The sequence below is a fragment of the Catharus ustulatus genome, unplaced genomic scaffold (genome assembly GCF_009819885.2).
Source record: "Catharus ustulatus isolate bCatUst1 unplaced genomic scaffold, bCatUst1.pri.v2 scaffold_101_arrow_ctg1, whole genome shotgun sequence".
Classification (NCBI taxonomy): Eukaryota; Metazoa; Chordata; class Aves; order Passeriformes; family Turdidae; genus Catharus; species Catharus ustulatus.
This window is the reverse complement of record NW_024879448.1, coordinates 58,988-122,500: the sequence shown is the minus strand read 5'-3', so window position 1 is coordinate 122,500 and position 63,513 is coordinate 58,988. Positions and strand designations below refer to the sequence as shown.

The window sequence follows — 63,513 nt, the reverse complement described above, 5'->3', positions numbered from 1 at the left end:
GGAAGGATTCCCGGAAGGATTCCAGGAAGGAAGGAAGGATTCCAGGTAGGACGGAAGGATTCCAGGTAGGACGGAAGGATTCCAGGAAGGAAGGATTCCAGGAAGGAAGGATTCCAGGAAGGAAGGATTACAGGAAGGAAGGATTACAGGAAGGAAGGAAGGAAGGATTCCAGGAAGGAAGGATTCCAGGAGGGAAGGAAGGATTCCAGGAAGGACGGAAGGATTCCAGGAAGGAAGGAAGGATTCCAGGAAGGAAGGATTCCAGGAAGGAAGGAATGGAGGAAGGAAGGAAGGAAGGAAGGAAGGAAGGAAGGAAGGAAGGAAGGAAGGAAGGAAGGAAGGAAGGAAGGAAGGAAGGAAGGAAGGAAGGAAGGAAGGAAGGAAGGAAGGAAGGAAGGAAGGAAGGAAGGAAGGAAGGAAGAAAGAAAGAAAGAAAGAAAGAAAGAAAGAAAGAAAGAAAGAAAGAAAGAAGAAAGAGTTAGTATATGTACTGTCATGTAGAAGGAAATTGAACATTCATGAAATTAATTGTGCAGAACTGAACTTGTCATAATCCATATAAGCACTCAAGATGTGAAAAGGCTGAGCCTATTATTTCTATTTCTTTAATAAGACCAGTTGCTTATATGCTATTTATTCAAATAATTGCAATCATCTTCTTTCCCCACCCTTGCTTTTTCCTTTTGGAGAGAAACAACTCCTAGAAATAACTGGTGTCAGCTGTGAATTCTGAAAGAGAAGCCAAGAATATAAAACCCATGCCTGTGTGGACAGATCTGACTCTCACTGGGAACATGGTGACATGGACTTATTTCCCCGCCCCGGTTAGTCTGTTGTCAGCAGCACCTTTTAAGACAGGAGCCAAGGGACCTATTTTTCCTGCAGCTGCTCCAGAGAGTCAGACAGCCCTTGCTGAGGATGAGGCTGCACTTTTGGTATCCCTGCTCAGAGAGGATGGTGCCTGGATCCTGCTGACAAGACCCAGTGTTCCCATACCACCCCTATTAAGATGGTTGCCCATGTTTACATTGCTCAGTGTGGGATATTCTGTGCCCACCCATGACATTCAAACGTTGCTGAGTGACATAGGACTAAACTTAAAGATGGCACCCGCTGCCTCTGAGGAAATTAAGTAGAGGCACCATGTCAAGTTTTCTTGCTATGTCAGGCCAGCTATGTCCATGGCACACACTGCTTCCACTGACAAATCCCAGTAGTTTTTGGTTTTCAGCATGCTCCATTGCTCTTAGGTTTTTTTCCATTCTGTCTTCTTGTAACAACACTAGCCTTAAGGCTTCTTGGGGTCTGGGTTGCAATTTATGAATGTGAAACCTTTTAAAGGTCACAGGAGTGCTTGCTTCTCCTGTCAACAACTCGCCTTGCAGGAGGGTTGGAGAAAAGTGTTTGGTTCAGTTCCTGGCTGCAATTCAGAACACCACAGAATAATCCAGTAACAGAGTTTTGAAACCCCTTTTTAAAACTGTCACCATGTTTTGAAACATCTATGGGCTGCAGAAAAATAACATTTTCTTATAAAGCTGGAAAACAAAATGGCATGTCGAAGTCTAAACTGTCCTAGTCTGAACCGGACAGATCTCTGTTCTGTGTAACCAGTCAACAGATCTCTGGATCACATAAATGAAAGCTGTTCCTTACCCGCAGTTCCTTTTGTCCATGTCTGTCTGGGTTTGCATGTTGTCCCTGTGGACTCATGCAGCTGATGGAGGTAGATTCATGTTGATGGTGAATATGCTCTGTCAGAGGTTCCTGAAGGGCCTCTCACTGCTTTCAGCAAGGGGCTTTCCTGTTGCAATGCACTTAAAAATTGCAGATTGCAGTACTGAGCTAAAAATATCTCTGTGTTCGTCAGAGGTGAGATGTCTGGCTTCTCTCTGGTGGCTGCTTAGACATACTGGGTGGAGGAGTCAGTCACCAGTAGCAAAATTTGGTTTTCTTCCTTCCCCCTGCACTGCTCTTTAATTGTAATAATAGCAACATTTCTTCCCCTTCATATGTGCTCACTTTGGGCAAAGGGTAAAAGCTTGTTGGAGCATTTTGTATTTATCAACTAGTTGCCAAGAGAACAAGGTTTAGCACAGTGGAACTTGCCTTTCGCAGTAGCAAATAAAGCAAGCTGCTTGTACTCTGTTTCAACCCTAACTATGCTCTCAAGGGTACTATTCCTGGTTTCTTCTGGTTGTGCCAGAATCATAGTTAGTATGCAGTCCTGTAGTCATAAAAGAGTACCAAATATATGCCAATTAAATTAATGTAATTTAAAATTACTTTCTAATTGTATGTGGGAAGCAAAAACTTATAAGCACAAGTGTAGGGTAGTATAGCCTTCATTAGAACAGCGCTTCTCTTTGTTAGCTACATGCAAATGCTTATAAACCTTTCAAAAGCCTAATTTCTTTGTGGTTTTCGGTTCTCTGGTTTTTGCGGCTTTTTTTGGGGGTGGAGGGGTAATTGTGAGACAGAGGTAGGATCTGTTATCTCCCTTAGGTAAAAAGATACAAGTTCACTGCAGTGGACTCTAATATTAGAGGTTCCTCTGAATGCTTTTAACCTGTGATAAAATCACCTTCAAGACATGTCAATATGCATTCATTGTGAGGTAACTCAAAAGATTAATGCTTAAGTAACTTAAAATAGTTCCCATATTGCAACCACTTATTTAGTAGTTTTTAGCATGAATAAAAAGTGAATTTTATATAAGGAATCTGAAAGTCTTTCTAGTCAGTACTCCTACGTTTTAATTATGACTGGGGGAGAAAGACTGTAATGTATTTTCAAGCTTATGCTGAGAAGGTATTTTGGGCCAAAAAGTTGGATGAAATGGCTTTTCTTTGAGGAAATACAGGCTTTTATGAGGCTTTTTGGTAGCGTAAGTTATATGCACAGGCAAGAAGTAAGATATTTTGAAGCTTTAAAAAGTTTGAATAAAATACAGAAAGAGGAATAGAGCAATTAAGAGAATTGATTATGAGAAGATTATTTCTTCCCTTGAATTACTTTGAACTATGAGGGGAAAAAAGAGGGGAAAATCAGAGAAAAAAGTAAAAGTTTGTGGCTTTAAAGTTTACTAAATTTACATTGTTCTACTTCTGCACAGGCAAGGTATTGTTTTCTTCCTTTGTTTTTTTGGGGAGGTGAGTTTTACATGGTACAACTGAAGAATCACTTTATTACTTTATTACAACTCTGTCACTATAAACAGTATTGACCGAGTAAAAAAATAATAGCCAGCAGTAAAAATATCTTTCCTGTTTTATCCTGCTAAATGATAGGCAAGGAGACCATTTAGTTTAATTTATAGAAGATAATTATATAGCTGTAAAACTGCTGCAGGCTTTTCTTTGTTTATATTGCATATTTAATACTGAAACAATTTGTAAATTAGAGCTGCAGTTGCTATCACGATATATTTTCTTGGAATTCTTAACTAAGAAAAATGGGCTACTTACAGAGGAAATGGACTGGTTTCAACAGACTCCAGCTGACTTAGGGTCACCCCAAGCAAGAGTGTAAATAATAAAAAAGCAATTTATTAATCAGAAATCATTACCTACTGAATACCTGACAACTTTCACAGAAGGTATTCTTAAATTCTGTTTCTTAGCTGATGGGCAATGATGACAGCTTTGCCTTGAATATTGACCATCTCCAGTGGGGAGTTTAGTTTTAATTCAAGGCAGTCAAGTCACAACAAGACCTTTTTTAGCTCTGGGAAATTGCAATAATTTCCAGATAAATAATAACATTTTGCAATAATTTTTCCCCTCCTCCTATGTTCCAACCTACTATTCAGCTGAAAACAAAAGTATCTTATCTCCTTTGAAAAAGATGGAATAGCACCACATTAATTGGTTCATTTTAGAAATAAAATTTGCTACACCAATAAACAGGTAACAGGTCATTGCTTTATGAAGCATTTGGTGGAGAGTTGGTGAGTCAAAGGTATGCTTTAGCCTGGAGAGACTTGTGATGGAAGGCAATAGACTCTTGGTAGTGATGCATGGGAGCAAGAGGAAACACTGTGTGGTTGCTTATTACCCTCAGTGCCCCAGTAGAAGATCATGCAGGGAGCTGCTCATGGTAGAGGGAATGCACTGTCTTAGAGAGAGAATTGATTTTTTCCTAAGACACAGAACTATCACAGAGCGCCTGGATAACTTTCTGGATGTGATTTTTAATTTTTCAATTGTCTCTTTCTCTCCTCCTTAAAATGCATCTAAATAATTCAATTTTGTACGTTATATTTTAGCACTCTCCCCTTCTCTGACCCAGGTAATTGTCTTTCATCCAAATAATGACAAACTTCAGGCAAGCTACCTGAAGCAAATTCAACAGGCAGTGTTCTTCTGAACTCTGAATCCCACATTAGGAGCTGTATTAGGTGAAAGGTGCACTGTTCAACTTGGAGTTTGTGGCAGCCCTCGGACTCTACTCAGAAGCTACTCCTCTGTCCTCACATAGGAGAGATAGGGAGATCCAGCTCTAAAAATAACATGCTGTATCCAAGTGGAGTAACAGGAGTGAATGACTGCTGGGAGAAGAGATAGGTTACTTTTCTCCTATTTCCAGGATATCATCTGGAGGCCAAGGCAGAATGTGCCTGAAAATGTGCCTTTGGAAGTAACTTTCACTAATAACATCAAAATCCAGGAGTTAAAATCCACAGTACTGGTCATACAGTGCAAATCCTGGTAACTTCTAATATGTTTGTGGATCTCTGAAGGGGGACTCCGTTCAAAGTCCAAAACATGTGGAAGATCTATGGCCCCAGGAACAGTCCTCCTGAAGTACAAGCCTGTGGAAAATCTCTGCTGGGCATTTGTCTCTCTGCAAGAGTTGCTCATAGCCGTGTATCCAGTCACAGGAATTGGTTCAGATCAGTAGCATCTGGCCAGTAAAAGATGTTTTCCTGCAGAAAGCCATTGCTTGGTTGCTGCCCAGCTCAAGCTACTTCTGGAGACCCTTTGTTACTGCGGTAGCTGGACTTCGTGCTTTATATAGGTGTGCTGTGGAAAGGTAAGCTAGATGAAGATCATGGCAAGGCAGTGGTCCATTTCTGTAAAACAAGGGAAGAAGTCTAGCAAGGGGTTAAAGAGTACTAGGTATATGTCTTAACTAGCTAATTGCCAGAAAATATCTTGATCCATACTGCAGCATTGCCTCTTAAAGCTCAAGTGCTTGAGCAATTGTAACTTGCTGCTGTTCTTTACACTTTAATGGATGCCTGATGTGGAAGAGCCGTTAGTTTTACACCCTGGTGTAACAGAGTTTTGTACATATTTATATATTTGCATTTACACTATTTATATAAAGAAACAAACATCTGCATTTAAAAATTCTCAAGGTCTCAAATAATAAAACTTCTATAACTTCAAAATTTACAAAAACTCTGACAATACAGCTAGGTTTGTTAGGTAGCGGTGCTGGTAGCATTTCAAGATGTTGCACAGAACTGCTAGAAGAGTGTCCTTTTAATGGTGCTAATTTAAATTCTGTCACATAGCACTAGAAATCCCTAGGAAGGGTTGTGCAGGTATTAAAATTTTTTTTAGAAATACATATAGATATATATATATTCACTTATGTATGAAGCTTGTTCTGGTTTTGACTGGGGTAGTTAATTTCTGTCACAGTAGCTGTTATGGGGATATGTTTCAGATTTGCACAAAAAGCAGCACTGACAACACAGATGTTGTAGTTGCTGCTGGGCAGAGATCACAAGGCATCTGGGCCTTTTCTGCTTCTTGAATCACTCAGTCAGGGAGTGGGCTGGGGGTAGATAAGGAGTTAGGAAGGGACACAACTGGGATATTCTATGACCTATGATGTCAAACTCAGCTTATAAAGCTGGGGAAAGAGGAAGTGGGAGGACATTCAGAGCGATGGGAGTTTGTCTTCCCAAGTCACCATTAAGGCACGATGGAGTCTCGCTTTCCTGGAGATGGAAAGACCGTCCACTGGAAACTAGGAATGAGTTCCTTGGTTTCCTTTGTGTCTGTGGCTTTTGCTTTATTAAACTGTGTTTAGCTCAAACCATGAGTCTTCTAACTTGACTTATATTACTCTCTTCCCCAACCCAGTGGTGGGGCAGTTAGCGAGAAGCTGCAGTCCTTTTTTACTGCTAGTACAAGTTAAACACTAACAGATCTCCAAGCAGATTATCAAACTTAAAGCCTTCATGTTTCTCATTGATTTTAAACTGAATTTACGCAAGAATTATTAATGTTAATAAGGAGGAAGTAAATTCTGTCTGTCTTCTTCGCCAAAAATAAACTCAAACCTAAGCTGAAATACTCTGTTTCAGAGAGGGAGGTCCTATTGTTTGTATTATGTAGGGTACTGGATCAATGCTTGTGTCACCCCCATCAGCAGCTGCATCATTAAGTGAAGATACAGTACCATGGGAACATGGGGTGGCCCAATAGCCCAAACACTAACAGAGACACACAGGGCAGGCCTGCCTCTCAAGCCCCTTATCTTCCCACAGGTCAAATGACATGATCCTGAAGGATGATGACAATCCATTTTGCCCATGTGTGGCATACAGGACATGCTGTGGCACTGCCATGCTGCTGCCACACTAGGGAAAGTCAACAACACTGCACAGGACACAGGTGGATGTTTTGACATCTCCTTGCCTCCAAGGAACAGCAAAGGACACCTTCTAGACCACAAGTCAACAAACTTCATGTCGAAATTCCATCTGCAAACCAAACCTTTTAAGTCACTCTCCAATTTCCTCCTATGCCCCCAAAATTTGTGTCACCTCCTCAGGGAAAGGACCAGACACCTTAAAATAGGGTCACTGCAGCTGTAATGCGATAAAAAGGCCTTTCCTATCTGGGACTTGGCCCCATGAGCTAAGTGACGTAAACAACAGACAGGATCCCAAAACTAGACCCCTATAGTACTCAGTGGTATAGTTCTACAAATTGATTTTTCTCTATTTTTTTAAAAGGCAATACATGTTTTCCTGCAGTAAGTTCCTGTATTATGCGATACTTATGGATTTTGGCATTTATTTTATGCATAGATAAAATATTTAAAAGCTTTTTTTTTTACAAAAGTTTATTTTCCACAAGGAAGAGCAATAGGAAAAATTAAAACTGTTTTCCACATTTTGTTTTCTTAAAACAAGAGTCTACAAGGACATATTCAGCACCAAAACTAAAAAAAAAAGAAAAAAAAAGAAAAGTAAAAACAGCCATGAATAGAATCTATAAAGCAAACATTTAATATTGCACTTTGTTTCTCTAATGTTTGGATTTTACTTAATTTTTCCTAATTCAGAACAGAATTCTCTATCAAATACTGGGCTAAAACTCTGAACCTCATGCTGAGAATTGACCAATATTTATGGAAGAGTAATGCCTCTGAGTAACAATGTAATTCAAACTGAAGTCTTTATTTGACAAGCTTATATAATTTTTCATTCCAATCACCAAGGCTGTGATGCAAAGTCAATTACTACGACATTGGTCAATCCTGCCTCATAGGCAATTTCCCATTGTATTGTGATACTTTAATGCTATGTATATCAGCAATTGTTCCCTAGTCTGTAAAAATAACAAAAAAGGAAAAAAAGTAAAACCACCAAATGCCCTTTTATACCAACGATCCCATCAGCTTTAAAAATTGTCTGGCTGGAGAAGGCAGAGGGAAAGGACATCCACAAAATTGGCCTAGTAACATCATCCAACTTCCTTCTTGCCAATATTCCCACTCAAAGCCCAAGCCTTTTAACTGAATCACTTAAAACGCGACTCATTTATATTTTATCACCCTGTTGTCATTTTTGAAACATGAATGATCTTTCATGTTCTTATAAAGGCCACTTATGGAAAAGCCTATTCTGTCACACTTATGAAGCCTTAAAAACAAGGCAGGGTTTTTTAAAAATGAGCACCATGCAGAAAGACCAGCTGCCCCTCTCCCACTCTTCTGAGCTTTCTTATTGCACAAGGAGACAGGTATTTGACAGATTAGGTCTTGATTTGTTCAAATAATCAAGACCAGAATGTGTTCTTTTGTCTGTGATCCATGTTCCATAGCTTCTGAAGAGCAAAGTTGACTTCCATTGTATATACCTAGCATGTAAGCACTGGTATTTGTTAGCATAGGTAATAGCTCCACTGCACGCTTTTTCCTGGGGCACTCTCAAGGGCAAGTGCTCTTTCCATACGGTTTCTTTCATTCTACGTGAATTCATGGTATAATTCAGTGTTCTGCTTGTTTTAAAGCTCTTGAGAGTGCCACAAAAGATGCAGTCAAAGTAATTCCAGCTAACTCATATTTAAGTATGGCTGGTACCACTGATCTTTCCCACTTTAATTATGCTTCTAGTCTTATACAGTATTATAAACCCTGAAGGTAATACAAAGTGCACAAACTGAGCTCTTAGCATAGAAGAAGCTTTTCCTACTTTCTACTAGACTCACCACATATAGAATTTTGGGTGATTAAGTAGCTATATATAAAAATAAATTTACTCTCCCTTCCTAGCCCTAGTACTTGAGATAATGATTTGTGAATCCTAGACAGTCTAGAACCACTTCCTTTCAAAAGCGTTTTGAGGAACATATGGTGTCTGCTGGTGCTGCTTTTATTTATGCCTTTTTTTTTTAGAGCTTCACAACTTGAACACTTTTTTAATAATGGAGAAAAGAAATGGGAATGAGGTGGGTTTTGTAACTTTCGTGTATGTCCCTATTCCAGATCTCCCTCTCAAAAAACAAAAACAAAACACAAACACAAAACAAAAGAAAACTAACTCAACAGTGCAACATAAAAAAACCAAATAGCATTTCAACAGTTTGGCAAGTGATTAATTCACCTGAGATTAAGTGATTTTTAGGCAGTCTGTAACAAAATGGTGCTTTGCGATAATAGTAGAAAGGCAACAAATTCTTAAAAGAAATCAAGAAAGTATACAATCTTGATGAAGTCTACTAGTTCTTTCTATTAATTCTTCACCCTCCCACCCTATCCCCACATCTGTTGCTTATCTACTACAGTAGGCTGCAAAACATACAGCAAGAAGGATTGGCTTGAAGGCATTTGATGTTTGTAAATAAATCCACAATTGGATCCAAGATGAAGAGGTGATACATGATCAGCCTACTAGGACAATTCTGAGCATGTGCATATGCAGGTAAAGTCCAGGCTACATTAAATTAAAAAAAAAAAAGTCAGTGCATTTGTCAAAGTCTGTTGCTGTTGGGTTTTTTGTTTGTTTATCTCTTTTTTGTCAAAGCTTTCTTTTGCTTCTCGTTGTGCGGACCACAAGAAATAAGAAAGGGGTAACAACTGTCTGGTGTAAATGAGAAAAAGCTGTAGTGACACTGAACCGCACAATGTAAGCAATAAGCATGTGCAAATTTCCAAATCGTAAGAGGAAGCCAAACCTCTCAATGTGGTTTGAGTGTTTGGACACACATCACTGTAGATTAGTAAGGCTGCTCCTAGTATGTGCCAGTATTTAACAGGGAGTGGGGGAAAGCTCAGGTCTTCAAGCATGTGGAGCAGTCCTACAATGTTACTGTAGGCTTCAAAGCATGATCACAGGCTGTTTTCATTTATTCACCACATAGGCAAGAGCAAACCCACTTTCTTTGAAAGTGTGTTCTCCACTATGACGCCTTGACCTTCAACACAGGAGGTATGATTCCAAACCCAAGTTAAGTCAGCTTCTTACAGATTCCTTCAACGAGAAGGGCAAGATGGTCTGTCATCTGTGGGTTGATCTGGGTTTGGATCAATCTAAACAAAAGAGGAAAAAACACAATAACCAAAGGTATTTTTAGAACTGATTGCTAGAATATAAACCAATCCAAACACTAAATTTTTTTAAGTCCGAGACAGTCAGAGATAAATGGTATTCCCAATTCAAAGATTATTCAGTAACTGAACTATCTCTAGAAATTAGACAAAACTTTGAATTTAAATAGTAAGTATAGTGAAACATTTTAAACTACAGGTTGATGGTAGGTTAAGGATAAGCACAAAGATGTAGTAAAAATTTGAAAAAATCTCCTGTAGTAGCACAAATATTCTAAATTATTTATTGCATAGTAAGAAGACAACCTGACTCATCATCGAACATTTAACTGAAAATACTAAACTGATTTCAGAGGACATTTTACTACAAAAGGTATGAAATTATTAGCAAAAAGTTCTTCTACTTAATTTTTAAGTAATGAATCCTGAAAAACGCCCTAAAATGTTTCTGAAGTTCATGTGTTCCACCCACTAGCTCTTCTTCCTTTCAACAAAAGGAAGGTGGAAAAGGACATGGTCTCTAACTTAGGTCTTCAAAACAAAATAGGAAGTACAGTTTAAGTGAACACTATATAGTTTGGTCAGTTATTTTAAAAAGACATTTTTTAGAACAAAGGAAAATCTTATTTCAAATACTCAGAGTACCTAAAATGAAAACGCCATGACTATTCTAGTTTATGTTACAGAAGAATCCTCAAACAAGAAATAAAAAACATTCCACTCACTACCAGCTCAAGTGTTTCAAGAGGAAAAGAAAAAAAACCAAGAGTGGGTGGATCCAGGCAAGATTTAGGCAAACACCACCATTCTATTTTGTCCTGTACACTGCTTTTCCCTGAAACATATGAACATGGCTTTTGAAGCTTTCAAAACCTAAACTTGTGTCCAGTTATTGAGTGACTTTCACAGAACTAAACTAACAGACAGAAATGTTTGAACTGAGCATTTAAGAAACCTGAGCCAGAAAGTACACCTTTGTATCTTCTCTGCATGGAAATTCTAATAGTAATACATACAAAGAATATACAATATAAAAATACAGAGTACTTTTAGAACTAGGAATGAAAAACAATTTGTTGTGCACCTTCAGACTCAAAATGTTGGTATTCACTAATATCATGTATTACATATATAATGCAACGTGACTTTAATAAATTGCCCAGAGGGTGCAAAACTATTTCAGAATCTCTATCAAGCATTAGAATAGTGAAGAATCCTGGAAAAGTTCTGATGCAATTTACCTGCACTTTGCTAAAACTAAGTTTCTTTTTTTTTTCTTATTTGTCCAGATTTTCATGAAGTAGAAACAGTTTCTTACATTTATCCCACATGACAGAATTCAGCGAAACAGTACATTCATAATTTTATTTTGAGGTACCTACTTCTGAATAGAGGGGTGGAGGCAGAAAACGAAACTCCTGGATGTATGCAAATAGTGGTCCTGGAAGTACTCTCTCAAAGTCATCACAAGCACCTAAGGGTGCAAGGCTGGACTGTCTTTGTTCCTCTGTCACCACCTCTGCATAGCTGGGAGGTGCTGCAGGGAAAAGGCACACGCAGTTCGAACAACAAGTTCTTATGCATGTCAAAACATATAAAATGATAAATATTAAACTTTAATACTGTAAAATGCACCAGCATGCAGACAAATTACTTTCCTGATTTTTCCACAGTTACTGAACATGAAAAAGAGGGTAGGCTACTATAGTTTATTTTGAAACTATGCTCAAATCCAAGAGCACACTGACCATTTCAAGCATACTCAAGACTATTGAATTTCTGTTACAGGCAGGAATGATAAAACATTGCACTCCTCTGGACTGCATCATCTGTACAGATGTTTATATGTAAAAAGAGGGAAGAAGCTACAGAGTTTCTCCTTTGACAGAATAGATTTCCATTGAAATTGATTACATTATCATTGCACAAAGTCTCGGCTACTAAGGATGATTTAAGTCCCCTTAATTGGCACTCTGGCAGGTTACACCGCCTTACAACCAAGGGTACAGCTGGGATACTGGAGGCAGAATTAATTCTGCCCACGTACAGTGGCATTCTATGCTTTCACTTGCACCAGCTTCCAAGCAGTTGGATTCCACTGCTTGTACACCTGAGAGAGGAAGGCAAAGAGGGGAACTCCATTCTTCTACAGAGAGTAAGCAGGTAGCAAGGAAACATCCACAAGGGATTTTCTACAGACCTTAAAATGAAGGATGTGATTTGTGTCTGTCTGCATAACAGCAATGAATAAAGCACACAAAAATCAAAACAGACTTGTTTTGTCAGGGTACCTTCTGGTCTTTCGGGCAGCGTCAGACCAAGCCAATTCATGTTCATGCTACACTGACTGCTTACACTTGATGTTCTGCTACCAAATGGGTGTAGAGGAATGGTGCCAATGACCAGTGGTAAGTTAAGGAATAAATCCATGGCACCAGGAATATCCACATATACCTAAACAACAACAAAGAGGTATAGAGGAAAAATAGGTTTATACAAGCACTTCATAATTAGACTAAAATCTCCAGCCATGCAATTTTTCAGAAGGAACTGAAATTTCATCTTGTTAATTTCAGAGCCAATGTCCCTATGGAGACAAAAAGCCCTCCAAGTCAAAGGTAGCTCTAAATTCTTAACAAAAGTCCTCACATGGAAATGACACATATAGTAATTTCACGATTATAAGTTGCACCATTTTGACTAAAATTTTGGTCCGAACCCAAAGTGCGGCTTATAATCAGGTGCGGCTTATATATGGACAAAGAACGAAAAGTTGCGGTTTTAGTTTGGAGGACAGGTGTCTGCTAAGAAAGGCAGGAGCTTCTCTTTGAAATGGAGAATGTAAAACCCCTCCCTCCAAATTATTATCATTTGGAAATCAAGGGCAAAAATATGGGTATTAGGAATAACAGTTCTTTTCTAGGGAAATTAAAATAGAAATACAGTACCACAAAGAAACAAACTCCAAACCCTGACAAAGTCAGGGTACAACCTGACATCCTGTCAGGCAGGGTGTTGGTAGCAGTCCCATTAAAGGGTGGCTGCATCCTCCTGCAGTGACGGATGTGATTCAGTTGAAGCAGTGCTCCTGCAGAAGATGCAGTTTCCCTCCAGAGATCCAGTGGTGATGTAAAGAAATCCAGTTTTCCTCTGAAGTCCAGTGGAGAAAGGGGCTCCCTTAGTGTCCCAAAACCTCTGTTTTTATTTTGGTAAGAAATGCTGGGCTCTTCCCCCTGGCTGGAACAACTTCCAATGGGATGCAGTAATTTTATCAGTCACACAGTGGGACTCAATGGGCCATTAGCAGAAAATGACTCACTGGAGGAAGGATGGGTTGTGAAAAGATAAAGAACACTGCCCTGCCTGGTTTCAATGGGTGTCCCATTAGCAGAGTATCTGCCGTTGAGATAAGGATCACTATCCCCACCCTCAACAGATGGTGATAAAATAGATACCTTTTATCACACTCTGTATTGTAACGTGCGGCTTATAATCAGGTGTGGCTCATATATGGACAAAGAACGAAAAGTTGCTGGCACCCGGAAGTGCGGCTTATACTCAGTGCAGCTTATAATCGTGAAATTACTGTACTCGTAACACATTTGCCTAAGCATGTGCAAGATTAAAACTGAATCTACTTAAGAAAATTCTTGTTAGGAGACCCGTTGCTAGGCTATGTATTCCTTTTGTAACTAGTAAGCAGTTCACAATGCTTTGTTAACATTTTGCAAGGAATCATGCAAACTACTCATGCTCCAATGAAACAACCAAACCTACCATCAGTGAATACTCCACACGGATTATACTACAGTCAAGGATTGAAGGAGAAACAGGTGGAATTTTCAACTGTTTGCCATTCCAGGTTTCTGTTTTGCCAGATGACAAGGATTCCCCACGCAGGTTGGCGACAAGCTGTTTGACTTCTTTCATTTTCCCTTTGGCATAAAATGCCTGTGTTTGGTAAATGGCTGCCTTTGGCACCACCACACGGGAAGAGCAGTTCTCAATCTCAGCAAAGATCTGAATTGATTCACCTGAAACAAAGCAAAATTTCATTTTTTCTATGTATTTGCAAGGCAACTGAAGTAAACTGCCGCATGCTGAAGCAAATTGCCATATGCACTGTTATAAGGCACCAGGCCCTGCTAGCAATGCTCCACACTTTGAACAAACATCTGCTAATGCTAGTAGGTTTACCTCATGCAGACCTTACTCCTAACAGAAAAATGCATAGGCACAATAAAAGCAGATGTCCTTTAACAATAAGGAGACACAGCAAGCTAACAAAATTGTTAGTTTAAAATAGTGAGATAGATTAATTCAGACTGAAATGGGAAGAATAGTGTAAGTATTTCTTTTATATAACAGCAGCTAAGTACAAACTGTCATTTTAAAAGGGAAGGAAAAACATTTCCCATAATTACTTCTGTTACGTACCCGGGGTGTAGCCCTTCCTTTCAATTTTGGCACTTAAGGATATTGGGCCTGAGGTACAAAACCAACAACAGAGAGTTTTTTCTTTTGTGCCTGCTTGGGGTGACTGCAAGAAAAGAACAGTATTTTCCATTTAAGAGAGTGCTCCATGAATCTGTTCTAAATTAACACACAAAAAAATTGATTACATACTTTCAATGTATTTTGGTAAGCATATCTAGTTTTGTTTAGAGGGAGAAAACTCAAACTGCACTGTGAAAACTCTAAGCTGCCTTTTTGCTACACTTCATACTACAGTTACATTTAAGCAGGTTTTTATACACAAATAAATGTAGCCTAGCTTAAGGAAAGGTTTTATAGCCTATATACACCTATATACCCCACCATATTGTTGAAGAGCTTTTAATTTACCAGTAAACGAGAATATCTATCCAGTACAATATTTCAGAAACAATAACTAAGGTAAAATATTGTAACCTTGACTGCTGCTATTTCCTGTTTCAAAATGAGTCTGCTTCACCTGTATTAAACAGAACGCTATTTTATATGATACAAGGATTTACGACTTGATCCAAAGCCCATTAAAGTCAAATGAAGAGTCTTTTGATTTTGATGGAATTTCTGCAAGCCCAATGTCTCCTTGCAAGTCTGATTTTTTACCCATACACACAAGAAACCTATTTCAATGGATTTTGAGATTTTTTTTTCCTTCTCCATGGCAGGGGGGAGGGGGGGGATGAATTTTAAGAAGAGTGGGGGGAGTGGAAATTTTAGGCCTGATTGAAATCAAATCCTCACTGAAGGCAGTCGTGATACAGGAATTATTTTAATAAAATGACATTTCAGAAAAAGATTATGGAGCATTGTGATAATTTCTTCCCACTGGTAGAAAACTATCCATATGAAAATCATCAATTATGTACATTATTTACTTTGCATTTTTAAGTTTGCAGTCTGTTACAATAATTCTTTTAGGTTCCACTGTTCTTTATTCAAAATAAAAGAGGAACAGTTCTCAAAATTTTCCTTCTTACTCACACTTAACAATTTAGCATTAATTTTAATTGACAAAATAATTTTACACATCTTAGAAGTAAAGCAACTCAAAGTACAGGAAAACATAGCTTTCAAAATACCAGTACTTACAGAGCTGCAGAATTAATGTAATACTTAGATTAGCTGTAACTAAGTATTTTTCTTATGTAAATATAATAATAATGTATTATATATATTTCATACATATAAATAAGTATTAGGTAATATATTCAGTAAAATTAGGTATGAGTATGGTTTCAGTTACTAAACTTCATTATTTTTTTATTCCAGAAACAAAAAAGGAGCACTTCTGTCAATTCTTACCAGTAATGAAGGAGTGTTGATATCTATATGTTCAAAGACTGTAAATTCCTTCTTTAATTTTACTGGTAGAAACCAAGGCCTATGCAATTCGGCTTTCACCCAATAGCGCACACTGCCATGTCTGCCTTCGAATGAGGTAGCAAGTGGTCTGTGCAGGACACAAAGGTCAAAATTGAGTAAAGTATTTCTGCCTAATAATGATACAATTGATCAATTCAGTGATTAGTATATTGAACTGCATTTTTAATGCACTGTAGTACTTAATGAAGCATATCTCAGAAGAATTCAAGATTAAAGATGGGAGAAAAAATCATCTCCAATTTATCCTACTACAGTTTTGCATAGATTTTAAGAATCAAGGAATTGTACTAGAAAATGCCAGGAGAGCATTTTCTTTAAGCTTAAGAGGTCACTTTCACATTCAGGGTAAAGCATGCCCTTTTGACTACCAATTTAAAATCACCATTAGTATCAATCAATTATAGTTTTGGATATTGCATTTTGTAAATCATTCTGTATTATTTACTTGGTCAGTAGCTCAACATCAGGTTAATTTTAGCTGTAACTCAGCACTTCTGTAGTTAACTTCACCTTAAGCAGAGAAAATACTACAACTTGGGAGTTCTGAAGAGAGGCAATTTTGAGCACCTTCTAATCTTTCACTACCCTGACAAGACAGATTAAAACATTTATAATACCTAAGAATGCACATATATATGCTTATATTTATACACACATATAAAATCATGAAGATTTTTCTGGAATTTGTCACATCAAGGAAGTCTATTTTCAAAGCTGGAGGAAAGATGATGCAAGTAGTTTTTCCAGATCTGTGAGCACTGCCTTTTAAACTGTAGTATCATAAAATGAAAGATAAAGTATCTTTATAGTTCAATTATTTCAAATTAACAGTCATTTATGTAACTAATTTTCTTTATTTTTATCCAAGTCTTTTTTTCTAATTTACTATATTCTGAATACATTGTTATATATATGTTAAACTAAAGTATTTGCAACACTTCTATATTTTCCACAGAGAGTAATACTAGCCATGCTAGTGATTTACTAGAATTAGTCTTTCAGTTACAGGTTTGACTTTTATATTTGCACATTTAAATTGTTTAAGTTTTTTTCCAATGATGCAATTAAAAGGATTTTCTAATACAACTTCAGTGTTTCATTCTGTCCCATAATCTGTAGAGGAATAATCTAAGCATGATGCACATCTTTTACAGTGTTGCTCTGAAGTTCACCTAAGTTTTGGAAGTATCCTAAGGACACAAAATAGCAAGTAAGTAAGTAGCATCAAAATTCAGGTTTTTGATATCACTCTTTGTTTTTCCAGTACTATTAAAAACTGGGTTAACAGATATTTTTTCATGGCACTTAAAAAGAACCTATGGTTAGACCAATGCTTGTGATATTTTGCTATCTGGCTCTTTCACTTCAAGCTAAGCATTTCATGTTCATGTTTCTGATGTTTTGGGTTTGGCTTTTTGTTGTTTTTTTAAATGCCCCTTTATACTCAAGGGAAAAATCAGTACTGGCCATACGAGTTAGTTCTTGTATTTGAGATTTTAAAAGAATGCTAAATTGCCTTTAAAATCTCCATGTTCACAGGTCTTCACAGGAAATCTTACCGCAACAGTGTAGAAGTCCTGTGTTCTTCACTTTGAAGCTTAAAAACTGCATCTCTAATAAACAACCTTAATACCAGGTAGTGAGTTTATTTACATAAAACTGCCGTATTTTCAGTGACTTTCAAGTTTTTAATGATCCCTACTTGCCTTTTACAGCAAAAGATTTGTTTTCCACTGTGCTCTTACCCTAGCTCTGCTGGTCTGCATAGTTCCAGTTGGTTGAGTTAGAAGGTACCATAGCCACTCTGTAGTACTCCAGTGACAATTTAAATTCTTCTCCCTCCTCTTGGGAAGGGGTAATAGACTGGAATATCTAGTAAGTCAATAAGACTTGGTAAAAAGAAAGTAAGCAACTGGGCAGCAGTGAGCTCCTTTTTTGTGGAAGTTATAAATAAATTTAAAAAAAAAAAAGGATGGGCTTATCAGTGTAAAAGCAACCTCTTCAGTTTAATGAAATTATGAGTTATCTACAGCATGTTGGAGTACAATTCCTACTACCATTGAAAAGGTTTCCCCTCCACCCACAGCAGAAGTTTTGGTCAGGCAGGCGGGCAGCAGAGCCCTGTCTGGAGGGCTGTGAGTGGATACTTACGTTTGTGGAAGCTCAAAGCTGAATGCATATTCATGCCTTCCTGAATGGATGGTGTGAAGGCCTTCTTCTGAATTGTCATCATCTGAAAGAGAAAAAAACAAACATGCTAATCCAGCTGCACACGTATTATACCTTGCATAGGCTTCTCTTTGAGAAAAAAAGCACTTGGCTCACACATTACAACACTCAAAGAATGTGATGTCCCAGAAACAAGGATCTCCAGTACATTAGTTATTAACTGCTGGGATGCAGACAACTCTGCAATTGACAACTCGGACAGAACGGTAGACTAGATTGCCACTCTGGTCTTAGAGGGAAGCAAAGGTTAATTTGCTTTAATACAATCCTGCCCCTGAACACTGATACAGTTTGAACTGCTGCCATTTCAAAGCCTCCATACAAGGTCTGTAAAGGAAATCATGCTGCTTTCCACTGCAATTGCTAGACCTGGCTTTTTACCAGCATTAACAGTACCAAGTCTGCTGCTTAAGATTAAATATAGAAATGTGGCTTCTTTGTATCTCCTGCCTCACAACAGTGTCCACAGATTAATCACACACAGGCAAAAAAAAACGTGTGAGAAAGGAATAAGAGTGTATGAGCAACACCCAGAAAGTACTAGACAGATTCCGGGGCATAGGAAATTGCAAGCTGCCCAAATAATGCTATCTAGAGCTAAACTTTCTCTTTAATAGGCTAACTTGATCTTGCTCAGACAGGAAGACCCAGATACTTGCTGCTTTTATGCCAGGAACGCTGACCCTTGTTTACGGTCATGATTACTTGTCCAGCTTCAAATAACACAAGAAAATTGCAGTTTATTGTGACATAAAACCAGAAAAATGCTGACTTAGTCAAAATAAAAGTTGAGCGAAAAATGACTGAGCACCTCGCACATAAAAAGGGCTGAAATTATAAAAGGGGATAGATATAGCGAGGTGAAGTGAAAGGGAACAGCTTATGTGTAATGGCCTGAAACGTTAACGGAGGCACAGAGAAGGGTTCTAAGTTCCTACTGTCCTACAGAAACGCCGATGCTCTACTTCCTGCAGTGCAAATATCAAAAACTTAAAAATAAATACACAAAACAAACGGACAAAAATCTCCCGGCAGCAAGATGTGGAAATAAACGTAGCTTCAGCACGCAACCTTACTCAACCTAGGTCAGGAAAACGTGTTGAAAGAGCGACACAATGCGTCGGCGTGAGTTTTTATACTGTCGGTTTGCGTTTGGGATTTTTAAAAAATAAATATTTATTAACTTTTGTTTAATTTTGTTCGGGGGGTGGGGGATTACTGCTTTCGGCAGTGGCTGCGCTGCTCTCCGCCCGGCTCCCCCGCTTCCTGCCAGCTCAGCAGTCCCGCCACGCCACGGTAAACAAGTGCTGAGCTGTCAATCAGCGCGGGCTGGAGCAGGAGCCGACCGGCCTGAACCGGCGCGCACGGAGTGCCGCCTGCCCCGCCGCTCTCACACGCGCGGCGTGCACTGCGTCTGCCCGCTCCGCACCGAGCGCCGACCCTTCCGCCGCGCCGAGACCCCTCAGGGTATGGGACTGGCGGCAGTAGGGACGTGACAGAAGGCAGCGCGTCCGCCCTCCCTCTCCGAGGGTCTTCGCGCCGCGCCAGCGCCTCGGGGAGCGGCCTCTGCCCGCCGGGGGCAAGCAGCGAAACCTGTGCCCTCACCCTCGCCGCCAGTGCCCCGCCAATCAGCGGCGGGCATCGCCTTAGCAACAGGGCAACCAACCGCAGCCAGCCAACCAGGGGGCGGCGGGAGGCGCGGCCGGGCCGCGGGTCTGCGCTCGGGGCGGTCACTGAAACGCGGTCGCCTGCAGCAGCTCCCCGGGGTCCTTGTCCCACCCGCGCTGCCTCCGCCACCGGCGGTTCCTGCGTCGCTGCACACTCGCGTCGCCACGGAGATGCAGGAAGTCATGCTCGGGCGACTGATTTCTGAGGCGCTGGCAGGAGACGGGTGGGAACCGCAAGTCGCCTCGTTAGCGCGGTGTGCGCGAGACAAGAAGAATATTAAAAAAAAAAAAAAAAAAAAAAAAAGCCCCGAGCTCTGCTACAGTGTTGAGTTGGGGAATACTGTGTGAGGGGCTCTGTGCCGCCCAGAGTTGTTAAAAAATTACATTTTTTTTCCCTGGAAAGAATGAGAAATATCGTATCGCTGCAGAGTATATGATGCATAATCAGAAAAAAAAGGGGACAAACAGCCCAAAATATTACATAATCGCTTTTTAACATTATTATCTTGCGCTGGGGAATTAAGTCATCGCCACCACCTGACGCGTGCGGCCAATCTGCGCGGAGCGGGCGGCGCACCCCCCTCCTCCAAGCCGGTCCCAAACAGGATTGAACCGCTTCTAACAAAGGGTGCGAACTTCGGGAGAAAAAAGAAATGAAAAACACGTAGAACCCCCAGGTCCCCGGCGCTTCCACCCCACCCGGGAAGGGGTCTGCACTTCGTGGGGTAGCCACAGCGGCTAGAGTAGGAAGTGGGGAGCAGGAGGTCCTCACCTTCCCAGTTTTGGGAGAGATGCTCCCATTACGCAACACCACTTCCCCACTCTCTCTCCTCCCCCTCCTTTTGCTCCCTATCAAGGGCTTTTCGGACACATCTTTACATCGGGGTGACCCCCAATGCCGAGCGGGGTGTAGCGGCGGCCCAGGAAAATTAAAGCTTTTTACCAGAATGAGAGCAATACGGAAAAGAGAAAAAAAAAAATTACGTGGGATAGCGATATGTCAAAATAAACCAGGGAGACTGTTATCTGCCAATAATCAGACATCGAGAAAAATTCAATGTATTACCACCCCAAAAGCACCAGCAGAACCCCGCATGTGTCAGAAAGCAAGGGTTTTATGCTTTCACGGTGTTTCAAGATTTGTTATTAGGATTCTGCCAAAAAAGTCCACAGCCCATCTGACTGTGATTTTACAGCAATTTTCCCCCACGGAACGGGAAATGCTATTAGATATAACCAGGAAAAGAAAAAAACAAAAAAAAGGAAAACATTACGAAAAAACTTCTTAATAAATGGCCGTGCGGAAAGGCAAGTAGTTCAAGGAGTCCTGCTTGCAGATACTTTGCAAATGCATCTCCTGTAACTCCATCGCCAAGATACCACCGTGGGCATGTCCTGCTCTCCAATGCAACCATTAAAGAAAGGGCTAAACCTCGGTGATTCAAAGATGCGTGCTTTTTTTCCATAAAAGTAGCAAAGTTAAGCCCTTACCTCTCTCTTGGCCGATAAGGATGTCTTTATGATTGAAATATTCCACTTCTTCGGTGTAGTTCTGTGTATAGGCAGTGTTGGATCCAGCATTCCTCGATTCAGTCCAACGCACTTTAGCGTGCCCCCTCGCATGGATTTTAAGGGATTTCACTCTAATTTCCCCAGTTACTTCTAGACTGACCCTTCCTGAGACTGTATCCCCGCTAGAGTACACAGGGACATTACTGTCATTCAGACAGTCAAAGCTTATCGCCAGACTCTTCACCTTCCCCAGCACCATGGTTTTATAGCAAAGTGTACAAAAATAGACTGTAAGAAAAAAAAAAAGGGACGGGAAGGAGGAACCCAAAACAACCAACCCTGAGCCCCTGGGGCGCAGCGCCGCGGACCCTACAGGCGGCTCATGGGGGCGGCGGGGAGCCCCGGCCCGGCGCGGGCAGCGCGGGTACCCACCCTGTGTCTCCCCACAAAGGCGACACCGAGCCGCCGCCGACCCCGCCTTATAAGCCCTGTGACAAACAAGCGCAGGAGCGCAGGCGCGCAGGCGCCGCCCCGCCCCGCCCCGTTCCGCCCCGCCGGAGCAGTTCCGGCCCCGCGGCGCCGCCGCCGCCTCTGGGGTCGCGCCGTGCTCGGGGTGCGCGCTGCTCTTCGGCTGGGCGGAAACCGTGCTGGGGATGGTGCTCTGCTGCTGCCGCCGGCGGCTCCAGGGAAGATGGCAATGTTCCAGCCTCTACGAAGAGATGAAAGTTGCACCTCACTTAACAGACCTTGTTCAGAAACTGGCAAATTGATTGTCCCTTGTGTTGGTCGTTGGTTTTTAGTTTGGTTGGGTTTTACTGCTTTGGCGGGGGGGGGGGGGGGGGGGGGGGTTGTTTTGTTCTCTTTTGTTTTATTTTTTTCCCTTGTGTGTATGTATGTATGTATGTAAAGATGGGAGAGAAGTGAGCAAAGCTTGATGGGAAGTAGATAGAAAAACACAGCAAGAAATAAAAAACAGGTTTACAGGATAGTACGTATTGCACTACCTGAGAATCCTCTCTGGAAACTTGAAAATTAGTACTGATTCATCTGAATTTAACTAATCCAGTATCAATCATGGCTCCAGTAATACGAATTGCATTGCTGCAAATCCTCAAGGGAAATCTTTCCAACTGTTGATTTTTTTTTTTTTTTCATTATTATTACTTTGGTAGTGCTGTTGCTCTAGTAAATGCTCTGGACTTCATTATTTAATGCTACATTAGCTAATTCTGTTAGCTAATTTAGCTAATACATTAGCTAAACACCAGAGTTTTCGGTGAGAAGTGTGATTGTGGTGAATGACATCCCCCAAGATACCATGCTTTGGGGAGACTAAACTGAAATGCACCGCTAACATTTCACGACAAAAGTTTAGTTTCAAAAGTGTTTGTCTATTCTTGCTGTTTTTTCGTAAGTTAAAAAAGTCACCTTGGTCTGACACCTGGTGGATATTCTCATGCGTTTTTTGTGGCCAAAGGTGTTCAAGTCTCTTGAGGGTAAATTTGGACTTTCTATGCTTTTTCAGCATCTCATGGTAAGCATTCATACTTCCTTAGCTCACACAATCATGTAATCATTGAGACTGGAAAACACCTTCAAAATCCTGAAATCCAACCATAGAAAGAATACTTGCAAGAGAAGCAGAGGTGATTTCATTCCTCTCCTGATGGTGCTTTTCCTCTTTCTTCCATGTCTTCTGGCTCAGCTAGTCTCTTGCATGTGTTTATTTGTACATTTTTCTTCTATTGTATAATTTCAAAGACAACTGTGTCCTCCATGAGTCATAGAAGCCACAGCTTCGTGGTCTCCAGTTATAGGACTTGTGAAAGCTGGCAGCCGGGTGGGATGCAGCTTTCATCCACAGAGCTTGGGTTATGTATCATGTCCTGCCAATTCTGGTCTGCTTCTTAATGTCCACCTGCCCAAGGACAAATCTGCAGACATGATAAAGAGCAATTGCATTTTCCAAGAAGCTGAAAATCCAAATCTGTTGTTCCAGTGGATATTCATCTGTATTTGTAATAATTTTTTTGTATCTAGATAGGTAAGGAAGAGGATCATTCTACATAGTTGGGGTACATGCGATATGCTTTGTATACTGCTTGCATTTGCCCATTCCAGACTTGTTGAAGAAGAATAAAATACTTTGTTAAACTGCTGCAAATCAACCCCTGTATATATCCTGCAGACCTCAGTCCTGTCTTACCTTCCCTCTCACTAGACACCAACCATCTCGTAGATCACCACTCTGCGTGACTGTATGTGATTTAAGACCACTGAACAGGCTGACATGATTAGTAAAGCCTGTGTTATGCATAATAGACTTCTGCAGAAGAATTTGTGTGTGTATGTATGCCTTTCCCACATCCTGCCAAAAGTCACACATACACATTCGACCCCTGCTGCTCTTTATAATGCTTATCGTGGAGTCATTTTACTTTTCCTGAAGTATACACTTCATGCCACCTTGTGGCAAACGTGGTGAAGTGCCAATCCTGCGTTTTACCAGTCTCTGGCCTTCGAATTTCTGCAAAACAGACATTTTTCTGTGAAGCCTTTTTGTCAGAATAAAAAAATTTAAAATAATAAAATTTTAAAAATTTAATTTTGCATTTATTTAAATGGAGGATACATACTATGAGGTTTATCTAAAAATATTTTGCCGTTATTTTCAGATGTTTAATTAACCAAATATTAGTTATTTTTGAGGAGTTGAGTTTTTGCATTTGTCAAATGAACTGTATTCTAGTTAAATAAAAGTTTTATAGATCCTGATACAGGATTTTAAAAATTGGATGCAAAGATGATCAGGTCTTACCATCTTATATCAATAATAGGCAGTGAAGAATTTGTGCACAAAGTATGAGTAGTCTTCACTAACCTTTTACAGGCCTTATGCATGATGCAGTCTACATAAAAATTCACATAAAGTTATTATTTATTAAGTTGATTAATTAATCCAAATTGCTTTCTTCCTTTTTCTTTTTAACTGGCAAAACCCATGAAGATGATGCTGTCTGTTATTGGAGTCAGTAGCTCCAAGGAAGATGGCAATGTTCCAGCCTCCATAAAGGCATAGTACTTTATAAACCCTTTCTTGAAACTGGCAAGGTTTCCCTTGTTTGTCTTTCCTTTTTTTAGTTTTTTTTTCTCTTGGAACTTTTAAAATTATTTCTCCTTTTAATTTTTTTTTTTTAATAAAGAAATATTTTTTAAGTTTGTTGTGTGCCTAGTTTTGCACCTCTGTACATGCCTAGAACCCTCCTAACCTCCATGTGACCTAATGGTACATTCACACTGAAGACCATTCAAAATTCAGAGGTTAGGTCCATTTGACTTAGTGACTAATCAGTCTTCTCACTGTCTGCTTGATAAGTCTGCAAGGATGGGTGTGATGCCCAATGATTTTGACAACAGTTACTACTTTTTCTAAGAACAAAGCCAGAAAAGCTTCCAATGGTCTCCTGACTCACTAATAAACTAGTGTTAGTAAGAAGATCCAGACTTTGATCCCATCATCTTACAGACCATCCTGGTTTGAGACCAGGCTTGATTTGGTGTGGAGACAGTGTTTGCCCTCCCTGTGACGCTGTTTCCTTGTACAGCAGAGAATGGGCTAGCAAGAATGTCAAAGCAGAAGCTATGTGTTTTCTGGAAGTTAATGTGTTCTCATCAAAGGGAGAGTCCTGAAAAGTAAACACATGCTCCAGGATGGTTTCTGTGTTTCGTGCAGTGAATGAATGGAAAATGTGAAGCGTTCTCCTAATTGACTCATTTCTATTCATCCTTGCTGTGTCTGATCCCAAATCATAAAAATAAGAGAAATAAGGTTTCCCCTCATCATACCTGTTGTGAGGCTACATTTGTGAAATATTGTCACATTAAAATGTAGAGTGGTGAGATAAAAATGTTGTTTTGTGATACTGTGGATGGATCTATGTGCTGAGGAGCTGTTTCCAAAACTCATTCAGAGGATGTCTACAGACCTTCCTTTTGGTACTATCTCCACTGAGACAGCTGTTCAGCTGTCAGAGCTCTAGCCAGAAGAGAAAATTTTGCTAAATAGGCTTCCCTTGGGCTTGATTTTATAATGGAGAAATCATCAGTGATGGAAAGAAACTTGTAGTTTGTGAAACTGATTCCTGAATTTGAAAGATCCAGGATTTGGGAGCATCTTTCTCTGGTATTATCTGCATCCTTGCTTGAATCGTAGCATTAATTATTGAGAAAGAATGTCCTGTATTTTGGATTATTCGATTTTTAGAAGATGCATACTGTAAAGAAAGTATTCAGTCTCAAAACTCAAACTTTTAATTTTGAATGTTTTGTAGTTTTTAGTTTTACTTTAAAATATTTTAGACTAAGTTGAGTTCTGAGATGTATTTACTATTAAAATCAGAATGCCACATAACTATTAATTGTGTTAAATTGAATGTTTGGTTTGAAAAATAATTGCAGGTGCTGTTTAACTGAGAAAACAGTTAAACACATACTTGAAGCAATCTCTCCTGGACAACATGGACAATTTTACGGTTGCAATCAGTAATACCTAAGCATGTGCTCCAGAGATGATGATGGACAGTAAAACAAGGAACAGAGATAAAAACAGTTTAGAAGGTATGTGATCATGATCTGCACTGGGTTTCATTGTCCCTGTTGTTACTCCCTGCTTCCCTTAAGGCTTTTTCTCCTTCTTGCCTTGCCAACTGGGGCAAGGGGCTATAGGGCCCTACCAGCTTCTTCATCTCATGCCAGAAGGGCTGGCACTGTAAGCTGAGGAGTGTGCCTAAGCCAGTCTGAGTTGATTCAAAGCCATTCAGTATTCAGCAGGGTTGACCCTGGGCAGATAGCAGGTGCCTACCAAAGACACTCTACCACTCCTGAGCTCGACAGGGGGGACAAACTATCACGAAAGGCTTGCATGTGAACATAAGGACAAAGAGGGCTCACACACCAATTACTGTCATAGGCAAAACAGACTTGACTTGAAGAAACATCTCTGCTGCTCCTTCTTCCTCAGAGTGAGGATTCCTAACACTCTCCCTTTCACTGGAAGGGCCTTTCTCATGGGAGATAGTCCTCCATAAACTTCTCCAATGTGAGTCCTTCTCATGAGCTACAGTTCTTCATGAACTGCTCCAGTGTGGATCTTTTCCACTGGATCAGTCCTTCAGGAACAGGCTGCTCCAGTGCAAGGAGTCACAAGTAGGGGTCACAAGTCCTACCAGCAAACCTGCTCCAGCACTGGCTCCTTTCTACCCAGGGCCACTGGTCCTGCTAGGAGCCTGCTCCAGTCCAGGTTTCCCACAGGGTCACAGCCTCCTTTGGTAAGCCCCTTGCACTGGTGTGTACCCCCATGACGGTGGGGCAATAGTCTACCTCACCAAGTTCTTCCTCACAGGATAGAGGGACATCTCTTCACTAGTGTCAGGACCACCTCCTCTAACTTCTTTACTGACCTTGGTTTCTGCAGAGGTGTTTCTTTTTCAGATTGTCATTCTTCTCCATGGCTGCAGTTGCCATTGCAGTTTTTTTCCTCCTTCTGGAATACATGATCTCAGAGGCAGCACTGTCATCACTGATAGGCTTGACCTGGGCCGGTAGCAGGCCCATTCTTGGAGCCAGGTGACCATGGCTCTACCACTACATAGCTGCTGAGCCTCCATAGCTGGCTCAGGCACATGGTCATGTATAAAAGCATGGGATGTTCACTACCAAAGGTTACAAGAAAATGCAGGATTATGAAATTCGAATGACCTAGGAGTCATTAAGCTGCAAAATAAAGTAGGCCATGAATTGTACTGGGACCCTAGGAGGCGAACATGTTACACAGCTTTTCTAGTATAGTTTGACCATATCCTGTCAGAGGAAGAAGGACCTGGCTTTGTGCTTGGGTCGCAGTAATACTGAGGACCATGCTCTCATTAATGTTACTTCTGCATCCCCTCTTTTCATATTTATCTCTCCTTCTTACTAGCAGTTTGCAGAGAAATCATGTGATTATTTGTGGCTATATAAAGTCCCTATTTTATGCGAAGTATGTATTTTTTTCACAGGACCTTTCCAACATGCCATGGCATTAGCTCTGTTGATGCTCAGAGCATGGCGCTAATAATGCCAAGCTAATGGGTTAGATCCTTGTATGGGCCATTAACTTAAGAGTTGGAGACAATTATCTTTCTGTGTACCCTTCTGTGATTCTGTGATCCAGCAAAAACACTAGAAAGATGTTTGAAATGGAGTTTTCTAAGAAAATTAAGATTCTTTTAATTACAATTTCTTTTGGTTTATCCATGGACAGCCTTTACCACTATATTTCAAAATGGTAAGAGATATACTCTGATTTTATATCCAGAAATAAGCTATTATTCTTTTTGCTAAGCAAGGGTTATTGGAGAGCTGAGATCTTTTATTAGGCTAATTTGTAATCTAGAAAAAGAACAGACCAGCATTCAGTACACCAGATCTTCTTTAGCTTGCTTTCCAACCTGTATTAGAACAAATTTTTTTAGAAATAAAGTGACTGTGAAGCAAGATCAGTTTTGTTTTAGGCCACGTCTTTTACTTCATCATTCTGAGATAAACTAATAAGCACATGAAACGTACCTTTTTTAGTCAGATAAGCATTTCAGCAATAAGAGTGATTGTTGTACAGATGGCATAGCCATGCTTCTTGCTTTCCTGTCCCCTTAAACAAAGTGGAAGCAATGCCTCTTTTGTTTTTTCTGGTATTAAGCAAGAATTGTTAAAAAGCAAGAATGTGGGCACTTTGCTTGGCAGTTTTGGGGGGTGGTTTACATGGCATGCAGAGATATGCAGGGGACTCACTACTTTAAGTTAGTCTTCATGCCCAGAACAAAACCGAAATGTCAGGAGGATTGACAGCAGGTGTGAAGGTGCTCAAACACAAAAGGACAGCGCAAGGTGGTCTACTGACTATTTTAAGAATTTTTAGTGTCAGATCCTCATCACATTCACGCGGAAGAATTTCGTCTTAATATCCAGTCTAACCTTACCTTAAGTCAGTTTGAAGCCTATCACTACATGCCCTTGACAAAAGACCACTTTTCCTTATTTTGGCTGATTAGAATTCAGACACTGGGCACTTGTTGGCTACCAACCAACCCTATGGGACATAACTTGAAGACATATCACAATTATGCCGTGATGGCATTCTGTTTGTATGGCATGACTGTCCATGGACACATGTCAGATTTGTTGGGGACAGTTTGCAAGGCTACTCCTTTGCTGCATACATAGCGAATGTCTGGCAGATGACAGTACTTCATCAGTGCTTTCCACACAGGAGGCAGCCCCTGGCAGCGTGCTGGATGCTCATAGGGTTGATGCATCACTGTGCAGTGATGCACAGTATGGTCCACAGAAGGGACTTTTGCATGCTGTCTTTGAAAGATCCTATGTCTGCAGGCTATTGTAGTCAACAGAATTAGTTCTGGGTTCCTCTCAAGTCTGCTGTTTGTAAAAAGCAAGAGACCAGCCTTTATAGTGCTTTGAGGGCTTGTAAAGGGCTAATTTTTTGTTTTAGTTTTTGGAGTATTTTTTGCATATATGTGGGATTCTTTTCATATAAAGATCATATAACAAGTGAAGAGGGTCTTGGCAGACAACTAAAATTGTAACAAATGTAATTTGTGCAGTAGTATTTGTACTATTCAAGTTGTGTGGTAAAATGTGTGTGCAGCTCATCTTTTAATGAAATTTGACATGCCAGAAAATACCTGTTTTTTTGTTTGGGTTTTTTGTTTGTTTGTTTTTTGTGGTTTTCTTGGTTGTTTTTTTGTTTCCTTTTGGGATTTTTGTTTTGTTTGTTGTTGTTTTTTTTTTTTTTCTTCAACCTCTCTAAAATTTTCCCCTTTCCAAGCTCTGGATCCATTTATTTCTCTGCCACATCAGCTAAGCAGTTATGCATCAGGAAGAGAAGACTTCTCTCTGTCCTCAGGATGGTTTGTGGGCTATCTCAGATAGCTGGGGATGCAAAGTAACATTGTTTAGTGGTCTCATTCACAGATGTTTACTTTTCCATTCCATGCTGGATTCGAACTGAAGCAGAGATGCCTGGATTCACTTACGGAGCTAGGCATTCAAGAGAAACATGTAGTGAATTTCTCTCTCCTTTTCCAGGAAACAGACTACCAAATAGGTCAAGTGATATTTTTCCATACAGAAAGTACAGTGTCTTGTGTTACAATACAGGATGTGATAAAAGGTATCTATTCTATCACCATCTGTTGAGGGTGGGGATGGTGATCCTTATCTCAACGGCATGTATTCTGCTAATGGGCCATCCTTTGAAACCAGGTGGGGCATTGTTCTTTATCTTTTCACAACCCATCCTTCCTGCAGCGAGTCGTTTTCTGCTAATGGCCCATTGAGTCCCACTGTGTGACTGATAAAATTACTGCATTCCATTGGAAGTTGCTCCAGCCAGGGGGAAGGGCCCAACATTTCTTACCAAGATAAAAACAGAGGTTTTGGGACACTAAGGTAGCCCTTTCTCCACTGGACTCCAAAGAGAAATGGGATTCCTCCGCATCACCACTGGACCTCCGGAGGGAAACTGCACCTTCTACAAGACCACTGCTTCAACTGAATCACATCTGTCGCTGCAAGGGGACAGCAGCCATGATTTAATCGAACTGCTACCAACACCCTGCCTGACGGGGTGTCAGGTTGTACTCTGACATTGTCAGGGTTTGGGGTTTGCTGTTTGTAGTACTGTATTTCTGTTTTGATTTCCCTAGTAAAGAACTTTTATTCCTAATGCCTATATCTTTGCCTGAAAACTGCTTAATCTCAAAATTATAGTAATTTGGAGGGAGAGAGTTTACATTCTCCATTTCAAAGAGGGGCTCCTGCCTTTCTTAGCAGACACCTATCCTCCAAACTAGGACATACAGTAAAGGAGATCTAATCACAGTGTGCATGTATATAAATGAGTATTCCTTGGTCTGCTCTAATGTAGTTGGAATCTCAAACCTCATCTAAGGGCATCCTTTCAAGAGAGGAGATACACAGCCCAGTGACCCAATCCTGAGCAGACAGAAGTGTTTTCCCCTGACTCTTATCTGCCCCAAAGTCAGAAACATGGAATAATAACATATTTTAGGTTGTGTTGGTGAATTTATAGTTAATAAAGGATGTAGAATAAACATTTGTCCTCCTGTGACCTTCACCAGAGAATCTTTGTGAACATCCATATCTCCTTGGCTCACCAGATTTATAGCAAGGCATGTTATGCATGGTGAAAGGGGGTGAAATGAGGCTAATGACTGGTACGGAAGTGAGATGTTATTATGAATCATGGAATCACAGAATCACAGAATCACTAGGTTGGAAGAGACCTTTAAGATCGTCGAGTCCAACCCATGCCCTAACACCTCAATTAGACCATGGCACAAAGTGCCACATCCAGTCTTTTTTTAAACACACCCAGGGATGGTCACTCCACCATCTCTCTGAGCAGACGATCCCAGTATTTTGCACTCTATCAGTAAAAAACTTTTTCCTAACATCCAACCTAAATTTCCCTTGGCACAGCTTAAGACTGTCCTGTTGTTGTGTCAGTTGCTGCCTGGTGAAAGAGACCAACCCTCAGCTGGCTACAACCACCTTTCAAGAAGTTGTGGAGAGTGATACGGTCATCTCTGAATTTCCTTTTCTCCAGGCTACACAGCCCCAACTTCCTCATCTGTTCCTCACAGGGTTTGTGTTCCAAGTCCCCCACCAGCCCTTGTTGCCCTCCTCTGGACATGCTCAAGCATCTCAACATCCTTCCTAAGCTGAAGGGCCCAGAACTGGACACAGCACTCAAGATTTGGCCTCACCAGGGCCAAGAGCAGGGGAAAGTGCCAAGTATGGGGGAAGATGCAAGATCTGTGCAACACTTACGTGGATTAACTCATACACTGAAATTAGTAGCATTCTCCTTCACTTCAAGTTTTGACTGTAATTTTGACACATTAACTAAGGAATAGAGGAAATGCTCCAGTCTTTTCTCTTATTCCAAGAGATTAAACTTTCCAGATACAGTTGTGAATGACTCACTGAAGTCACCAATAGAGTAGAATACAGAATATGGAGATTACAAAGAAGTGAAAAAGTAGGCGACAAAACTTGTAATGAGGTTCATATGTTCAGACCAATGTATATGGTGCAGCTTAAGTCTGTTTTTTTATCCCCTGAAGTTTCTGTATAAATGAATAACCTCATTTTACAACCAAATTGTTAACACACATGGATTTAAGTATCTCCCATGTGAAGATTGCAAAAGAAAAATCTTTTTCAGGGGCATGGCAAAATTGTATTGAGAAATATATTGTAGCTGAGCAGGTTTGAACATGGTGTTCTGCTGGGATTATTAGTTGCTGTTTCTTTGGACTGCTGGAGATATTTAAAATCACAAACACATTGAAGACAAAAATGAACACACCTTTCATTTGAAACTACTTAAGAAGAACATCATGTGTGTCTTAGCATTATGCTAAATTTCTGTCACCTGCTTGGCTAAATCTGAATAACAGGTGTGCGACCTACTGTCCTTTCACCCAACATGGGTAAGGGTTAAAAAATAGCAATTTAAGAGGAAAGAGATGGTGTGTTTTAATGACCTATATTACTTACTAGCCAAGAGAAATTCCTTGCACTCTGGGAAAGAGACACGCGAATATATTTCTTGGGTTGATTGTGGCTGGTGCGCAGAAGGAATCCCAAAAGATGTAGTGCTTCACTGGTAGAGGATGTTGATTTATCATTCAAGAACAACATAGAAAATGTTGCAACTTCTCTACCAGTCAAGGAAGTATCTTGCTGATGTATGACATATAGTTATCAGTAGTTTTTGTCTTTGAAACTGCTCTTAGAATCTCTTGGGAAGTTATTAGAATCTCTTGGGAAAGAGGCACACAAAGAAGGCAGCAAAGCAGTAACTAGCATTAGGGCGGGATAGATTAAGGGAATATTTTGGGCCTTATTAATGGTTGTATTAAGCAGCTAAATTATGGAAACCCTGATGAATGTTGCTGACATATGTTTTCATTCATTAGGGCCAAACAACTCTCAGATCTTCAAGTCAAGCTCCTTGCCAGGATTTGTCAGTGAGCCCCAGGTGGTTTAGCAAAGTAGTTTTTAAAATTAATTGATGCTGCGACCTCAGAAGAGATTCTCAGGAAGGGTTGCAAAGGCAGAAAGTCCTGTTTCCTGCTGAGGAAACTGAGGAACAACAGCATAAAAATAATCTCAAATCACCCAATAGTTTAATGTCTCCTAATGTTAGAACTGACAGGATGATTTTAGCTTTTTTTTTTTTTTTTTTTTTTTTTTGTTGGAGAAGGAGTAAATCCCCTTAACATTCTACAGTTACATGAGTACATGAGGCATTAGCTGAGAAGTCCAAAATAATGAAGCATTAGAAAAGGGGACAAACTTGATTAATGTAATTCACCTAATGCCCTTCCCAGTCATCAACAAATTGTTATGAAACTAACCATGAGTGATAAAATGCTTAAGAACTGTTTTTTTGAAAAGTTACTGAAGAACAAGAAGTCTCAGGGCAAGGTCTTTGGCAAAATTCATGTATATCATCTCTCAGGTCCAAAGCTATATATTGTACCACAACTGCTTTTTGACTGTGTGTAGTTCTATATGAAAATAGAGCATAGTTAGCAATTATGGCCTAATTGAGTGAGTCTGAGAAAAAGATAGAGTTTTTTTATCTACCAGCATGTGTGGGGTTTTTTTGTTTGTTTGTTTATTTTGCTTTTTGTTTGTTTGTTTGGTTTTGTTTTGTTTGTGTGTTTGTTTGTTTGTGGATGGATTTTTTTCCTCTTTTTAATCTGAAGGAAATTTCTTATGTACATGACAATATAGCCACCAAAAATAGATTTCAGCATATGTACCTGAGTAAAACCATTATATAACCATTACAAGTAGTAGGGAGAAAAAGCTACTGTATTTAAAGAGGAAAGTTCATATGTTGTTTGACCATATATTAAAATTATGATATTCTTGTTATTATGGGAGAGTAAAAAAAGATGATAGCATTTCTGTTGGTCCCAATGGAAGCACTTATACTGGTAGCCTCTGAAATTACAAAATGGTGGAAAAAGAAGCATGTATAGTAATTTCGCGACTATAAGGCGCACCCTTTTGACTAAAATTTTTCCCCGAACCTGGAAGTGCGCCTTATAGTCTGGTGCGCCTTATCTGATGTACGAAGTTCAGAAATTTGCGAACCCAGAAGTGCGAGCTGTGAGCTGAGCTGGGACCCGTGGGAGCTGCGGCCGTGCCGGGGGAGTCAGGAACTGCGGGAGCCACAGCCACTGGGCAGGGGAAACTGGGAACCGGTGCGGCTGCCGGCCGGGGAGAAGCGGGGGGAAGTGGCGCAACCGTGGGGAAGCGCCAAGAAGCGGTGAAAAAGCACCGTGGAAAAGCACTGAAAAGTGGTGAAAAAGCGCTGCTGGAAAGCACCAAAAAGCCATGAAAATGTGCTGCAAAAAAACGCCGCAGAAAAGCGGTGAAAAAGCGGCCAAAAAGCGCCGCAGGAAAGCAGTGAAAAAGTGCCACGGCAAAGCACCTAAAAGCTGTGAAAAAGCGCTGCAGAAAAGCGCCGAAAAAACGCCTTGGAAAAGCACCGAAAAGCGGCAAAAAAAGGGCAATAAAGCAGTGCAGAAAAGCGAAGAAAAAGCGGTGAAAAAGTGCCGTGGGAAAGCGGCGAAAAAGCACCACAGGAAAGCGGTGAAAAGCAGTGAAAAAGCGCCGTGGGACAGCGCTGAGAAGCGACGCCGCCGCCGGCTGGGGGGAAGCCAGGACGCAGCGCGGCTGCGCGGTGGGAGCCGGGAGCCAGGAACCGTGCCAGCCGGCGCCGGGGGCGGGTGGGGGTGCTGGGGCCCGCTGCATGGGAAGTGTGCCTGGGGTTGCGTTTACAGGCTACACCGATCTTTGAAAAATGTTTGTAAATTGAGCACCTGCCAGTAATTCGTTACTTTGTTGCACGCTGCGTTGCTCCTCGCTGCAAAAAAATAATGTGCCTTATGGTCTGGTGCGCCTTATATGATCTACAAAGTTGCGAAAGTTGCCGACTTCTGGGGGGTGCGCCTTATAGTCCGGTGCACCTTATGGTCGTGAAATTGCTGTAAATTGGCCTCAGCTCACTGTGATTTGTGTTATTAATTTAATTACATTTCAGCAAATACTTAGAGGTGAATGACAGAAGAAGAAAATGAATGAGGATGTGGTGAAAATGGGATGCTGTGAAAAACTTTTATGGGAATTCATGGGAACTATTCTAATATTTGTAATTTCTAGGCTATATTCTTCTATGGTGTGCCGTATTAAACTACTGTTTCAGTGAGCGCCTTCATACCGAGGTAATCTGGTAATATTGCTGAAACTGTCAGTTTTTATTTCAGATACTTATAAGTTTTGAATATCCTTTGAGTTCTGTGAGTTTGTTTTGGTTTGGTTTGATTTTTTTACATGTCCTTTGTCAGTAAGAAAGGAGGGCAATAATGAAGTGATTTTGGATATTGAGCGAAGCCACAGTTTTGTTCATGAGCTGGGGTTTATTGCCATCTAGTGGCTGTTATGTGTATTTCAGGACAGTGCATATATTGTGTGTACTAGTACTATATGATTTCAAAAAGAAAGCATAAAATCTGCATCTGTATAAAAAGTATTGAGTGCATTTAAAATATTCTGATATTATCTATGTAATGCAACATATAAAAATATCCTCTATTAACATATGGGATTTAGGTATTATGGGATAGCGACACACAGAAGCAAAGGCAGGCTGAAAGTCCTGTTGACCTTCATAGCCACCAAAATACAAAGTACAGCTTCGGGAATTTACAATTCTCTTGAATCGAAGCATGAGAGCCAAAAATAAATATCAGTGATCATAAAATGAAAGATGGTAGTTGAGATCTTGAGGTGCTCTTTGAGTTAGGTTTTTTTTATATGAGGATGCTGGATCTCGGTAATGGTTTTACTTGATGGTCTTAGAGAACTTTTGCAACCTTAACAAATCTATTATTATATATGGTATATTATTCTTAAAATTCAACTGCTGTTTCTACTTCAGTGTGTTTGCTATCCTGTCTCTGGCACTTAAACGCTAATAACAGATGCTATTTTTAAATCTCGTTGATACATTTGTGTGTTTTACTTTGCCAATTAGCTTTATACATGGTGGTACTTCCATCAGGAGTGTAAGTTGCTGTGCTCTTGCCTTGACTTGTGATACATTTTTATTGGGTTTTTATCTCCCAGCTCTGGCACTGAGGTTATTGTCTGCCAGGTTTTTCTTCATGCAAACTTCCATTTTTATTTCTGCTGCTGTCTGAACTGTTTGGTACTTTGAGCTTCATTAGCTACAGTCTTTTGTTTTTGTCTTCTTGACTGTCATCCATGTTTCTTCACTCTATACTGGAATAAAAGCCATGTGCTATATCTTGCAGAAGCAGTGGCCTGCTGCAGCCATCCCAACCTTGATGAGAGCTCTGTGTAGAAGCAGTGGCCTGTCATGTTTATCTCGACTTTGATAAACATGATCTGTTCTCTTGGGAAAGGTGTGTACTAAAGGATTCACCACATGTGAATGTTTTCCTTACCACTTGGAACACTGGGAGAAGGCATGTTTGGGTGAATGACTGAAAAGGGCAGGAACCTCTGCTCTACGAGTGCTTGGTGGTGTGGCTGTTTCGTCTTTCCTTCTGCACCTTCTCAAAACTTTCCCTAAACTTCCCCATAGTAGAAATATATAAATATTGGAGTGTCTGTAATGAGGATGGAACCTGCTAGAAGAAGCAGTGGTCTCTGTCTTTTTCCAAGCTGCTGCATATCTAATACTGTTATTAAATCAAAACCTTTTAAAAATGCCTATCTTGGTGTTTTCTAATAATTTATTACCAGAGCAATAACAGATTTGAAATATGTTTGAAACTGGTGTTTTCCTGCTATTTTTTTTAAAAGCATAGACCTGGCAATCACACAGACTGCCAGTAAACATGCTATCCCCTTCACTACTATGGATTTGCCTTTATACCTGTCATTCTAGTCATGAATATGGGGTTAAGTGTAGAAAAAAAAAAATCACTGTTTTGAAGTCCAGCCTTTCACCCATACTTATTTTACAGAGGGGTCAATATCTTGTGACCTCCAAGAGCAACACCTTCAGCACCATCTCAGCTGAGTGGGGAACTTGGTGGCAGATAGGTGTGGGGCCATTGCTAGGATTACCTCTCCCAGCTGGATTCCACTCAACTCTGCCTCACCTCACCATGGCAACGAGGTTGATTTACTCCTCACGACTTATCTGCATAGCTCACTGTGGGCCTTGTTCATCCTTAAAAAAAATCTCCTTTTATTGCCTGGTGGAACGCTATTGTTTTTACTGGTAGGTTGTTGGTAATTATGGTCCTTTCATGTTCGTACTAGGGATAGTCCCTTATTCCATTAAAAAAAGAGAAATGTGCAAAATGCCCTTGTGTTTCAGCTCCTATGGTCGGTGATATCTCAGGACCTCAAGACAACCTCCTGTGTATGTTGAGAGTCTCAGTGTTCCAGAGTGTTCCATCCTGAGCACAGGAGAAAGATTTGGGAGACGTCTTCTGTGGTTTCCAGAAGTTGTTTATTTTATCTAATCTAAAAATTCTTTCCCTGACTAGCTGAGATCCTCTCAGCAAGCCAGTCCCGGGCACACTGCCCACCTTCAGGGCGGTATTATCTTTTTATACTGTATTTACAATTATCTTCCAATACCTATCATTTATATTGTACAGTCTGGTTCTACTCTAAACCAATCTAAAAATGCCAACATCACCTAAAAAATTGGATGCTAGGAAGAAGGAGAAAGAAGGACAAAACACCCAGATTCCTCCATCTTGACCCTAGGTCCTTATTCTAAACAATCTTAAAATTCTACTTTTTCATCTTTTGATAAACTAACTTATTCTCTACTTATTTTTGTGGCTTGTAACTGAATGAAAAGGTGGTAATTTTTCCCAGGGGCTAAAATCAAAGGCACAGGGGTTTTCGGCTCTGTATCAGGGCTTCTGAGCCCCCTGCCAGGGTCTCAAGCCATCCAGGATATCTAAAGGTATGTCCTGGGTTCCCACAAGCTCCCACCTGGAATGTGGCCTAACCAAAACCAGGAGCAGGACTGGGTACCTGCTATGTCAGGCTTTATGTTTCTGTGCCCAGGTCCTACCGTGAGAGGAATGAGTCACTGTAATAACTAGTAGGGGAGGGAGTAAAAAGGAGTAGTATGAGAGAAAAATTTGTCAGAGTGGATAGTACAAAAGTACAATTAATGTGACATATTATATAAATCTTTGATCTGAAAGTGGCACATTAAATTAATTAGTCCATTCCTGAGTATTGGCAGCATAACTAATTCATTAAATGTTAAAGTGTTAATTAATGGGCTGGACCTTAATAAGTGGGTAGTTGTGTATCTCCTAGCTTGGTACTGTAGGTCTGTGGTAGTGCCTTTTGCCAGCGCATGGAGGGCTAAACCCCTTTCATCATGGTGAAGAGCAAGACTTTCATGCTGCTGTAGCCTTCTGTACCTAGAGGTCATGCTGTTCCTCAGCAGAGAAGCTGGCTCAGCCAGCTGGTGGAGTACTTGGAGGAGTGTTAATGCCAGCAGATGCATTTTGAACAAAATATAGTAAGACCTTGCTTGCCATTTGAAAGTGAACTTCTTAGGAGTTTTAGACAGGGGAACAAAGATGGTTATATGGATAAATTCGTAGTGCTCTGGTTTGGGGGATTTTAATTCCTTAAGGCTAGAGATACACTGAGATATGTAGAAGAGATGGACGGATAGAGGGACAGATGGATAGATAGATAGATAGATAGATAGATAGATAGATAGATAGATAGATAGATAGATAGATAGATAGATAGATAGAATAACACCATTTAGGGTAATTAGGATAACACTAGAGAGTGTTACCTAAACAAAGATGACAGAAATAATGGGTTCTAAAAACGGTGGGAAAAAATGGTGTAGAGTGATTCAGAAGCCTGCTTCTCTCTGAGGACTAGAAGAAGCTTTCTGATTCCGCCATTCATACAGGGCCTAAGAAACATGGATGTGTACCAAAAACTCAAAGACGAATTGTAGTGAATTTGGCAGCCCAAGGAAACATTGCTATTCTTGGGCAAATGAGTGTGTAAGAGGAAAGTGGGAGTTTGCATATAAGTTTGTGTAAACCCCTTAATTCATAGTACTTAGAGCCTGAGATAGGAGAAAAAAAAATCCTTAGATAACCGGAGGTGTTACGAAAGAATTTTCCACTGCCAGTCTGTTAAAGGAACAATTTTATGAGAAAATGTTTTTACTGTTTGTGACACAACTATCTCCTTCAGGGTATCAGTAAAGAGACCACAGCAAAATTAAAATGGCATATAATAATTCAACTAATTTAAGTCCTTTTTTTAAGGAAAAAAAATTTAAAATACTTTGATAGACTGAACTTCTACAGAGAAAAAAAAAAACCTCTAAGTCTTGGCTTTCCAAAATAGCCCTGTACCCAGAAGGATGTGGTGTAATAGAAATCTTGACATTTACTGAGAAGCATGGAGACCTCATAGTACCTTCCAGCATCTGAAGGGGGCCTGCTGGGACACCACGGAGGAACTCTTCGATAGGAGTTGTAGTGATGGGACAAAGAGTAATGGCTTCCTATTGAAATAGGGAAATTTAGTTTAGGTCTTGGAAAGAATTTTTTTTTACTCTGGTGGTGGTGAGACACTAAAACAAGTTTCTCTGGTAGGTTGTGGATGCCCCAAATCTGGAAGTGTTCAAGACCAGGTTGGATAAGGCTTGAGCAACCTGGCCTAGTGAGAGGTGCCCTGGCAGGAGGAATTAGGACTAGATGATAGTTACGGTCCCTTTATGAATTGCAGATCCTCCCTAATGATCCCTTAAACTAAATGTGAATTTCTTTATTGTCATCAGGGTCCATGAAAATTACACACACACAGATACACACACACACACACAGACACAGGCACACACTCACATTTTTCTCCCAAAGCACATTGTGTCTAATTTGCCTGCAGAACCTATGTGGGGCAAAGATCTGTCTTGGTCTTACTGCACTACTTTGATTTATTCTGTTTGTTGTACTGGATTCCCCTGTAACTTTATCACATTGATACTCAGCTCTCTAAAGGGATTTCATATATGTACAACTTAGAGAATGAAGTTAAACTTCCGAGTGCGGTTGCCAACGAAAATAGGTGGTTGCCTTTATGCATTCTCAAAGCACTTACAGTAGTTTTCTCAGTAAAGACTACAGGAAAAATACATCAATATAAAAAAAGAAGTCCTGTGATATGTATTATTAAAAGCAAAATTTTATCGCTTTTTTTAGACTTCTAGACATGTAAAATGAGCAAGAAATTAACTTGTAGTTGGCAAATTCTTATAGGTCATGATACTTCTAGTCAACATTGCCTTTGTCATGATAGGGACAGTGAAAGCCCTGGGTAAAAACATCAAGCTTACTTTTGGATGTTTCTGGACCCTTTACTTTTATGAGCTCTAAATGATGACTGAGTGATAGAACCTACGGCTGTAATGAAACATGTTTGCAAAGCACATGTCACATGCATGGAAGCCACAATAAAAATACAAAAGCAAATAATTTGTGCTGGGGCCTTTACTTGAAATGAAACAAGTGTTTATAAAGTCAATTGAGCAGACACAACGTAAAGGAAAAAACAAATGAAACTACCCCAGTTTTTGAGCAAATGGTGCATCAAAGCACACAGCAATTTTTAGTTGCCCTTCTAGCCCAATGCTGTCAAGGTGCTGTCCAAACTGTTCTTGACTTACCGTGTACTCTAAAGAATCAGTAACGCCAACAGATGGAAACATTTTCTGTCCTGAGAACTCAGTTTTCTTCATGGTCCTTCTGTAACTGTTTCAGGAACTGATTTTCCTTACTCTGTACAAATGGCATTGTCTCAGCCATTCCTTACAACTTGTCTGGTCAGTTCTTTCTTCTGCTGAATCTTCAGCCAAATGATTCAGTAAACATTTTTTGTATTCTTTTGATTGTGTACTCATCTCTATTGTGATGGCCTGCTATAATTGGATAATTTTTCCAAAATGAGCTTATTAAAAACATGGAAAATATCACACAGAAGCAAACTGGATTCTGCCTTAAATGGTCAAGGTTGTCCCTCACATCATGATAAGGATTACTTTTCATTAAATGCACGTAAATAAATTTTAATTTATTATATATTTATATACTGGAGTAGGTTTTTAGTAAACATAATGTCTGTTATTTTTTACTGTAATTAAGAATACCCTGCTTATTTGAAACTAGTATATCCTAGTAGTATTCTACTCTTAAACTGATGGCAGTTGTCACTGATTTTTGAATGTTCTACCTCAAAAAAGCTAATTCCTCAGTAGCTGCTTAACTTACAGTAGTGTAAAGGAAAAAGCAATTTTGTAGGCATATGTATTTTATTACATCAAATCCTTCTTGCCCCATGTTTGGCATTTATCAGCAGCAGCAGTTAAGTAACCAGTACCACAAAGCTCTGGGTGAATCCTTCAGAAAATGTGCAGTAGTAGTGCTGCTATTTGCATACCAGTAGTAGTAAGCTTTGTTTAGAGCTTGAGTATTTCAGATTCATTCCTACACATGCTGTTCTCATTTGTGTAGCTACTTCTAGTGTGCTGTTTTTTACTCATTTACTTTTTTCAGATTCATGATTTGTATACATTTATTTGGTTTTGGTTTCAGACACTCTTCCTACTGTTGTTATTTACTTTGGTTTGCATATGTTCTCAGGCTGCACTGTTATCAAGCCTCATCTGAAGGAACTCCCTGATGGTTCCTCTGAGGCAGAGGAACAGGCTGGTGATTGCTTTTCCAAGCAAATGCTTTCTGAACAAGTTGGATGTGCTACGACTGTTTATGGCACACTTGTTGCAAAGATAGCTGGGGTTTTTTGAGATTCTCTTCATCTCACTATAATTTATTTACTAGGTATCAACTAAAATTTTAAGACATATGGAGTGCATTTAATTTTTTATTGGCATTTGGATTCAATAAAAGACAGTGTTTGTAACAGGTCCTTGATTAGGGCTTAAACTCCTATCCTTCATTACATAAGGAGAAGCCAAAAAAAATTTTTTTAAAGGCAGGTAAGAGGTACCATAGGTACTGTGCTGAGTTAGATGGCGTCAATAGAAGGGAAAAAAGGAATTACAGCATCAGCTTGCTATTTTGGTAATAAAAATTGTGGCTATCACCTGTATATGTAGGATTTTTTGCTTCTCAGAAAATTAAAAAATTCTGCATTTGAATTATTGAAACTTGCAAGCTGCAAGTGTGGTGCAATAGTTTTTATCCAGAAAGATCTAAAAAATTTTTCTCTAATAGCAAGGTCTTGCTGAGCAGGTCCTTGCACAAGAACTACATGTGGCTCCTGAGTTTAAAAGTGCTAGAAGGCAGGGAGAAGCGGTACAAGAAATACCTCATTGAGGGATTGAAACTGCAGTACAGTCCATAGCAGTAGCCTTAAATATGCAGATGTGGAAGCGTGTGTGTGTACACTACAGAAGAAGGCAGGAAAACAGATACTGATGTTTTGCTAACCACAGTTGTCTCTGTCATGTTATGCTTCTTTCCGGTTAATTAAACAAAAAGCTCATCAGAGAAAGAGTCTGTGATTCATTTTGTATGTATACTGCTTCATGCTGCCAGTCCTGGTCTAGTAATGGAAATAGAAGAAAGGATATTTCTTGGTGTATGTGTCATTTTTATTTTACAGCTAACAATGTTCAACAATTCATTCATGTGACAGCCTGATTTTCCCATGACTGCTGACATTATTTTTTTACCTTGTTTTCCTTTTTTTGGGATGTAATGTTTTCTGCGTACACTGTCCCTTGGGACACATTTCATTCTCTATGTATTTTACCTACTATCGTATAGTTTTCTGGTTTTACCCATTTATTTTTCTCCTTTATTTGTTACTGGAGTGGGATTTCCTTTGTGGCTTTTTTTTCTCCTCTGCCACTGTATTTCTGCATTTTACTTAATATTACTTTTGTCTTCATCTTTTCCCTTTCTTCCTGTCTCAATAATACAGTTTGTCTCTCTGCCCATCCACTGCTACCCTTCATCTCCCCATATATTGTTTCTGAACTAAATCCAAAAGAGTTATAATACTCCAACAGCAAGAGCTGCAATGTTTAACTTCTTCATGCCTCTACAAGACAGCAAGACCAAGCCTTTGTTAAATCCAGGAGTGTAGAGTAAGCTCCTGTGAGAGATTAGTAAATTCTAAAATTTTAAGTTGCCTGCAGTAAGTTCATAAAAATGAATGACATAGGAAGGGGTAAGATTTGAGACACAGCATGCATGTTAAAATATATTACGTGTATGTGTTTTGAAATTTATGTATGTTTTGGAAGCATGACACAGCTCAGCCTTTGGTTTTATTCATAATGAGTAATCTTTCTACCTATTTAATTGCGTTTTTAGAGCATAAGTACACAGTAATTTCATGATTATAAGCCGCACCATTTTGACTAAAATTTTGCTCCCAACCTGGAAATGCGGCTTACACTTAGGAGCAGCCAATATATGAAAAAAGTTTGGAAATTTCCAAATCCGGAAGTGCCAGCCGGGGTGCCGAACCAAGCACCTGCCAGTAAAACCCGGGATTGCGCGATTGTTACAAATTGGTTACTCTGTTGCGTGGCGGGTGGAGGTGGGCTCCATGTGGGCAGCGCAGTGGGGGGGAAGCGGGGAGCTCCCTCCTGCCGGCCCCGCAACCATGGGGGGAGGTGGGGGGCTCTGTGCCACCTCCCACCAGCACCGCTGGAGTGGGTGGGCTCCATCCCCGCCTGCTGCCGCCGGCACGGGTGCCAGCAGGCTCCATCCCCACCTGCCGCTGTGGGGCAGCACCGGGCTGCAGCGAGTGAGTGCGGTGGCAACGGCAGCCAGCCCCAAGCAACCCTGCTGAACGGCAGCGCTGAGCTGGACCACCTGGCCCGGTTGGCAGCTCCGAGTGGGCCGAACCCGCCCGGCCCCGAGCTGAGCCAGTAAACCCCGCGATCTCATGATTCTGTTACTAATTGGCAACTTTGCTGCATGCGGGTCCTCGCTGAGAACCACAGTGTGGTTTATAATCAGGTGCGGCTTGTAATCGTGAAATTACTGTAATTTGTCTTCCCCATAGTAGTCTCCACCTAGGAATGGCAAAACTTGTGCCTCTCCTGTTAGATGGCCAATGTAACACCACTTCACAAAAGAGGTAGGAAGGAAGATCCTAACCTCAGTACCTGATAAGGTAATGGAACAGCGTATACTGAGTGTCATGACGCAGCACTTACAGGATGGCCAGGGTATCAGACCCAGCCAGTGTGGGTTTAGGAGGGGTAGGTTGTGTTTGACAATCCTGATCTTCTTTTTTGACCAAGTGACCCGCCTAGTGGATGTGGGAAAGGCTGTGGATGTTGTGTACCTGGTCTTCAGCAAGGCCTTTAACACTGTTTCCCACAGCATTCTCCTGGAAAAGCTGGCAGCCCATGGCTTGGACAGGAGCACTCTTTGGTGGGTTAAGTACTGGCTGGATGGCTAGGCCCAGAGAGTGGTGGTGAACGGTGCTACATCCAGCTGGCAGCCAGGCATAAGTGGTGTTCCTCAGGTGTCTGTGCTGGGGCCAGTCCTGTTCAATATTTTTACTGATGACATGGATGAGGGTATTGAGTCTTTCATTAGTAAATTTGCAGATGACACTAAGCTGGGAGCATGTGTCAATCTATTGGTAGGGAGCGGGGCTCTGCAGAGAGACCTGGAACAGTTGAATGGATGGGCAGAGTCCAACAAGATGAAATTTAATAAATGCAATTGTTGGGTCCTGCATTTTGGCCATAATAACTCCCTGCAGTGTTATAGACTGGGAATGGTGTGGCTGGACAGTGCCCAGGCAGAAAGAGGCCTGGGGGGTACTGGTTGTCAGCCCACTGAACATGAGCCAGCAGTGTGTCCTAGTGGCCAAGAAAGCTAACAGCATACTGGCCTGTATCAGGAATAGTGTGGCCAGCAGGAGCAGGGAGGTCATTATTCCCCTGTGCTTGGCACTGGTGAGGTCACACCTTGAGGGCTGTGCCCAGTTCTGGGCCCCTCAGTTTAGGAAGGACATTAAGATGCTGGAGGGCGTCCAGAGGAGGGCAACAATGCTGGTGAGGGGATTGGAACACAAACCCTCTGAGAAGAAGCTGAGAGAGCTGGGGTTGTGTAACGTAGAGAAAAGGAGACTCAGGGGTGACCTTCTCACTCTCTACAACTCCTTGAAAGGTAGTTGCAGTCAGCTGGGGCTTAATCTCTTTCACCAGGTAGCAACTAACAAAATGAGAGGACACAGTCTCAAGCTGCATCAAGGAAAAATTGGATGTTAGGAAAAAGTTTTTCACAGAAAAAGTGATAAAGTATTGGAATGGTCTGCCCATGAAGGTGGTAGAGTCACCACCCCTGGGTGTGTTTAAAAACAGATTGCATGTGGCACTTGGTGCCATGGTCTAGCTGAGGTGTTAGGGCATGGATTGGACTTGATGATCTTGAAGGTCTCTTCCAACCTAGTAATTCTGTGAATTCTGTGATACCAGACACATGACTGTACTTCCCCCCTCCACAGAATCAGAAAAAGAGACAAGGATTTAGTTATTTACAAAGCTGGCAATTCTTCATCTTTGCCTGAAAAATTTGACAGAATGTAAGAATGTGCTAGCCAGCTGTATGACAATCATGCCTCCCATATGTCCAACACAGGTCCTGTTCAGACCCTCAGAGTAATCTCTTATCCCTTATGCTGAAGGTGAGGGTTGACAAACATGCCAACACTGTTCTTGAGGAGGTCTGCTGTAAAGGCAGTTAATTTCCATTAAGCTTTAGAAAAATATGGGACTCATTGTGACAACAGGTATCATCAATCTATTTTTTAAATACAGCTGAAATTAAAATGTTAGATATGTAGCATTTAAAGACTTGGGTATGACATAAGTAGAATTTCAATGCAGCAGTATATCTTCCTAAGAATTATGTTTTTAAATCTTACAGTACTGTGCTATTGCAGTTATGTTGAGACGGACTTGATTGGTATCACCACCAGTCTTTTATTAGAGACTTTTCGTGCTTTCTTTCAGTGAACTTCTTCCCAACAGCTCTGACTCCTTTTCTTACAGGCAGCTCCGCACAGCTCTGACTCCTCCTCTCCTCTCTGCATGACTGGCTAAACCACAACCTATCCCTTGCCCAGCCACCTTACCCTGACTGTCCCTCACACAACATCTTACCTTGTCTGTCCTTTGCTTGACTGCATGTCCCTTACCTCCTCACAGCACAGCCAGCAGACTCCATCCCAAACTACAGCAGACTCTCTGTCTCAAGCTCTAACTCAAACTGTAGCTAGTGGCTAGCTAGCCCACTCTTTTATAACACACCAAATTCACTGGACAGTCAGATGTTTCCACTCCTCAGTAATCAGCACAGATGTAATACATAGGGAAAGATTGCCTTCTGTACTATCCTTTCGACCTATCTTCCCACACTGTGCTATAGATTACTTTGAAATACTTGATTTTAAAATCAGCAATTCCTGTCTGTTGTCTTCAAAGTTGTGCTGCTGTGTTTTTAGTTGTAATTCAAAACCAAAACATTTCGGTGTGGAGGGTTTTCTTTCCTTAATATGCTAAGTTAAAGTGCAGCCTCTCTGGAGGAATCTAAAGTGCACATAGAGTCTTACAAAATATATCTGCAATGTAATATTTTTTCATGGCTATAATTTCTAAGGGTATGGTAATACATCCTAAGTGACTTGCTTACAATGTGGTATTCCTTGGAGAGTCTAAATCAGTTTTAATTATCAGTTGTCAATTATTCAGTTAACTCTGCAGAGAAGCTTAGTTCTGGGCTTTCACCAACTTTTTCCTTTAGCCAGAATTAGTGTCTAACAGTTGTCTTGGTCCTCACAAAATAGTATTTCAATTATAACCTCATTAACTATTAGTTCATGATACTAGAAATGAAAATAGAACCAGAAGATGGTAGCTAAAAATTATGGAGAAAGTAAAAACTCCAAAGGAGTTCTATAAGTATTTTGCAGATCATTTCGTCAACTCTGAAAAATGAAATTGTTCCTTTAAGAAACCTGCAGCAAAAAAGATTTCAATGTTTGACAAGTTCTAGGTAGATGATTTGTAGCCTATAGCTGGGCCCTGGCTACTGTTTTTCAGATGCTGCTCAACACTCAATAGCACCTTCAGGGGGAGAAAGTGGAAATTCAATAAACAACCACGGTGGCCACTCAAATTGGAGCTGAACTGCAGGAACAGCCAATGCCAATAGAACAGAAAGAAGAGGCAGGGCCAGAGATTAATCACCAGTCCCTATCCCTGGGTATCCTGCAGGATGTGCAAGAAGATTTCAGCTGCCAGTCTGACCTGGCTGCTCCAATGCTGCAAAATCAGCCCATGATATGAAACTAGATGGTCATGAGACCAAGCAGCTGGGATCCCTGTCCCAGGATGTGGGCATTGACAAGAGGATTGGGAAGAGGACAGAAGCTCTCAGACTTTGAGATTATTCCTGTCAAGTGAGACAAAGGTACACTCTCAAGGATGATCTAGTAGTGCACCCAGGCAGGTGGGACACCATGAAGAAAGGTACTCAGTGCCTGAGAGAGTTGGGTGTGCTGGAGGTAATGTCTAGGGATTCAAATAATGTGCAGTCCCCTGTCGATCTGGATGAGGTTCAATGTGCACCATCCATGTGGCGGAAGTTTGTATGGACCACATGATCATCCTATACCAACTCATTGGCATGGATGTCCATGAAAGGAGGAGAATAAAGTGCTTAGTAGCCTAGCTACAGCAATATGATGATCATATTTTTATCCTCCCGGCTGGCCTGCACCCTTTCTGTGGAAAGACTGTCTAATACTGTGGACAGACTCAAAAGACTTCAGCAGATTAGAGAGGAAATATCCTGTGCCTCTCCAGTATGGACCAGAGTCTCTGCTATTGGGAGCAGGTTCCTCTCTGCTCAAGAGAGAGGATACAAAGTACAAGCTAACCTGTTGTTTTTGCTGTGTGACCACAGACAGGATGTGAGGAAGTGGGATGGAAAACCCACCTTCGTGCTGGCAGCACAGCTACGTGAGTTGAGAGGAAGAACAAACATCAGAGGAAACTCAAGGGTAAGAGCAGTTTCAGTTTCAAGTGAGCAAGTCCTCAGACAGAATAGAAGGTTTGGTGTTACTTCTAATCCTCTTGAAAGGATCTCCAGTTCATATTTACAAGAAATAGCAGCAAGTACTATGATCAGGGCTAGAGAGACCCTGCCTCCAGCCAGGTGGAAGAAAGAGACAATCACCTGGGGTGAGGCAACCCTGGATGGATGGACAGTCTGGGGAATGAGACGCTGGAAAGCAGCACTGTGAAAAGGGACCTGGGGGTCCTGGTCAGTGGCAAGCTGAACTTGAGCCAGCAATGCGCTGGCAGCCAGGAGGGCCAAGCGTGTTCTGGAGGGCATCAGGGACAGCATCACCAACTGGGCAAGGGAGGGGATTGTCCCACTCGGCTCTGCACTGGGGCAACCTCACCTTGAGTATTGTGTGTGGTTTTGGGCACCACAATATAAAAAAAGAAATGAAGCTGCTACAGAGTGTCCAAAGAAGGGCCATGAGGATAGTGAACGTCCTTGAGGGGAAAGTATATGAGGAGTGGCTGAAGTCACTGTGTCTGTTCAGCCTGGAGAAGAGATTGAGGGGAGACCTCATTGCAGTCTGGAACTTCTTTGTGTGGGGAAGAGAAGGGGCAGACACTGATCTCTTCTCTGTGGTGCCCAGCGACAGGATCTGGGGGAATGGCCTGAATTTGTATTCAGGGGAGGTTCAGGTTGGATATCAGGAAAAGGTTTTTTGTCCAGAGGGTGGCTGGGCACTGGAACAGGGTCCCCAGGGAAGCAGCTACAGTACCAAGCCTGAAAGAGTCCAAGAAGTGTTTGGACAATGCTCTTGGGCATATGTGATTCTTAGGGATGGTGCTGTGCAGGGTTGGGCTCAATGATCCTTGTGAGTCACTTCCAACTGAGTATATTCTGTGATTCTATGATTCTCTGATTTTTGTAGGGGAAAATGTATTTGCTCATATTTGCTCATATTTGCTCATTTGCTCAAATTTGTAAAGAAAAATGTGGAATGGGAGAACTTCTGACCTATTGGTTGAATCAAAAGAGTTGGATCAAAAATCTGCTCAAGTTTCCACTTTAAGAGACAAAAGTAATCAGTGAAATTTATAAAACTTGAACATGAATTTTGGCATTTCTTAATTAATCTGGGTAGGGAAGAGTATTAACATCTCATCTCATGTTCTGTTGCAGTAGAGGTTAGAAATAGTTCCTACTACCAAATAGTTCCTACTCCACTATTTCTACTAAAATTAGTCAAAGCTGCATGAAAATTATTCTAAAATCCTGTTCATATCTCTTCAATATTATATAATCTAAAGATAACCTTGAGGAGGGAATTTTGCCATATGCTGCTAAAGAAGTTTCTCCAGAAAAGGCTTATGGTGAATCCTCAGGTGAAGTCTCCTCTTTTACTGGCGAGATAGTGTGTTCAGAAAGATTTTTCTTCTCGCCACCTGAATTTTGTGTCCTTTATTCCTAAATGTGAGGAAATGCTAATGGCATGTTGAAACCAAAGGGCAAATGAAGTTTGTGATGACAGAAATGTGTCTTGCCTTTTATACAAAATTGATTAGCAGTTAAAAATATATGTGAGAACTGAGGGGAGAGACAAACATGTGCTAACATTGTGACATAAAGACAACATAGGTAAATAATAGTAATAAAAAAGGTTGAACTTGAAAGAAATCACTGGCAGTTGTTGATTCCAATCTTCTTTTCTACTTCAACAGTAGATCTGAGATACCACGGGGTTTTTTCACATATAAATTTTTCACAAATATATTTTATCCAGGGACAAGGATGCTCCAGCCACCTTAGACAATCAGTTGCAATGCTTAATCATGCACAAAGGGAAGAGGTTTTTCCCTGTGTACAATTTGAATTACAGTAATTTCATGAATACAAGCTGCACGGAGTATAAGCCGCACTTCCGGTGCATCGACAACGTTGATGTCTTTGTCAATAAAAAAGCCGCACCCAAATATTAGCTGCACTTTCGTTTCTAGCGAGAATCCGTGTGCAACTTTCACAAATTGGCCAATTAGTAACAGAACCGTGGCATAGAGGGGTTTACTGGCTCGGGGCGGGGCCAGGCAGGCTCAGCCCGCTCATGGTTGCCGGCGGGGCCGGGTGGCCCAGCTCGGCACTACGGCTCGGTGGGGCCGCTCAGGGCCAGCCGGGCAGTGCTGCTGCTGCCGCCGCCAGGCTCGCTCACCCCCTCCAGCCTGCACCACTGCTGCTGCGTTTGCTCGCCCTGGCTGGCACTGCAGGACCCTGCGCTGCCAGGCTCCCCCACGCTGCTGGCCCCAGTTCTGCTGGGCTCCACTGTGCTGCTAGCCCCGGTTCTGCTGGACTCCTCCACGCTGCTAACCCCAGTTCTGCTGGGCTCCCCTGCGCTGCTAGCACCGGTTCTGCTGGGCTTCCCTGCGCTGCCAGGCAGCCCTGCCTGCTGGGCTTCCCGCTTCTGCCATGTTCCCCTGCGCAACCGGGCTCCCCCACGCTGCTGGCCCTGATTCTGCTAGCCCCGGTTCTGCTGGGCTCCCTTGCACTGCTAGCCCCGGTTCTGCCGGACTCCCCCGCGCTGCTGGCTTGGGCTCTGCCACCCCCCCGCCCCATGATGCTCACTTGGGCTCTGCTACCGACCCCCCACACTGATGACCCCACCTCTGCCAGGCTTTCCCACCTCTGCCAGGGCTGGCTGGGCTCCAGCTTGGCTTGGGGCTGCCGGGGGCTCTCACTTCCGTGTTGGCAACTTTTAGAATATTGTTAATATATTAGCACCCCGGAGTACTAGCTGCACTTCCAGGTTTCCACCACAATTTCGACTGTTGACCCTTGCCCTTTTTTGGTGGACCTCTGGAAAGGATCCATCTTCTCTGTCACTCTACTTTTGCTTGTAGAAAATAACAGACAGGTGTTCCTCGAGCCTTTGCTTCTTCAGTGTTCTGGTTTAAAAACAAACTATCGGGAGAAATGAACTCCACTCAACTACCTTAAGAGAGATTACAGGTCAGAATTACAATTTATATGAGTGATTGCAATAAACATAATGATACAGAGTAAATGGGTTCTAACCCACAAAATCTGAGTGCAACTTGGCACCGTATTGGTCAGAGTGATGGTTGAAGTCCTGTTTAAGTGATGGCTGCATTCTTGCAAAAGCAGTGGTCACACTTGTTGGAGTCAGTGAGCCAGGTCTCTCTGAATTCTTCAGGGAGAAATCTGAGTGCAGGGATTGAATTAAAGTACAGTAATTTCACGAATACAAGCCGCACCAATTTGACCAAAATTTTGGTGGAAACCCGGAAGTGCGGCTAATATTCAAGGGCGGCTAATACATGAACAATATTCTAAAAGCTGCCAACACGGAAGTGAGAGCCCGCGGCAGCCCCAAGCCAAGCTGGAGCCCAGCCGGCCCCGGCTGAGGTGGGAAAGCCTGGCAGAGGCGGGGCCTGCAGTGTGGGGGGCGGGCGGCTGAGCCTGAGCCAGCAGGGCAGGGCAGTGGGGGTGGCAGAGCCCGGGCCAGCAGGGCGGGGGAGCCCGGGAGAACTGGGGCTAGCAGTGCAGGGGAGCATGGCAGAAGCAGGAAGCCCGGCGGGTGGGGCTGCCTGGCAGCGGGGGAAGCCCAGCAGAATCGGGGCCAGCAGCGTGGGGGAGCCCGGCGGTGCGGGGGCCGGCAGTGCCGGCCAGGGCGAGCAAACGCGGCGGTGGTGCAGACGGGAGGGGGCGGCCGGCGAGCCTGGCGGCGGCCGCCCCGCCAGCAGAGCCTGGCAGCGGCGACAGCCCTACTGGCCTGGCGAGCAAACGCGGCGCGGGGTGGCCGGCGAGCCTGGCAGCGGCGGCGGCAGCGGCGACTGCCCCGCCAGCAGGGCGAACAAACGCGGCAACGGGGTGGTGCTGACAGGAGAGGGGGGCCAGCGAGCCCGGTGGTGGCGGCAGCCCTCCGGCCGGGCGAGCAAACGCGGCAGCGGGGCAGCCGGCGTGCCTGGCAGCGGCGGCGGCGACTGGCCCACCGGCAGGGCCAGCAAACGTGGCAACGGGGCGGCCGGCATGCCTGGCAGCGGTGGCGGCGGCTGGCCCGCTGGCAGGGCGAGCAAACGCGGCAGCGGGGCGGTGCTGATGGGAGAGGGGGGCCAGTGAACCCGGTGGCGGCTGCAGCACCACCTGACCGGCCCCGTCGGCAACCATGAGCAGACCGAGCCTTCCTGGCCCCGCCCCGAGCCAGTAAACCCCACTATGCCGCGATCCTGTTACTAATTGGCCAATTTGTGAAAGTTGCACACGGATTCTCGCTACAAACGAAAGTGAGGCTAATATTTGGGGTGCGGCTTATCTATTGACAAAGACAGCAACATTGCCGAGGCACCGGAAGTGCGGCTTATACTCCGTGCGGCTTGTATTCGTGAAACTACTGTATTTGGATGGATTGAAGTATGTTAAGTTAGTCACACATAAGGTAGAGGTGTAAGTTTGAGTTTTAGCATATGTAAGTAAGTATGTAAGTCAGTAAGTGAGTTTTAGTATAAGCTACAGTGCTTTTAGTGGTAAAAGGTTAAAGACGCCAGAGTAGAAGAATAAGTTCTAGTGAAGGTTAACAAATATACTAATGTTTTCAGCTGAGGGTCCAGAAGTTCAGTTTAAGACAGTGCTTAGACAAAATAGAACTCCAATGAGAATATTGTTTGCATTTTTCAGATAGAACAAGATATATTATGTACGTAGTTCATACGTATTTTTAATGTGTTAAGAAATTAGAATTATAATAGGTTAAGTGGTAGTGGTCTGAGTTTACGTGTTAGCTTGCTGGAAAAATCCTATATAAGATTACGTATTGGGGAGAATTAGTGCTTTATGCCATTGTTTTTTGCCATTGCTTTATGCCATTGCTTTTTGCCATTGGCTTTATGCCATTGCTTTTATGCCATTGCTCTTTGCTTTTGCTTTTTGCCATCACTTTGCCATTGCTTTCTATTTTGCTATTGCTTTGCTTGCCAGCAACTTCATCACCCAAGAAGAAGATAGGAGCTGCTGCAGCAACATCAGCTTCCCAGCACCTTGACAGGAGCAGCTTCTACTTCTGTTTGGGGCTACAGAACTTAGCATAGACTTTGATGACTGTGACTTTGCTTTTAAGACTGATGCGCTTTGTAATAAACAGCCTTTTAGTAACTATTAGCTGCTTTAATAATTTAAGATAACTCGACACGAAGGGTGCGTCAAGAACTGTCTGAAGTCCCCAAGCCAAAGATTATATGTTTTCAGGTTCAGATGGGACTACTCAGTACCTTCCCCTAGGTGGGATGTTTTATAATTGATAGTGTAGTAATTCTATGACTCGTGGGATATTTTTGGGAGTCATCGATGGTCTAAGTCATTGCAGCTGCCTATCATACTAGTTCCATTGAGTGTATTATGGCCCATTAGTAGAGATGACCCCTCAGCGTAGGTATAAATGTACTGATGCTTCCCCAGAGGAGAGTTATCACAGCTGAGTCATTGGTGTGAAGAAAAAAGAAACACTATGCTGCCTCAAAGGGTTTCCTCTTTTTATCTCATCTAACACCCATCTTGTAGATTGAGGTGTCATGGGTGCAGTGGGCAGGTCACCAGAAATGACAGAGGTTAGGGGTGAGCTGGGGTGTAATACACACCTTGATTACACCCACATAGTACTAAACTGGCACCCTACTTCCATAATCAGGACATTTAGGTAAACTATTTCTGTTGCTTTAGCCTTTACTCATGGTAACTCCAGCATCCTGTCTTAGCGGCCCTCCTTCTCCAGAATTCTCCAAAATGTCAGTCTCTGTCTGTAAGGGTTGATCTAAAGTTTCTCTGATCTGCCTCACAACCATCATGAGAAACTGAGACCCTGGGACACTACCACTCTCTCTGGACAGGAGTTTCTGGCCTGGCCAAGGTGAATGCTTGCTGAGGGACTGTTCTGCATGTGCATACTGTACTGTCACGGTATGCTGTGTTCCAGCAGGTACGGGCTGGGAGGGCAGTGTTTTCTACACTTGCTCCTCAGAGCAATGGGCCTCTGCACACAATAGTCCATAAATCTTCCCACCTTTTGGCCAGAGGCCACTCGCCTTGGAAAAGGACTATAAAAAGATGACTTTCTGAAGAGATTTTTGAGATCTGTTTCTCCCCACAGATGGAAGACATGTCTATTGGCTGAAGATCATGAGGACATGGTCCCATCTGTTAGTAGCTATTCCCCATCGCTCTCTCTCTCTTTTTACTTTGTTTCCTTTATCTCTCTCACCCCTCTATTGCAAAACTGAGTTGCTGGCACTCAATAAAGTGCATTGCTGTTTGCTGCTGAATAAAATCTGAGTATCCTGCTGTTTGTCTTTTGCACCTTGAGGTAAAATGAACCATCATGACTCCCACTCATGTTGAGTGCATGGTGACACTGTCTTGTGGTTGGAAGTCCAAAAGAAGACACAATGTTTCAGATGCATCTTTTATCCATCCCTCCCCTAGTGGGCTCCCCCTGGAATTCTTTCCTTTAAGATAAGAAAAACTACTTACTTAGAATGACTAATGCTAGAAAAACGTTAGAACTTTTCTTATCTTTCTAGAAGATAATTTGCTAGAATTGAATCTTCCTTGTAATTGATTATCTCACACCTAAAACTCCTATGTAGTTGGATAACTTTTCAATCCTGTACCCTATTTGTCCTATTGCCAATCCACGTTAACCCTTTAAAAATACCTGTAGTACCCCATGTATTTGGACTGCTGCACCACCCCCTTCACAGAAGAAATAAAGCCCTGTGGAATCATCTGTGCTGCTTTCCTGATCTTTACTGTTGGCTGAAGAGGCACTGCAAGCAAAGAGGATATCACAAAAGAGCTGACTGCCTAGACTTAGGCATTACTTGCAGATCTCGTGGCTGAAGCCTGCCAGAAGCAGCCAGCCACATCCCTCCACCTCAGTAATATGTAGAATCATTAAAGTTTTTAAGTTGGAAAATACCTACGAGGTCATTGAGTCCAGCTAACACTGCCAAACCTAACCCTAAACTATGTTCCCAAGTGCCCCATCTGCATGTCTCCTGAATCCCTCCAGAGATGATGACCACCACTGACCTGGCCAGTGTGCTCCAATGATTGACAACCCCTGTTATGTATGGTCTTGTTTGCGGCAGCAGTAGACTGATGGTTTGGTTTATTTGTTCACTTACTCATCAAGTTCTTTTTAAGTTATTTTGCTTTGTGGGTAGTAGTTCAAAATTTCCATTACTTTAAAAATGTAGAATGAGCTCTTTGAACTTGGTAAAGTGAAGTTCTTCAATCACAATAATTCTAGTTTCCAGCACTGGGTATTTAAAATCCCTCAGAGGACATTTATTTTTACATAACTTGTTATAAAAGTGGCATTGTAAAATAAAAGAAGATACAGACATGTAGTAATGAGGTATGGAAGCAAGGTTTGTGAGACTTTCAGGGTCTTCTGTCTAAGTATTTCGCTGTAGTTAGCTTTGCTGGTTGTAAAAATGCTGATTAGCTCACTTGTTGCAGAAAATACACAGAGTTGTGCATGAGAGAATTTTACTGGATTTAAGAAAGATTTTGAGGCCACAAACAGAACAGATTTGGACTTGTCATAGGCAGAAATTTCTATTTGGAGTACTGCAGGAATAATCTGAGCCTGTTCTCTGGCTCCTAGGCTAGCTCAGTAGCAGGAGAAAATCAGAATCCTGCAAGAATGAGACTAAAGATCCAAAATAGGCTCTTTTCAGGATAATCTGAAACTTTATTCCCAAAGGGTCCAGGGAAAAAAGAGAGAGAGCATGCAAAGGCGGGGATTCTTCAAACTTTGGCAAGAGGCAGAGGAACCCTGGATCACAGCCAGTCAGGTCTGGTTGGGGTAAAAAAGGGAAGGGGGAAAGGGTTAAACCATATAACATACCATGGGGGAACCACAGGAGAAACCATTTCAGTGCAAAATATAAACCAAAACAGTGAATTACAACAGAGTACAGTGTGGATTTACCCTTAAAATAGTCTTATCTTTAAGCAGAAATTTTGCAAGTACAACCTATTATATAATGAGTATGTGTATTCTAAATAAATAATATCCTGATTTCTGAAGGTTGAGTTGGTTTGCCTCCACCATGGAACTAGATTGATGTGCTTTAAATTAGCTTCAAATCAGTGAAACAACTACATATCATATGATTGCCAGCCAAAATCTTGACTCACCTTCATAATTTATGGCGAAAGGCATATTTTCTTCTAGCTAATAATCCGGAGTTGCAGTGTATCACTTCTTGCTGGTACTTCTCATCACCGATGGTTTTGGGTGCCTATAGCAGCCAACTTTGGCTGCATAATTTAATGTTTGAGTGACTGAAGTTGGGTGCATTGATTCCCACTCCAAGATAATGTCTGTTCTCTAAAAGACTGGGCAAGACAGCTATGCTGAAGTTCCTTGTTCAGGAACTTGATTGGAGGAGGGGGAGAGGTTGTCCCACAACATGAAAACAGTGTTAAAAGGCCAGGATTCAACGACATGAAGAGATCCAAGCATAAGCATAAGGTCCAAGAATTGTTCCCCAAACCAGATTCTCTATTTCCTGACAAGTTTCACTTAGGAAGACAAAATTTATCTTCTTGACTATATGCAAGTACCACGTCATGAGCATGACTGAGTGGGCTCTCATTCCACCTGCACTACAGCTCTTTGTAAGTGTAAACTCAATCAAAAATAATTTATTTAATTGTATTAGTTTGCAGAATGCTATTTCCTGGATACAGAATTATCTGGGTACATGTCAACACTCAGTGCCTCTTTCCTCGTACTTCCCCCATAATTTTTTACATATGGTTGATGGAATTAACTTGTCTGAGAGCATTGTCTGAGGATGTTTCTCTTTCTCTTGCTGTTCCTGGTTATTTCACATCTCAAGTCCTTGATGCATCATTTAAAACATAAATTGATTGGTTTGGGTAAACTTCTGGGTTTAACTGTAAGTTACAGTAAATCAAAAAGAATTGATATTCAGCACTCAAATAGCAATTTTATACTATGACTTATCACTGTGACACTTCTCCCTAAGGGTCTTGAGTACTTCAGAATATTTATCCTATCAAGCTAATACAAACTATTTAAACTATTTAAAATTACTGCATTTGTGGGTATTATTAAGTGTTATGACATGACAAGATTTTTCTGTGTAGATTTTTATTTGCTTGTTTGTTTGTTTGTTTGTTTGTTTTTAATATTTCCCATGGGCACTAAAGAGACAGAAATCCCTCTGGGCTTAAGAAAGGGTAGGTTTTAATGAACTGCCCAGAGAACGGCTGTTTATGCTTAGGTGGAGTTAATACATTTCAACAGATACCCCACTATGGCTTGAAACAATGATGTGTTTGATACTAAATGGATTTTACAGTATTGTACATGAATGTGATTTTAAAATTCATGTAAAAGCTTTTCCATATCGTGTTTATGCATATTTTAGTGTCATATCTTTTGCTTCTCTATGCAAGCTCTGACAGGGCTAAAACACTTGCTGGAGGTGTAGGTACTGTTGATTTCTACTGGGATAGTAATAAAGAAGATGAAGATACATATTGATTTTAGTGGTTGGCCTTCCTAAGCACTATGATGTTGAATGAGAGAATGTGTAGGCAGGCATTGTAATTTCTAGCTTTGTTTCAGTTTTTGGAATTTTTTAAAAAAAGTTTCTTTCAACCATATATGAAACATATTAGCACACGTTTGTTTTCTGTGAAGATAAATGTAATTAACACGTCCCCATATTCACCAACATAACTGTTTACTGCCATTTGCACCCATTCCCAAATCTGAGCCTTATCTCAGCAGTAATTTTATTTTTTTTTAATAAAATAACAGTTATTTTGATGCCTTTGGAGCATAAAATCACAATGCTATGAATTTGCTGAGATTTCTAGAGGTTAGTACACCTTCTGTGTTTTTCTTTCATTTTTTTTCTGGCACACTGACTAGTACAAGGTTGAAACGGCAGAACATCTAAAAAGCTAAAAAACTGTTACTAACACAATTTTTTTTCACTTGCTTTCTTTTTCTGATCAATTAATATTACCTATGTGTTTGCTTCTCTGCATATTTATTATACATAATTTTCTTTTACCTCTATGAGACAATTGTAAATGGCTCCTTCATTCAGCATTGCTCTCTAAATATGTGATGTTTTATACCCCTTCCTTTTTCTATCAGTTATGGTAAATGTTTCTGAACAAAGCTGGTGGTGACATAGTCTGTTAGCTTTGGCTCCAAAATTATTTTTCATGGGGTTTTGTGAACTTCAAGCAGATGATTTATAAAAAATCAATTTAAAGTCTTGTAACTCCTCCTCTCTATCTAAATCATCCTCACTCTTGATAAACAAAGGAGGGATCACTGTAGTGAAGACTCTCCACAAACGACCATGTTTTCTGTCAGTTCTGTAGAGGAGATGTCCCCACTGGCACTTACTGTAGCTGTCCTTGATTGAATCCTGCAATTGTTTTCCCTTGCTGCTCAGCAGGACAGTGGTGTGTAAGTCATGTCTCCAGCCTCCATCACCAGGGAGCACTGTGATCTTCAGTATTTGTATGATCTTCCACAACAGGAGATATTCTTTTATCTACAACTCAGGCAATTTTTTCTTGCAACGCTAGCGGATTACTTCCTTCTGCTGGCAATAGACCTTGAATCTCTTCTCCTCAGATTAAAGTCTCTAAAGGGATTTGTTTTGAAACATTGCTGCCTCTTTCATTGCAATAACTCATGCTTTTTAGAAGCAGGAGAAATAGATTGAGAAACAGTTGCAAAAACTCTGGTGGCCATCGCTGCTGGTTGAGAGTACCTATTTTCATGTTTAATTCGTATTTTGATTTCTGAAACCCTCAAAAATGGTGTAGACAAAACCTGTTTGCAAAAAATGTAAGCTGCTTCCAGTGACCTGGGAATATTTTGGGTTTCCATTTTTTCAGGTGCTTTTTCATAGCCACATATGGGAGGGATGTCACTGAGCACTGAAACCTTGGCCAGGTCTTTCAGAGCCTCATTTTGATTATCACATATGGCATACTTCAAACTAGTCAGTGTGCATGTAGTGTATCTTTTTTGTTCCATTGAAAAGAAGAAACTTAAAAACCAACTGGATAACTGTGTTAATGTACATATAAGAGGATGTGATGTTTTCTAAACTGTGACCTAAAAGGGAAGCTTTTCTTCTCAATCTTGTACTAAATAGTGGTAGAATTTGGCTAGTTATTTTTTATTTGCATGTAAATTTCATTTCTCAGGTCTACATGAATGTTTTTAAATATCTGTCTTCTCAATCAACTGGCAGAGATTGCCCAGAGAAGGTGTGGCTGCTCCATCCCTGCAAGTGTTCAAGGTCAGTTTGGATGGGGCTTTGAGCAACCTGGAATAGTGGAAAGTGTCCCTGCCCATGGCAGGAGAAGTTGGAACTAACTAAAGGATCTCTAAGGTCCTTTCCAACCTTAACCATACTATGAATCTATGAATGTAATTCTTCAAAGACTGAAGGGAAAAACTGTTCTATATTCTAAGGAGATTTTTGCTGATAGATTGCTAGCTCATCTTCAGTTTATAACATTAAAATTGGGAATACTATAAAAGAAAAAGAACTATAGCCACGTATAGAAAATGAAAAAAAACCCAAACAAAAAAACAGCCAACCAACTAACAGCTCTTAACTTCATGTAAGAATTTGGACTTGCTAGCAAAGACTTAGCAAATAAAATCTATTTTTAAAAGCCATTATCCATTTGGACTGCTTTTTTCCTCAAAAAGTGATATTCTTTCAAAATGAAGTTTCTGGTATTAGTTTCAGTAAGAGAATTTTGCAGTGCTACTGAGTAAGCAGAGTAAAAAAAGATATCCTCATTTGTATCTCTATCATCTGACACCTCTATCATCTATGTATCAAGTTTTTTTTCGAGTTTTGATGATACAGGAGTATAAATATGGTTCGGAATGTAAGTGAATCAGGACCTCAGTTTATTTGTCACTCTTTGCATACCAAACAAAAAAATAATTCATATCTACAGTAATTTCATGAGTATAAGCCACACCCTTTTGACTAAAATTTTGGTCCAAACCCAGAAGGGCGGCTTATACTCTAGAGTGACCAATATATGGACTGAGTTCAGAAATTTGCCAACCCGGAAGTCTTAGCCCGCAGCAACCCTGAGCCAAGCTAGAGGCCGCCCGGCCCCGGCAGCGGGGCAGCGCCGAGTGGCAGCCAGCCACCCCTGGCAGCAGTGGGGCAACGCTGAGCCAAGCCCGCACGGCCCTGAGCTGAGCCAGTAAACCCCGTGATCCCATGATTCTGTTACTGATTGGCAACTTTGTGAAAGTTGCACGTGGATCCTCACTGCGAATGAAAATGTGGTTTATAATCTGATGAGGTTTATATATGGACAAGTTGCCAACAGCCGGAAGTGTGACTTATAATCTGGTGCGCCTTATACTTCTGAAAATACTGTAAATTCTGCTCCTTCTAGTAGCACTTTAACCTCTGTGTTTGTGTCCAGTTCATTCATTCTGCTAGCAAACTACCAGATGTTTGTATCAGGCTGCATCATGATTAGTTGCTTCACAATCCACTGGAACTTCCTTTCAGTGAAGTGGCTAGAAGTCTTAAGAACAGGTTTCGTTTCAGCACACGCAACTGGTAGCATCATTATATGCGTATTTTACTCAACAGTAAAGTTCTCCTTTACTGTTCTTCTTTTACTGTTGCAAAAGAAAATGTCTAGCTGAGATGAGTTTTGCACAACTCCTGACTCAGTTTAGTGTGACCAAGCCTGTGAACTCACATTGAAAACTTACTGCTTAAGCACCACAAAGCTCCTGGGTTGAATCTGTGTGACAGACTGAAACCAGGCATGGACACATGTGAATTGTGGAAATCCACCCCTTAGCAGCCAACGCCATTCCTGCATTCAAATAGTGGCAGTGGTAATGGTCTCACTAATCAAAATTATGCAAGTTTTTTACAAAATGTTTTTTTTTTTAATCATCAGAGATGTGTAAATGTTCATTATCTCTTCTTCACGCATAATTCATAAAAGGCTTTTATGAGGATCAGACTTACAAAGCCACTTGGAGCTCCTTCTTGAATTTGATTGTACCATAGTTTGAGGTCAATGGCGTGATCTTGCTTTGAACTCATATGGTAAATAAACATGAAAGAAAAATCTCACTGTGATTAGATTTTCCCCTCACTCATAACATTGTCTGCAGGATTAAGGCTCAATCTAGCAATTTATTGGGTATTTATGCAAGTTGCTGAGAACTCTGATCTCCCACAGACGTCAATGGATTTGAATACTGATGGTTGAATTAAAGTGCCACAAGAATATAAAATGTAGGGTTAAAAAACTAGTCTTTTCCTTTATTACTGATAGTGGTTATTGCCACTTATCATGCTGAGTATTTCTTTCTTTAACATGAAATTGTCACTAGATACACAGATTTTGTTCTGATATTATGTTAATAAAAATCAGTTATCTTATGAAAAGCCCTGTAAATTACTATCAGGTGGAAGATAAAAGGAATTAAGTAACCTATTCCCTAATTTTTGTATAAAAATGTTCTCTTTCAAAACTGATGAGGAGGATGTTTTAGTAAATTTTTGTGGTAATCACAAGGAAAGCTTTTTTTTTTGTCTTTTCCTTTTAACGTTAGGTAGGAATTAAATAAGTGTTCATGTCAAAAGATGTTAATTATACTTGATAATAGATTATACATATATTTATACACAAATATTATTTTATTTCAAGGAGAAAAATGAACAATTCCACCATACCATAGAGACTGAAATATGTTATTGAGTGAGTAGAAATGTACTCATTTAATGAAGATGGCCAAAATCCACAGCTGAAGTATGAAGAACAGATTTATTCCATCACCATGCTGGCAAAAGGAGGACACGTGCACTGCTAAGCTTATGCCATCTTAGCAGGGGCAAAAAGCACTCAGGCAGTTCCCGACCTCACATACCAGAAAGGCCTGGGGCAGGCACAATCCTTCATGAGGCTGTGTTTTACAATATCCAAGCTTCTTATCTCTCTTACATCCCTAGAAGGAGGCCCAAGCCTATGGAAAAAAATGCTTTTAAGCTTTACCAACATCCTGTTAGCTTCTTTGACAGAATTAAATTTCTTTCAGCAGACAGAAAACAACCCAAAGCAAACATAAATATATGAAATTTTCACATGGAGCATTTTAGCATGTCCCAGGTGCAAGGTTGGTCTTTGAGTTAAAACAATTCTAAAATCAACTTATTTTATTACTCCTCATCAATCTTACATTTTTAAGATTTCTTTCCAGCACTTCTTTTGTTAAAAAAGTTTCAGTTAAAATTTTCCATGGGTTGAATTAAGGCATCCAAATTATATTCACAAGAGATACATGAATTTTGAACCTGCATTCTAAAGTGACTGTATATAAGCACCTAATGTCATGTTTGGCAGGCTACTTTTAAGAGTGACTGTGGATAGAATATTTTGTTGATTGTCCAGTTGTTCAACTCAGAAAAGAGAAACAGAAAAGGAACAAAAGGATTTCATTTGACTGTCTTTTCATTGCAGTTTATTCTGTTGAAGAATGTGAGACTCTGCAGTATTTTATTAGGTTAAATGGTAAGCAGCCAGTGACAGAGTTGAGTTAGAAGAAACCATATGAGTTAAACAACAAGAGAGAAAATAAATTGTCTCATACTTTGATATTGTAGAATTTCAGCTGAATTTCCCAGGAGTCCCTTCATCCCCACCCACTGCCAGTTGGCAGCACTTTCATACATCTTATTCATTAATTATGAGTTGGAACACATTAGGCTGTGTCTCTACCAGCTGGATATTAGCAGACTGTCATGGAGGTTCATCACACTTGGACCATTCTTAGAATTTGGCCTTTTTTCTGCTTGCTTGCTTGCTTAATTTGTAACTAGACTTCAATGATAAATGCAAAAAAAAGAAAAAAAAATGCCACTAACGATCTCACAAAATAACAGAACCCCCCAACACTCCTACAAAAACCTGCCCCCTTCTATTCCAAACAAATATGTCAATGTTAAAAAATACTCTTCTCCTCTTTGTACTTTCTCAGCAGATACTTTGAGAATTTTGCGGGCAAGAGACTCAGAAGAGCAGGTGTTAGTCACATGCGTGCATAGTTTCATCCTTGCACATAACCTGTTTTGAAAGGTCTTCTTTATGCAGGAAAATATAGAAGCAATTCCAAAAACAGCTAAAGCTCAACAGAAAAGTTTGCAAAGCTTGATACATATTAATATGAGATGAATCCACAGAAGAAGTAATTGAAAAGAATAAATATGAATAATGAATATAACTGAGGAGATTTGATGGTGGTGGTTGTTGTTGTTCTTCTTCTTCTTCATGAATTGATTAAATTCTTTCCTTAAACTTTTGCCACTGGCAAAACTTACTTCTCATTGGAAGTGATGCAATGTCTGCACATGATTTCATGTTGTGTGCAAAGAGTTGTGATAAATGTCTTGTTTGTGTGGAGACCAGCGACAAGCAGTATCTCTCATGGGTTGGTACCAGGGCTGACACTGTTCATCAACTTTGTTGGCAATAGGGAGAGGTGATATTGAGTGCAACCCCATCAAGTTTGGTGTCAACATCAAGCTGTGTGTTGCAGCTGACACACTGGAGGGAAGCAATGCCATCCAGAGGGACCTGGACATGCTTGAGACATGGATCCATGCAAACCTCACAGAGTTCAAGAAAGCAGAGTGTGAGGTCCTACACTTGGGTCATGGCAATCCCCAACACACCTACAGGCTGGGGCAGAGAAGTGACTGAGAGCTGCCCTGAGGAGAAAGACTTGGTGGTGATGATTGATAAAAAACTCAACATGAGCCAGCAGCACGCACCAAACACGTTCTGGGCTGCATCCAAAGGAGCATGGCCAGCAGGGTGAAGGAGGTGATTCTGCCCCTCTGCTGTGCTTTCATGGGACCCCACCTGGAGTGCTGGGTACAGTTCTACTGTCCCAACAAAAGGAGGACATGAAACTGTTGGAGCAAGTCCAGAGAAGGGCCAAGAAGTTGCTAAGAGGACTGGAGCACCTGCCCCAAGAATACAGGTTGAGAAAGTTAGAGCTGTTCAGCCTGGGAAAGAGAAAATTGTATAGAGAA

At 41.2% G+C, this 63,513-nt stretch overlaps 1 protein-coding gene across 1 annotated transcript; it reads right to left on the bottom strand.

Annotated features, from left to right (window-relative positions):
- Positions 1 to 3,062: 3,062 nt before the first annotated feature.
- ARRDC3 (arrestin domain containing 3) lies at positions 3,063 to 21,533 on the bottom strand. Its single transcript, XM_033086647.2, has 8 exons — positions 21,057 to 21,533; positions 17,821 to 17,902; positions 15,589 to 15,736; positions 14,233 to 14,335; positions 13,573 to 13,829; positions 12,087 to 12,249; positions 11,178 to 11,332; positions 3,063 to 9,777 (listed from the first exon to the last, which is right to left on the bottom strand). Exons 1-8 carry the CDS (start codon positions 21,334 to 21,336, stop codon positions 9,721 to 9,723), a joined length of 1,245 nt encoding a protein of 414 aa, XP_032942538.1. The 5' UTR covers positions 21,337 to 21,533; the 3' UTR covers positions 3,063 to 9,720.
- Between the last annotated feature and the right edge of the window lie 41,980 nt (positions 21,534 to 63,513).

Bases quoted from the DNA above. Each gene is read 5' to 3' on its own strand.
- ARRDC3 (XM_033086647.2), bottom strand. From the start codon at position 21,336: ATGGTGCTGGGGAAGGTGAAGAGTCTGGCGATAAGCTTTGACTGTCTG. The intron at 15,737-17,820 runs GTAAGTATCCAC...TGTCCTGCACAG, and splicing joins AGCTTTGAGCTTCCACAAAC to ACCACTTGCTACCTCATTCG. The intron at 9,778-11,177 runs GTAGGTACCTCA...TCTTTTGTTTAG, and splicing joins CTCCACCCCTCTATTCAGAA to ATTGATCCAAACCCAGATCA.